Source organism: Cryptomeria japonica, chromosome 7 (assembly GCF_030272615.1).
Source record: "Cryptomeria japonica chromosome 7, Sugi_1.0, whole genome shotgun sequence".
Taxonomy (NCBI): Eukaryota; Viridiplantae; Streptophyta; class Pinopsida; order Cupressales; family Cupressaceae; genus Cryptomeria; species Cryptomeria japonica.
In genome coordinates this window covers 278,311,908-278,383,996 of record NC_081411.1, presented here as the reverse complement: position 1 = coordinate 278,383,996, position 72,089 = coordinate 278,311,908, and the positions used below count along the sequence as shown (strand labels likewise).

The following is a 72,089-nucleotide window of genomic DNA, read 5'->3' as shown; positions in this document are numbered from 1 at the left end:
ATGCAATGATAAAGAAGACAATCTTTCATTGAATAGAAATAAAAATAATCAATCTTTTGTTACAGACAATCCTATATGACAGGAAGAAATCTTTCATGGATAAACAAATATACATCTGAAAAGAAACAATCTTTCGCTTCTATCTTTCAAGCAATTTAAAAACAAGAATTAAATATTAAGGTGTAACACATGTATGTATCTTTACATGTAAATTGAATAAAATGAGTACACATTCTTTTATTAAATTATCAAAATATTTTAAAAGCGTAATCATTCACTTGCATTCCCTTTCTTATGGTTTAGAATTTCCAAGTTTATATCATCTAAACTCTATATCTTTCCATGTGTTTTGGTTTGTCTACCTCTTTTCTCGAATAACATATTTAGTTTAATACTAATATGTGACTTTCCATGACTTAAGAACTCAACTCACTGATTTTACTAATTTTCCATAACCACAATCTAACATGATGAAAATTCATAAAGCGCATATCTATATGGCATTTCAAATGAGACACCTAATAACCATCTTTACTTTTCATGCAAGGATCTAATTTGAAAGTGTAAGTCTTTTCTACACAAATTCAAAATAAGCTTCAATTTTTAATAATTCGTTATCCTAGCATTTCATCTTCTTTTTTATTCAAATTTACAAGTTTTGTACGCACAATCACTCTATCCTCTTACTCTATTTCTAGAGAATTTGGTGGTCTAATTTCTATGAATTTCACTTATGTTTATCAACAATCTTTTTGAATATCTTTCCTTAAGACATTTATGTATAGAATATAATTTTCTAAAGAACATATTTTGATGTCATTCGATAGAATTCTCATAATCGGAAATCTAAAACTAAGACTCTAATTCTTTCATTTTATTATCGTCTAAGTCTAATCAAAATAGAACATTTTCTCTTTAGATCTCTACAACAAACTCTGTTATAATAGAGCCTACCTCTGACTGATATTGTCGTTGTATATGATCTCTACTCGGTGTATTATTATCTTCTTTCCATTTCACCAAGCTCTCAAGAAGGTTGTTGTTCCTCTAGCGTGTCTTCCACTCTTCCTTGTTCTGGTATTTGATTCTTTCCTCTGAAATTTGACACTAAATCTGAGATTATCATCACCGATCTTTTACAACTTGGTCCTAAACACATCTAAATCTCCACTACTTTTCTCTTCTACATTTCATTCTCTAATCCTTTGTTGCATCTATCTCCCCCTTCTCTTCCAACTCGATGGTCTATATATAGTGATCCAATCTACCTTCTTTCCTATATACAGGCTATCTCTCCTAGTGGTGGACTGATACTAAATGACACCACTCATGGTTTAGTTGCAACATAACAATCCTGATCGGGTTTGAACACTTATGTGTTTACCATGCAAAGTGATTTGTTATCTACTATGTGACACCAAACTACACATGTCGTTGCAAATGGTTTTAAAGTTCCTATGATGCCATGTCGACTTCCCTCCAATCATGCATGGTTTGTCAACTATGACTTGTATTAATTACACCCAACCGTTGCATACTCACTATTATTCTTTGACTCTACTATGCAGGATTATCTCTTAATAACTAGCTACGTGGAATTGCCAACATCGACTCCCACTTCTCATACCTTATTCGGTGGTTTACGTGGGTTGGTAACCCATGGCTTTCAACATGTACAAAATTGTTGCAGGCTTCGTCTACGTGGCTGCAACGTGATTGTTTTCAAAGACTGAGAAGTCATTATGCATAACATGTACATGGCTTGGGCGACGTGGTGAATGAAAGCCAAACTTCCAATGTGGTCGGTGTGGAAACCTATGCTACAACGTGGTTGATGTTAGAAGAAAAAGGAGGAGTGGTTAGTGGTAATACCGACCCCTCCCTCTAAATAAGGGGAGTGGTATATTACTATTGACCACCCTCGTTAAGGTTTAACTTCTAATAAAACTCACCTGCCACCAATACACTTTCCATTTAATCATTTATTATTTTTAATTTTTGTTATATTTATATATAAATAAATACTAACTTTTCAATTAAGTCACTTTTCATTTATATATATAAAACATTAAACTCGTCAACATATTCTTGAATAGACCATTTCCCATGATTATATATATATATATATATATATATATATATATATATATATATATATATATATATATATATATATATATATATATATATATATATATATATATATATAAAATCTCAAATATATAAGTACATCTATAGGTAAACAAATAAATATATAGTTCACTAAATCACACATATCTGCATAAAAAGAACATATAAACATACGATCAAAAATTCATATCCAACTTATTAGCAAATCAATCTTTCTTTTAAAATATGACATAATATTTCTCATTCACTCATGCAACTTGGATTTAATTCAATCACCACTCAAATCATGCAACAAATGCTCATGTATAAATATTTAAATCAATCTTCTACTCATTCCAAATTCATCATTCTAATTTAAACAAACACTCAAACAAGGTCATTTAAATCATCCATCATTACAAGATGCAAATTATAAATCCTAATATGGTGTGTGAGAGATTCCATCTATTCTAATGAAATCCAAGAGCTAAGACAACTCTACCTGAACCATCTTCTCGCCTTCATCTGCGTTCACCTTTTCCTACATTCACTTGCACTTAGTTGCTCATTAGCAACGACGATCCCAATTTTACAATAAAAATTATTACTGATCATTCAATTGTATATAAATCATTTCAGTGCATTCGATCTCCTATCTTCTTTCATTAGCAATTCCAATTTCATTTTACTTCAATTTCATTTGTGAAAAATAAACATTATTTTCCTAATTAAATAATTATGGAAAATTAGGGTCTGTGACACTATGTCTTGTAGAGATTGCATTCAACTCGGAAGTCAAATACAATTGGCTAACTGGTTCTTCATGGAAGAATACATTGTGTTAAGGTTTTACGGATCAGTGTTAAAACCATACAGACTTCCAATACATGTGATAGAGAGGGTATTTGCATTGGAATATGTACGACAGTTGGAGAGCACAGATAGGTAGTTCCATGGTCAGCAAAAGAAGAGCATATTTCCTTCATCGCCTTTCTCATGTGGAGGATTCACATTTGAGAGAAAAGCATTCAATGTGGCACATGAGTTTTTGACAGTTTTTAGCTTTGGTGATGAGGGTTCCTGGCAGTATGGTCCAATCGGTGTAGTTCAAGCAAGGCTTAAGAAAAATGGCAACTCTTCAACATTATGTCAACATGATTCAAGTAAACCATTGCTAGAAAATCTTAGAAACATGGATTCCTGGGATGAGGTTAAAAAAGAGATGGAGAAAATTGTCGTTGACAATAACATTTCAACAGAAGAAATGTCATCACAAATTATGGCATTGCACACACAGAGGACAATAGAGGAGGGTCAGGGCATCCAAAATAGGAGGTCCTATGATTTCTACCAAAAATCTACTAATCCATCTAACAAATCTATTCCCAAAACAATTTTGCAAGAATGTAAAGAAATTTATTGGACTCAAACCAAAATAAATAATTTTTGGACTATGAGGAAGAATCTCAGTGAATCAAAGAACAGTGCAGAATTTGAGTCCATCGACGAGGATGAAGAGTTTAGCAAATTGTGGAATATGGAGCATCCTACAACAACATATGACAAGAGTGAAGATGATAATGAGTATGAGGTTGAGCCCACTCCAACAACTACTACAGTCCCTAAAATATTAGGTGGAGTCAATGAGTCCATGAAAGAAAAATATAGCAAAGGGGCAAACTATGGAAAAAATGGGTTTTGAAGGTGGTGGTCTAGGTCCCATAGGAGAAGGCATTTGGTATCCACTTTAGGTACAACTTCTATCAAATTCACAATCAAAATCTCTTGTTAAACTAGTCATTAGACTTGATTCTTCAGATTCATCACGAAAAGGTACTACTCATTACCCTCAGGGTCCACCTGCATTTGTTTTAGGTTCAAATCCACAACCACCACCACATCATGGTATTCAAATTGGTGGTGATACGTAATTTAAATCAATGACATGTTCCAGGGTATACCTTTTGATTTTCATAGATATATTGAATACTTTTTAAAGTTCATTTAAGTAGGGGAAGAGTATCAATAGCCATCATAGTTCTAATAGTCCTCATTTTATTGTCATAGTGACCCTCAAAATTATTGTGACATTTGTTCAGGAGTGATTTTGAGTGGACAATTACTAGAACATTTTTAGCTAGGTATCAAGTGACACTTTGAAATGTGTACTTTTTGACTTTTGTGGGCATAATTGATTCCACAACGTGCATCATTACTACCTAGAAGCTAGATTAATAGCTTTAAGTAGCTAGGTCACATACGGAGACAACAAAAAAAAAAAAATTCAAAATCGGATGTACTGTGTAGGATCACTACAAAGTTTTGCAAGACAAATTGAGTAAGCAGGTAGTATTGAATTCAATTGTAAGAATTTGATTATTCAAACTAATGCATCTGCAAATCCACAGCCTAGCCTATAACTTAAATTTGGGAACTAATCATGGGTACATCTAGAACAGTCAAAATGCATGCGCAACCACCATGTATTTTTAGGAGAAGTCTTTCAAATTGAGACTTTAAAAGATTCTAGGGTGAGTTGTGCAAAGTATTCATCTTGATGATAGATTCATTTGCCAATATTACTATATTCTTCATTCTTTGAAATGCAATCTCTGAAACTTTTATTATAATTATGTTGATGATAATTATGTATGTTATAATTATTTTATATAAAAATTAAAAGTTTTGTTTTAATTTGAAAGATTATTATGGTATTGAGATTACTTTGGATAGTATCGGAGTTATAGTTGAAAAATATAAAATTTAGGTTAATTATTAATCATATTTAAAGATTGTTAATGTGAAAAGATTTAATGTTAAAGTTGTAAAAAAAAAATACATGCAACATTAAAGATGTTAATATAGTTGCTGGAAATCAATAAGATTAAAATCTCACTAATGTAAATTAGTTATTTTTTATTTTTTTTTAATTTAGAAATAGTCTACAATATTTTTAAGTTTTTAAGAAAAGTGAAATTACATTTTCTTTATTTTACAATTTTTACTTTAAAAAAATATGAAACATATTAGTATTTTAAGTTTAAAAAAGAACATAGTTTATTATGTAGAGTATTATACAGCAAGCAATCAATCCCTGAAAATGTTATACAGCAAGCAATCAGTTCCTGCACTGAGGAAGCACAGATAAATATTTTTAGAGAAGCCGGTAGAAACTGGAGATGCGGAATTGAGAGAGATATTCTTAGAGAAGCCGGTAGAAACTGTCAAATTATGGTCGTTGGCTCTCCAAGATTTCCATTATACGATATGGACTTTGGATGGGGGAGGCCCACGGAAGTGAAGACAGCAGACGATAATGAAAGCATGGTTTTATAATGCCAAAGGGACATTATTGGTCTCAACCTGTCTTCCTCAACACCAGATGGACTTGTTACATCACCTTTTATTTTCAGGACGAGCTTATCCATCAGCTAAGTTGTAAAATCAAGTTGAATAGTGGCTTACATTACCTTCTCTTTTCAGGTACATTGTAAATTTAACTGTCTTTTCATTTTGCTAAGAATTGATTTTCTTAAAATCTTGGCATTCCTTTCAATTGAACGAGTACATTTAAGGAAGTCAGTCGCATTGGTTTTTCTTTAAGGGCACTGGCTATGCAGCCAGCAGATGGCTGTGTCTATTCTAGTTTCAAAATGGACTTTTCATACAGCGTGTTAGCGACACGTTAGTCAATCACAACCATTAATTACAAAATCAACAGTGTAAAACGCGCGACCAACACACATTTTATCAATCCGTACCATTGTTTTGAAGCCAGAATAGACGCTTCCCCAACAGCACGACTAACACGCGTGTTAGTCAATCTGTACCGTTGTTTTAATACCAGAATAGACATGTCCCCAGCAGATCGCCCCTACCATCCTTCCCTCTAAAGTCTCCAGTAGATACGGATCCGTAGCACTGCGATGCCCACTGCACACGCTTCAACGCTCTTTAACCCCGCACTCCACGGGAATTTTGTGGGAAGCCCTCACCCTGTGGGAATTACGGGCCGACCATTTTCTTTCTAAGAAATTTATAACGGACAATAGCCTCATAACCCCCCCCCCAAAAAAAAAAGTAGATTAAAATGATTTTCATGTGCTATTGCATTTTTTTATGATTTTTATTTTAAATTCAAAATTTCATACAATTTTCTGACCTTAGATTTTTTTATGCAACATTTTTTTTCATTATATAAATCTTTTTTTATTTTATTTAATTTATTTATCTTTTTGTTAAAAGTAATAAATAATGATTATTTTTAGATAAAAGAACGTGTAAAGATCATATTTTGTAGTCAAAAGATGTAATTAATGTTTGTATTTAAAATGTTTATTAAATAGTATTTTATTATAAATAGGTGGTAGAGAACGGACATAAATAAATCTCATGGCGAATAATTGTAAACCCGGATAAATTGTACATATTCTTTGTTAGAAGATATAAGAGTTCATATATTGATATAAAGTCTCTATACAAAAAAGATGTACATATTAATTCTTCCAAATACATAGTTAAATATGAAAGAGTTGTATATTTATTGCCTCAAACACTTAAATAGTTGTTATTTTAAAAGAGTCAAACAAAATTCAATGTCCCATATCACCTCGTGAGCATAACATGTTTTGGTCATGTTTTGTATCATCTTGGTCACTCACATGTACCATACTGTTGTTATTAACTTCACTGTCATTTATGCAACCTGAAAACTCATTTGATTCACTTGAACACGTGTTTGGCTCAATATGGGAGATTGAATCTCCAACAAACTTCTCGGAATCACAGTCACCATCCAAAAAAGAATGCTGACCTTCTAGATGTTCATTTTCAACTTCATTTAGGTTGTCATGGCATTTATTTTTAGGTTCATGCTCTTCAACCATCTGTTGTTCACACACATTGTCTTCTTCATGCTGATCATGTGACTGATTTTCAAGAATGCAGGGAGCATTACTATTAACTTGTGCATTGTCATCACACTCTTGCTCAACCTTGTCATTATCAGCATGCAAGATTGTACCATGAAGTTGCATCTTAGATTTAAAATCTTCAAACATGTCAACCCATGCAATAATCAGATCCATATTAGTCAATTTCAAATTCCTTGGCCTATGAACAACATTAGGTTCGTAGACTTACAAAAATAAGTCTACCCATTTGGATTCTTGAAGCTCATTAGGACACTTCGAAGTGCTTCCAAGAATCTGGACAACGACGCATAAGGTTGCTCACTCACTTGTTTCTTCATGTCCAGCTGAGCACTAACATACACCATTGGGTTCTCAACATAGAAGCTTTGTTCTTGTGCTATTTGAGGCTGATAAGATTGTTCATACTACTGAAAAATGCAAGCTGGGACAACAAGGACATACATATTTTGAAATCTACATTCGGCACTTGACACATGTTGCTCTTGTGCATACACTGCATCCTCACATGCTTGAATATTCTGAGAACTAGGAGGCTACTCATGACTGACTGTATCATCACTAAATCTTTTCAAAAACAACCTCTTGAAGAAATCCCACGAGGACATGCTTTGTGTTTCTAGACTTTCATACCAACCCTTTGCACCATCTTTCAATGATCTCACAAAGAACCTCATGACTATGTCTTCATTACAAAACTGAAAGTCTTCAACTAGTTGTCTTGGTGTTGGACAAGGGCAACAACAAAATATCTCTTGCAAGAGGCCACTAGTGGTAGATACTCATACTATTTAGAATCTTATATCAAGTGCCACTGACACTAGAAATCTATCATTTGCAGCTTCAGATTAGACCCCTCAAAAGATTATAAAAACTACACATGAAAGTGACAGTGGGACAAGATCAGGAATGGTTGTTGGTAATCCAAGTAATGCATTAGTTAAAACCACAGGCATAGGTGGAAATGGAGCCTCTGTTATTCCTATTTCACCTTTCAAATATTCAATTACTTCAGCAAGCCCAGATTTTCAATTTCATGGTTACTATGATAAATTTGAACACACAACAAATACAAATAAAGAAAAAAAAGAGCATTTCATAGGGTTGCCCTGACTGAAGTTTTAGATGAACAGCCTATAAGGAACAAGGTATTTCCAACATATTGCCTACACAAAGATATGATGGAGTTCATGGTTGTTATGCCACCAACTAAAGATAAAAATCCACCTCGTAGTAAGATAGATCCCTCTGAATTTCAAGTTAGCACCCTCTAAATGGATTTTTCCAAAGTACATAATGTGGACAAAAATAGTGTGTCAAAAAGGACTAACGAAGTGGTCTACACTTCATTGCTAAAGGTGGAGAGAGAAAAAAAAAAACTAGAGAAACAAATAGAAAAGTTACAGGTAGACCTGACAAACGGAAAATCAAAGAGGAAAGCAGTAGATAACAAGTGCAATGATTTACAGAAAAGGATAAAAAATTCAAGCTCTGTAGTAGAAATTGTAGAGCAGGAAAAGATGGATGCAAAATTGAAGGACCTGAGAGAAAAACTGGCTAAAAGCAGTAAAAAAAATTGATGAGGAAAGAGGCAGTTTTCAAAAATTATACAAAAGTTATGAGTCTGTTGCTGCCAAAATAAGAAAAATACAGGACATATTTGATCATGAAAAGGAAAAAGCAAAACATTTGGAAGAGGAAGTAGAGGAAGAAAGGAAAAAATGTGCACAAATGAAAGAAGACCTGCACAATGCAAATGATAAAATTAAAACTTCGGAGGATAGATTGAAAGCTAATATGAAAAATACAACAAAGTATATACAAGAAAACATTTGGGGGCAAATAATGCAAAGTGACAAGTTGTGTGAATGGTTTGAATTGAATGAAAGTCTGGGAATAATTTATATGAAAATCAAAGGGCACATTCAAAAGAGCATACATGTTTATTCAAAAGAGGATATGGCAAAATAGATTTCGCAAGTAGTCTACAGTACCAGTGACAACTATTTGGCATCTAAGGGAATTAAGAGCCACATTAATGCCACAGTTCAGACATCATCTATCCTTCAAAAATGTCAGAAACCAAGGGAAACATCAAAAGTTATCGATAAATGTGGCAAAAAGATATTGAAGCTACAAGAAAAGACAACGGCTTTGATTAAACTTGGTTTGCCTAAGACCGTTGACCCATCAAATAAATTCATTGGAAAAGAAGCTTACAAAAAAAACATGGAGATAAAAATGAAGTTTGATTTAGACTTGCTTCCTAAGAACACAACTCCCCAAAACTTTCTAGAATTCATTAAACCATTTACAACTCTGAATACGGTATTGGGTGAAACAGTGATGTCAAGTCACTCTTCTAAATATGGATTGTTGACAAAGTTGTAGTTGACTTTCCATAGTTTAAATAATATTGACCTTCCATGAGACGAAGAGTGGAGCACCCTAAAAAAACTGGCATAGAAATCTTAAGAATCATAATATGTATTGCACAGTTTTCTACTTCTACTCTTAATTTCAAGGTTTTATGTTTTTTTTGTTTGGAATTTGGCATCGCTTGAAATAAATTTGTTTTATGAATAGGAAAAAACCAGCGCTCGCTATTGCTAATCCAGCCTATGAATCTATGATGCATAGTGCAAACCTTCAGCCTGTAAATTTGTATTCTCAAATTCTCCCAAGTTTTAACATTTTTGCTCTCTATTTCTAATATAGGGTTTTGAGCACTGCTATTATCTATATTTAATTTGTCATGGCTTGAATTAATATTTAATTTTGAACTTTGTTTTTTTAACAGGAGACATCACACATGTAGCAGTTGTTAAATTGCTAATCCAGCTTGTGATAGTCATGTAAAACTAAATTTGTGTTGAAGCCCGAGTTTGTGATTTTGATGTTGAGTCTTTACATGTTGCAAATCGACCTAAAGTTGTTGTTGCTCCCTTGTTTCTAGAAAAGGGAATCCAGAGTCATTTGCAAAGGGTTATGAAACTTTGTATTGGCTTTTGCATGGAGAATCACACAGAGTGGTGTATTGAATGAATTGTATCATATGGCTATATTTTGAAATAATTAATGAAAATCTAAGTTCTCAAACATGTCTAAATAAACATCTTTGTATCAATAAACACATTATGGTCTTTTATTATGCTAATTTAAGTCTGAAAATAGAAATTTGAAAAATACAATTACAAATCAATATTAAATTCTAATTGCAAAAAGTTGAGACTCATAAAATATCATCAAGTTATCAACCATAATAATATGCTTTTGTAATATGAATGATGAGATATAGTAATAAGATTAATAAATACCAATCTCTTACAGTTGCCATTCATCCTCGTCAAATTTAGAGCTTTCTTGATTCTTGTCTATGTTTTCTTCACTCTGAGTCTGCATACCTTCATTGAACTGCATCTCAATGCTACCAGTAGGTCCAGTACATGAGTCAATAGTCCCACTAGCACTTTGGTTTGAAGTGTTGCCCAAACCTCTTCTTTCACATTTGGACCTCCAGATTTGTAGTGTCCTATCGTAAGAAAAAGTGTCGACATCACACCTAGATGTACAGAGCCTCAAGAAATTTTCCAAATTTTTGTCTAGTTTGTTTCTTAGCTTTGATTTTAGGAACCCCAAAGCACTAAAAGCTCTCTCATCTTCCACTAAGCCCAATATCATGGTAAGACATAAATCAGCTAGCTTCAAATATTTTGGCATTGAATCACGCAATGTTGCATTCTCAGCTATATATTTCTAAAGCCTTGTTATTGATCCCTCTTCGCGGGGGTTCTCCATTGTGTCATATTGTTCCCTCATAGTGTATGTAAAATGATATGATTGCTCTCTAAGATGAGTTTCATCTAATATTTCATTTATAGTTACTCCATTCAATTCTCTGGATATGCAAAAATGTTTTATCAAAGTCAGTAGCTTACTTCGAAAATCAACTACACTGTTGACGCTCCAATATTAAGGAAACACAATAGACATGGCTTCGAGTAGGTTGTCGAGAGGGAATCTGCTTCTAATTTGTGAGGAAATATCATAGGCAATTTTCTTCACATAAGTAGTTACAGAATCAACAATCTTGTCGAAATGTTCCCTTGTAACTCTTGTTAGTTGCTTCCTGGGGCATTTTCCTGGTTCCTCGGGGTCGACCTTGGCATAGAAGTGCATTGGTATCTCAACTCCCCATACATTGGCACATACCTCCCCCTCTGCACCGATTTGTAAAAAGTTATCAGGATTGTTCAAATCTAGGAGTGTCTGCCACTTAGCAAATTTTTCATCAAATAGTGTTGGTTGGTTTCGATAGAGATTGTTGAGGGTCATGCATGTCATCTTATGCAGTGTAGCATATTCTTCAATATACATAGCATTTTTTTGGGCAGCCTTCATAATATTCCTTATTTCCTCTAGCATTGGTAGAAGAGATGCTAAAGTTAAGAGTGTCTCTAGATTACTTAACCTCCGAAGAAGGTCAGGAAATTTTGATTGATCTAATTCATCGCGAGTTGTGTGAAATAGTCCAATCAAGGATGGATATTCTGAACAAACTCGATGCATTGGACCATCCAAAGAGATCCATCTGGTATCATTATCCTTGAGAAGCTTGTTCCCATCAGTTATTCCATCAGCAAAGTGTTGAAATTCCATAAATCACTTAGCAATTCAACAGAATTGTGAGTAGAGCTCTCTAATTAAAATTTCATTTTTTTTTACCGAAGCATACATGCTCACAATTCCAAAAGCTAGATTCATTATGTGAGCCATGTAGTGAATTGTTGTAATGTACGATGCAAATGAAGTTTCAATCTTTGTACAAAGACCATTCCTGTGACCTTGCATTACTGAAGCTCCATCTGCTCCAACACAAACCAATTTTTTGGCAACCGTCATGTCATCCATACCTCCATATTCAATTAAACTTCTCTTTACTAGTTGAAATAAATTTTCCGCTATCGTACTCTCCTTTATTTTAGTAACAGATAGTAGATGAGGTTGGCGAGCATGATTTTGTACAGTATAAACATGCATGCATACCCATGAAGTATTGTCTACTGCCATAACTCCGTCTAAAGAAAATGCAATAAAGTTTGACTCTCTTATTTTTTCCTTTACATCTTTTTTTCAACCTCGGCAAGACAACTTGCCCATTCCCATCTACTATTTATTGACCAATGTCTATTAGGATAGTTAGAAACTTTCAAAAAGTGTAATAAACCACCAATTGATGGGAAATTTTTCATAGCACGCCCTTTGCTAAAAAATATAAAAAACAACTCTTAACTAAACAACTTTTCCCAGTTGTTCTATTTGCATTGCTTTTCCAAAACTAACTTCAATAGAACCTTTAACTTCAGCAGGCTTCGCCTATATTTTCTCATGAAAATAATACTCTTCTGCATTTCTCACATGCTTACATCCCTCCTTTGTTTTCCATCTTATCACTAATTTTTCAACTCCATCTATCGTTTGTTTTTCATAAACTTTACCCATATGCTTTTCTATGGTGTCAAATTTTTGCTGCAACCTAATTTCCTTGTTATGTTTCCAAGTGCAAATCTTACACCTGCATTCTATTGGAGGCTCGCCTTCAATTGGATTCTCCACTGGTTCAATGAATGGATACTTTGATGCCCAATTAATTTGAAAATTCCTCACTGACATATCCCACTACCAATCCTTTTTTTATTGTGGTTGATCCTTTTTTGATCTGGCTTTTTTTTTCCCCTTCCGTGCATTATCATCAATAGTATTATCACCCAAGTTGATTATATCATTCTGGCTAACTTGGGCATCTACCAAATAATCTTCTTCAAGATCATCTTGATCTGAGATATCAGGTTCGTCATCGTCTTCAACATGCGATGTAGGTTGCAAATTTTGTACTTGTACTTGTGATGATGTACCTTCCTAATTTTCACCACAATCTTTTCCAAAGCCAAAGTACAAAGACAATGTTCTACTTTTTGTTGGCCTCTCATGCCCTTCCCCATATTCAGGTTTCCTACCCTTCTTCCTGTTCGACATCTCTAATGAAATAAAGGCTACCAAAAAAATGTCAATTTGTTGAAGAAGCAAATAATAGACTATAAAGTATAAGATATGTTTAATTGGCCCTGCGACCTACAATCTAGATGTTTGAGGTCTGCATCTCCCTACTGACCACTTGGCACTGACAGGTCCCCACTGAATAAAAATGAACTCAACAGTGCAAATAAATATAGATAAATTCAGAATAATATTATAACATATCAAAAATATGATCGCTCACCTTTAGGTCACTAGCGGTCACCAATGCAATCAACATCAATGATTTTCCTTGGTCTGAAACTTTGCCATTGATCAGAATTCAGAGCCTATAACCCACCCGATTGTGTAGAGATAGATCTGATCTTATTTATACCAATCCTTATATGGCGAATTCCGCGTGAATTTTATATGGTATACAAATATTTGGCGAATCCCGCGTAACTATAACACGACTTATGTAATTTTCGAGGCGATTATGAATCATTCAAATAATTGGCAAATACAATATAGTTGGCAAAAGTTGGGGTGAATGGAGACACGCATTGGCCAAATGTCAACGAATTGGGTCCTCTTGGCTAACAAATCTTCATATTCCTATAGGTGAATTATGATCGTCTATTAAGGCAACCTCAGAGAGTGTAGGTGAAAAAATTAAATTTACCGCGTGTCCATTGTATATTGTATTGGTGAAATCCTCGCATAGAAACATTTAATTACATACAACATATGGCGATCGGGCCATGAAGTTGATAGAAATTGGTAATGTTCTGGCAACCTGGCCACCCCCAGTGGGTACAAAATATTCGCCATTTCCCAGGTCGCCGATGTGAAAAATTTGCCATTGGTGAATGCTCGCCACTAAAGTAATCTCTTACTACAACTAGGAGGTTTTATCATAGTTTATTTTGTAATATACTTTGTTTTGATTTTCTAATGCCCTAATCATGATAAGTGAAAATTTTCTTAAGGCAACTTCAAGCAACACGATCAAAAAATAAGAATTCTAAATACTTGAAAATTAAATGGAAACAAAATTTGATTCCTATTTAATTACCATAATGAAAATGTGAAATTTAAAATTTGATTTTTCTATTAGAATATGAATGCATATCATTAGTATAAAACTTTGATTTTCCTGATAAGTTTCCTATCAAACTAATTTGAATTTGTGTAAAATATACTTTTTAGATACATTAGGAATTGGGTATATTCAATAATATCTTTTATTATCAACCATGTATGGTCACATTGTTGCTACTTAAGATGAAGTAATGGTGATTCTCTTCTAGGAGGCTTATTCCGCCGTGAAATATTGAAAGAGTCTAATGTAATGCCATGTTCTTACGATGATCTATAGATTAGACTAACTAACAACTATATAGTCATATCCATGCATGCTTTGCATACATATAGTACCCATTTGGGGAGAATATATCATTAAAGATCTTAGAGGTGTTCACAATGCTCATATTCCTATATAGGAATGCTCCTCCTCGACCCCTTTATTTTTATTGCTTCCATTTCCACTTAGAAACCAATGACTCCTTCAAAACCTTTTATCAATTTTACTTCTTCCTCTAATAACTCTGTATAATTTATAATTTTGATTCTTTTTGTTTAGCCTCTTCACTTTAATGATTATAAATAAATTATTTCCTTGCTTGAATTTCTCATCACAATAATTATATATAATTAAATATTTTTTATAACTAATATATTTTGGTTTAGCTAAACACTCACCTTTTATCCCAAAAAATAATTGCTAATGATTTGAAACTTGTTTTTTTGTTACCATTCATAGTTTACATATAAAAAAAGATTAAAAATATTCCTTGTGACATTGAATTTTATGTTTTGTATTTATTTATTTTTATTAAAGAAAATAAAATATATATGTTTCAAGAATGCAATGGAATGGTTTTAACTTGATTGTCTGCATACCATTTTTACCTTCAAAAATGCTCTTTTTTATATAAGGAGAGTTGTGTTTTCTCTATAGACATAAAGAGATCATGATAAATCAAATACAAATGCTTGGTGGCAAGGGTTTCCAAAACAATGCACAAAGGTTTAACTTTAAATTTGAAGTAAAGGAGTGGATGAGCTTGGGTATTGAGTTTTATAATCTTCGTATAGAGGTTAGATATTTTAATGTATGGAAATACTCTTTTTACAAAGAACTTCATAATATTCACATTGCAAAGTGTATTTGGAAGGTGATAATAAAGCTAATGATGCATATAGATAGATTTAGTTTGATTAGGTGAGATACCATTTGACTCATCTAATATCCTAGAAAAAATTCATATAAAAATTCACATGATTGTGATTATTTGATGTCTATGGAGTTATGACTACTATGTAGTTCATTGTAGCTATACAATAGGTTTAAGATATTGAATGTCAAACAATGTTAATTAACAAATGTGTCAACTAAAAGTCAAATTATTCAATATAATATTTATTATGAAGACATATCACCTCCATCATCACAATAGAATAATGAGATAGTATATGATGGCATTTGACAAGATGCTTGGTTTTAAAAAAAATTGAGTATGCAAACCCTTATTATTACATACTAAAAATTATTGAGTTTGGTTTAATTATATTTGATTTTTTTTTGTCTTCTTAATTGTATTATTAGAAAATTATCTATTGTTTGAAAATAGCTGCATACTACCAAGAATGATAATTCTTAATTAAATAAAAGTACATAATCTTATGAAATTTTTTCATTGATTAATGAGAAGATAATTAAGTGTATCCCCACAGTAAATCACCGTTTCAAATTTTAGTGACTCGTTTATTTTCGTAAGTGAATTTTCAATTTCAAAATGTTATTGAATTATTATAGCACAAAAGAAAATAGTATGCAAACAGGAATCAATTTAATCTACATTGAATACAGACAACTTACTAGATTCACATTACAAAAGGATAATCCTAAACAATAAATGATAAACATAGGTAACTCACTAGTTTAACACATCACACATGTTCCACCCTAAATTAAATAATACAAATTATCCAAATCAAACATATCCATTATTTTTAACTGTTCTTACACACTTAATTCAAATATCAACAAAGTTGTATTGCTACAAAGTTTTTGTCCAATGCAATAGGACAATTTTTGTTTCTTGATATGTAGATAATTGAAATAAAATATGGAATCATTGTGTTTTTTAATTAAGTGATATTAGTATTCTTCCACATGTAAAAATATATATATTATAAAAAAGAGAACTAATTAATTTTGTAGTTGTTTCTAGTTGATTTCATCCTTCTGTGATTTATTTACAATTAGGACTTTAATTTTAATGATATTGACTTGCATCCTTAATTATTTACTAACACACCAAATGACATTTTTCTCATCTGTTTTGGGTTTTATTGGGATGTGAATGTTTTCTATGTGATATTTGGTATTTGACAAGCTATGTGTTTGAGGTGTGGTATATTGGCTCAGATTAGGTGCATTGTCAAGATCTAATTATATATTTCTTTGTGCGTCTCCCTCTCCACCTTTGATTTATTTGCATATTTGTATATTTTCAATTATATATAAGTATATAGATATATACATATGTATATTTATATATGCATATGTCTATTGGTATATGTAAATTTTCATATATACATATATGATTTTGTGTGTATTTGTCTTTTGATATATATATATATATATATATATATATATATATATATCTTCTCTTTTTTTCTTTTTAGTGGTTTTGTTTGTGTTGCTTGGCTTTCCTTTTTCTTTTCTTTGGGTGGTTATTCCTAGGAGTTTTTTGGGTCTCCCATCCTTGTTTCTCGGACCCTCCCCCACCCCACTCCTCTTTATATTTTGTCTCAAATCTGCAACTCAACACCTTTCCTGTCTTTGGAATTCTTTTCATCTTGATGATGAATCATGGAGTGTGATTTGAAACATTGATGGGGAAAAGTACACACAATCAAATCTAGAAAAATACATTAGAATACAAAATAGATTGTGAAAATCTCATAGCTTTGATAAGATCTAATTTATTCTGAAACTTAGTCCTAACCTAAAAATGATAAGAATATAATTTTAACCAAGAACAAGCTTATTGGTTTCTATTGATAAAGGGCAGTTTCCCTTTTAACTAAACTCATTATAATGTTTTTCTAAAACTAAATGCCTTACTCTACAATTTCCTGTTCTTGGGCTTGTTTCTGTAGGGTTTTTTTTTTAAATTTGAAATATTTAATAGAACCTATTTGATCAAATTTTGTATCGCTAAGCAATGGTTTACATATATCAACTTTTCTTGGATCTTGGATCTTGGATCTTTATCTGATTTTAAACATTCATCAAATTGAGCACTCGGCTTTAGGAAAGATTTGAACAATTTAATAAATATTTATCAACCAATTGATTGCCATCCCATATGCAAGACTTTGATAATTTCATACAATAAGCTTCAATCCCTCGGATCCTATCCTCAATGATGAAATTTTTACATAATCCAGCAAAAGAAGAAGATCTTCCTTGAATGCAGAGAGTAGATAATTTCTTTTCTGGTGGACGTTATCCAGCCTCCTCTATTCCTCGTCAGTCATCGTCGTCTGTGTCTAAACCACATGCTACGGTGTCTTCGCCTACCCCCTTCCCTTTTCCTCCGCCCCCTCCTTCCCTCTCTGGTGACCAAACTCCCTCTGCTCGTGGTTCATGCTCATACCCATCATTTTTTGACTCTTCCGCCACGATTCTGTCACTAGAAGGGAGTGCAGAAGCCTCTGCCCGCCTCTTTCGTGACCGTCTGGCATCCGTTGGCCAGGCTCGTGGCGACCTCGGAAGATCATTGACTCCTCCTGCGGATCAAGCTAACATCATCATTGAGATTGAAGATGAAACGGTGGTCCACCATGTTCATTCTTCCCAGTGGTCAATCAACTCGGCAAAAACGGTTGTCGTGTGGTGTTCTATTCTTCCCCTCCATTCCTGTCCGCTACATCATTTTGTCCAGTTCCCTGAGGACGTTGCAGATATCATCGTGGAGATTGGAGACTCGGCCACACCTCTGGGTACGTCCACTGCCATGGCTCAACCTACAAAACTCCAACGGCTCCTCGGCAATGGCTCTCCTCGGTCAACACCTGGTACGTTGTCCTCTTCCTCTGTTGTCCAATCTTACGTCTTCTGCTTTAATTGCTTTGTTATTTCTTGTGTTTGTGGTTGCGTGGCTTGCAAACTTTTCCAACCTCGTGCCCTTCCTTCTCTGTCCCATCGTCCGGTTGAGGCATGTGAGGTTAATCCTTCATGCCCATGTGTCCAGCCGTACCCTGCTCTTCCTATGGAGAAGGTGGACACATCCCCCGTAGCCCATCAACCTCCACCTAACTCTTTTCTCACCATTCCCTCTGCTGAGAACTCCACCCGTTCCTTGGAGTCGTGTCCAAATGTCTATTCGGCACCCTTGTCCTCCTCCTTAGATCACGGCAATCTTCCTAGGTCCGCTCCTATCCTCAACCCTATTAGTAATTGGGATTCCAAACTTTTCGTCAACCTCTCTCTCGCCCCCATTGATCCTCTTGCATTTAACTTCCTCGAGCGAGGTCTCAACTTTTGCTCGACTCCCCACAACATTCTGCACATCGACTTCCTCATCGAGATCGAAAATGCGGTGCGTACCCTTTCCCTTGATGTTGCTGAAGAGGTTAGACATGATTGTGCAGTGGCACTCCGTAATGCTAAACCTGCTAAATTCAACATCCCTAAAGCTGAGTTGTTGGCCTTTAATACTCTCATGTGTAATAATGACCTTGTCATCTCAAGAGAAGACAAGATTAATGTCATGGTCATTATGAGCAAACTAGATTACTTGGCCAAAATGGAAGTCCTCTCGGATTTCAGTAGTTACAAAATTTTGTCACGTAATGCGTACCCGAAGATTTTGAAGGTAGTTAGATCTGCTATTTCCAACTCCTCGTTGGATGATTCTACCAAACTTCATCTTTTTCCTTCTAAGGAAGTGACCCCTCGTATATATGGGGTCCCAAAAATTCACAAAGCCAACATTCCTTTGAGACCCATTGTTGATGCCATTGGGTCTCCGACTTACAAGTTAGCCACTTTTCTTGTCAAATTAATCTCTCAACTTCTTGGTAACTCCAGCTCCTTCATCAAAGATTCCAACCAATTTGTCCAATTTATCAAGGATACCAAGTTGGACACTCAAGACACTCTTGTGAGCTTCGATGTGGTGTCCCTCTTCACCAAGGTCCCTATTCTAGACTCCATCAAGATTGTCAAGCTTAAGGTCAATGGGGAGATTGCCTCTTTAGTGGAACTCTGCTTAAGGTCAACCTTCTTCTCCTTCCAAGGCGTTATCTATGAACAGGCTGATGGAGTAGCCATGGGCTCCCCTCTCTCGTCGGTTATTGTCAACTTATTTAAGGAACATTTTGAGGAGGTGGCCTTACATTCTTTTCCCCTCAAGCCAAAGTGGTGGAAACGATATATGGATGACACCAATGTCTGTTGGCCCCACGGCTTGGACATGTTAGAGGAGTTTTATACTCACCTCAACAACATTTCTCCTTCTATTGCCTTCACCAAAGAACTTGAATCCAACAACCTTTTATCTTTTCTCGATGTCTTAATCTGTAAAAACCTTGATGGATCCCTTGGTCGTCGTGTGTTTCGCGAAACTACCCACGCTGACTTATATCTTCATTCGACATCTCATCACCACCCTAGCCAAAAAGTTGGGATCCTCAAAACCCTGGCTTTAAGAGCCCATTGGATTTGTGATGAGGATAACTTAGACCAAGAGCTCTCCCATCTTCGTCAAGTCTTCAAATGGAATGGCTACTCGGACAAGCAGATCACTAGGGCCTTCCTCCAAGCCAAATCTCATTTCCTTTCCATCTCTAATCCCTTGCCCTCTTCGCCATCTCAGGCCCCATTTGTCTCTCTCCCTTATGTTGAAGGCATATCTCATAAGATCTCAAAAATCCTTGTGAAAAGAGGTCTCTGTTGTGCCCTCAAACCTGTTTGCACCATTAACAGGCATGCCCCACCGCTTAAGGATACTAGGGATGCCTTTTTAGAGTCAGGTGTCTACAAGATTGTATGCTCCTGTGGAACTCCATACATTGGAGAAACATGTCATTCGTTCATGACTAGAATAAAAGAGCACAGTGCCGACATTAAGCATGAACGTGCCCTCAAATCAGCCTTAGCTGAGCATTCGTCAACTACCAAGCATCATATTTGTTTGGAGGACACCCAGATATTGTGTAGGGAGATCAACTTTTTCAAGAGTAAAGTTAAAGAGGCCATTGCTATTATTCATCACCCCTCCAATCTTAACCAAGACAATGGGTTGAACCTCAGTATCTTGTGGCACCCTCTGCTTTTTGTCCTCAAGTATCATCCCCACCCCCCACCTTGACTTCTCCCCCTCTTTCTTTTTCCTTTGTGCGTCTCCCTCTCCCCCTTTGATTTATTTGCATATTTGTATATTTTCAATTATATATACGTATATAGATATATACATATGTATATTTATATATGCATATGTCTAATGGTATATGTAAATGTTCATATACATATATGTTTTTGTGTGTATTTGTCTTTTTTCTTCTCTTTTTGCTTTTTTCTTCTCTTTATATGTTTTTGTGTGTATTTATCTTTTTTCTTCTCTTTATATGGTGTATTTGTATTTTTCTTCTCTTTTTTGCTTTTTAGTGGTTTTGTTTTGTGTTGCTTGGCTATCCTTTTTCTTTTCTTTGGGTGGTTATTCCTAGGAGTTTTTTGGGTCTCCCATCCTTCAGGGGGTCTTTTTTCTTTTTCTTTTCCTTTCTCCTTGTTCCTTGTGCCCTCCCCCACCCCACTCCTCTTTATATTTCGTCTCAAATCTGCAACTCAACACCTTTCATGTCTTTGGAATTCTTTTCATCCTGATGATGAATCACGGAGTGTGATTCAAAACGTTGATGGGAAAAAATACACACAATCGAATCTAGAAAAATACATTAGAATACAAAATGGATTGTGGAAATCTCATAGCCTCTAATAAGATCTAATTTATTCTGAAACTTAGTCCTAAGCTAAAAATGATAGGAATATAATTTTAGCCAAGAACAAGCTTGTTGGTTTCTATTGATAAAGGACAGTTTCCGCTTTAACTAAACTCATTATAATGTTTTTCTAAAACTACATTCCTTACTCTACAATTTCCAGTTCTTGGGCTTGTTTTTGTAGGGTTTTTTTTTAATTTGAAATATTTAATAGAACCTATTTAATCAAATTTTGTATCACTAAGCAATGGTTTACATATGTCAACTTTTCTTGGATCTTGGATCTTTATCTGATTTTAAACATTCATCAAATTGAGCACTCGGCTTTAGGAAGGATTTGAACAATTTAAAAAATATTTATCAACCAATTGATTGCTATCCCATATGCAAGACTTTGATAATTTCATATAATAAGCTTAAATCCCTCAGATCCTATCCTCAATGATGAAATTTTTACATAATCCAACAAAAAAAAAGATCTTCCTTGAATGCAGAGAGTAGATAATTTCTTTGTCTCACATTGTTTGATCCAGGAAAATTTTATTCTACAATTTAATCTATTGGAAAAGCCTAGATCTACTAATATAGAAACAAGGACAATTAAGGTAGAATAGATAATTGAGGAAACCATTGTTGGGAGTACATGAAGCTGCATGCCCTCTACTCTATTAAGTGTTATATGGCATATAGTTGAATCAAATTATCTTGCGGATTAAAAGAGCTGCATAAATTACGGAGATAAATATGCATTAGACTTTCTATCTTAAAAAATCTTATCATTCAATTTAGAGAATAACAATCAAGCCAAATTTTTTGGACCTATTGTTTACTGTTTCTTTCATTTGTTTAAATGTTTCCTCTTTATTAGATTGATGGTAATTTTTAAATGTTGGATATTCTCATCAGCATTACTAGTTTGAATATTCCTTACATAGAAAGACAATTGCTAATTAAAAGAGAAATAGAAAATATTACAAATAGAGAAATCAAACGAAGTTGTAGATTTACAAAAATAAAGATTAGAAGAGAACAAGAAGGTGAGTGTGGATAAGTTGAAGATCTGACTAGAGAGTGCAAGGAAAATTAAAGAAAAAGAGAATAAATGTTTTTGTTTGTAGATTTAAAAATTCCTAGGCCAAGTGCATTGGGAGGAAGGTGAAAACCACATATGACTGTGTAAAAGCTAAGTTTAGACTCCAGAGAAATGAAGGGCACGTGATAAGGAGAAAGCCTAGAAAATAGTAGAAAGGTATGCAGGAAGGAAGAGAAATGTGCAGTGCTGGAGTAAAAGGGAAGTGCGTAGTAGAACATGGACAATGCATGAGAAAGTAGAGACCAAATTAAAAAGAGAATCACCAAAACCAAATAAGTCAAGTGAGAATTTGAGGAGAAGAATTAATTGCATTGTCGGGAAAGTAGATTTTAATGTGGGATTAGAAAGGAAAGTAGATTTTAATGTGGGATTAGAAAACAGGAGAGTTTTTTTGTGCATGAATAGGTAAAGTCTACATAAACATAAACATAAACTAAACATATGACTTAAAAAGAGTCATCTTGAATTGTATTTATGCATAAGAATTGCATACTTTTCATGTAGCACAGATTATACTAATGTTTCAAATGTTTCCTCTTATATACAAGTAAACCATTTTCAGAATGAATATCCTCAAAAGAAAATATTGGTAATTGATTCTCTTTGCATAAGAAGCGGGTTCAAACATAAATTTTATGGAATGAAACATGCCTATGGTTCGCATTTGGTTGGCAAAATGTGAATGAACTGTTTTTCTTTTAATTGCACACTCAACTCTCAATCTCAAGATACAGTCTTGCTTATAGTTGATCCACTCACTAACTATTTGTGTATGTTCTTTTACCAATGCTTTCTGCCTTGTTGCGATTAATCTCAAGAACCATTTTTTCTTTCAATATAAAGTCGGACTTCAAAATCATATCCAATTCACATATTCAAGAAACAATTGTGTCAAATGCTTCATTTAGCACATTAATCGTCCATATCGGGTTGCTGATAAAATTTAAAAAATAAAAAAAATCAAACGTGTTTATTTAAAAAATTTGCATCTAAATTTAGAAAAAAATTAATATTTATTTGTATTTGGAAAATTTTTGTAACGTGATTGGTTAAAACAATAGACATTAATAACACGTTAAGAACAACATGATTTCTATAATTCTAATCAGGAGCTAAACATATCTACACTACAACAGTAGTCAATGTATGACATTAAAGAAATCCACATAGATATATTCACAAATTTACATGATATAACCACACCCAAATATTGATCAATAAGTTCTAGCATGAGAAAAGAGATTATAAAGATGTGTAAATAAACCACATATAAAAACCAATCAACTAGCCTTATGCAATTATTGAGAATAGTTTAGATAAATAAGCTATACTAGTTTGGTCATAAAATAATATCACAAACAATATAAATATATAATCATGCCAGTATCATGACAATCATGGCAAGTTAACAACATTTTAGGATATGATAATGAATTATATCGTCAAATATATATAATCACAAATTGACTTTGCTCAAAACATCAATCATAACTATTTTGTCTAGCACTCCCTAGTGAAACTATTTATCACTCCAACCATATAAATATATTGTATCATAAGCATTAATAAGAGATTAGAACATAGCAACACAAGTGAATCTTATCATTGATCTATTGGAAACTTAACAAAGTGATATGATGAGATGTGATTCTTCCACCATTTGTGAATAATTGAATGTTCTCCACTATGATACCCGATGTTTCTCCACACCTATATCAAAATCAATTATTATCATTTATTTTTTTAACAAGTCTATTAAGAAAAGGCAAATGCTATTATCTAAAAAATAGACAAAAGTTATATCCAAAAAATATAAACACTATGTATACAAGTGAATATGAATGTATGTATAATGAATGAAGAAACAAAATGCAAAAATTAAAATCAAAAAAAAAAGAAAAGAAACGAAAAAAAAATGATGAGCAAAGAAAGAAACGGAGTCAAGAGCTGAGAGAGGCACGCATGGAGTCAAGAGTCCAAGGACAACAGAGGCACACTAGTAAGAAAAAGGAACCCTAATAAAATAGTGATTAAAAAGACAAAAGAAAAAAAAAAAAAGAAAAAAAGGAAAACACAAAAATAAAAGATAGATATATATAGAATGCTAATTCATTTATATTTGAAATAGTTGGAGAAGATGGAAGATTTAGATTTATTACAATACCACAGTCCTAAATTAAGTTACAACTGCTCTCTTGAAGCTTTAGTATTTCAGCTGAATTTATGCATCCGATTATGCTACTGGAAAATCTCTCCCCTATATTAATTTATAGTGAAGTCAAAACGAGCGTACCTGATGGAAATAAAACTTTTTCTGAAAAGAGAAAGTGATGTAAGATGTCCATCTGGTGTTGAGGAAGGCAGGTTGATACCATAATGCTTTTCGTTCCATCCTTTGGAGCTGACAAAACCATGCTTCCAATATCATAAAGGTCTGCTAACTGCACTTCCGCAGGCTTCCCCCATCCATAGTCAATGTCGTATAAAGGAAATCTCGGGGACGCTACGACCCTAGTTCCGTATTTCCAACCAGCTTCTTTAAGTAAATCTTTGTTACAGGATTCAACCCAGTCAATCATATGATTGATGTGTGCTTCCTCGGTGCAGGAACTGATGAGTTGCTGGATAACACCCGCAGCGAAGGAGATGTCGGCATTGATGAGTGTGTCGGCTCTAGTCTGCGCCACACCCAAAGATACGCAGTTTCCAAAGTAAGTTGGCAGAAGAGGTGGCTTAACACGTCCCCTGCAATCAGCCAACACTGCGAAGAAAACACCCTCTTCCTGCGGTACCTCTCGAGCTCTCATTACGCATCTCCAGAACTGAGCAGCCACTGCAACAAAAGAGGTTTTTGCTCTGCTTCGTATTTTCAGTTCTTGTATTATCTCTTCCGTGAAACAAAACGTCGATTGTATCAGATCGGTCCTTTTCTGAAGAACCTCTTCGCTTTTTCCCTCCTTTTCGATACTGGATGTTATTTTGTGCTCTGATTTCGAATCGTCAGGTACAAACTTGAAAATATTTGCCCCTCTTATCCCATCGCTTACAATCTGGTGGGCTTTGTAGGAAAGTGACGGGGAATTCTTGTTTTCTCGTTTGAAAACTGTTCTGTCGTGCTGAGGAGGTTTTGCAATGGGAAGGCCTCTGCTAAACTCTGCCCAAGATTTCATGAAATGGAAAAAGGAATTTCCATCCCCTATAACGTGATGAAGGCTCGTTCCAATGCACAACCCGCTTCCCGCAAATTCTGTGACCTAAGAAAACCAATTTTCTTTTATTAAGAATAATGCAGTGATATCGATTCTCCTGTCAATAGAAAATGTAAGAGTTACTGAAATACCTGTATTGACAGAAGCGGTCTTCTATCGTTTTCATCCGCAGAGTCATCGACATTGCGGGCAAGAGTTTGGAAAAAGGGCCTACTCCGAAACCCATCTTTTTCCAAGTCTTCGAACTGTACACTGGCCGACGCCACCTTAAATTCCACCCCTCCATCGGTGAAATCAACCTCTGTTCTGCCTGATTCTCCTTTTTTTAACCCACCAGTCAGAGGATAGAAATACACAAGAATTGAGGAAAGGCTTTTCTTTAGGTCTTGTATCAATGAGGTGTATTCCATTGTAGGAGAGAGTTTGTAGAAGAAAAGGGTTTGAACATTCTCGACGCGTATCCAGAAAAGATCAAGGCCGGAGAGGAACGTGGCCTGCGTTGGGGGTGGGATGGCCGGTTTTACCATAAACGTACTCCTTACATTCACAAGAACAGTTTCTGCTGCTTGTTCTGCCATGACTGTATGTGTGTGAATTGCTAGATCTTTACAACGGCGCAAGTGTTCACGGTGCAGGCTTTATCTATCAACAAGACTCAACATTTCTTTCCCACCTAACAAAGACGGGTAGCTTTTCCCACATAACAAAGACGGGTAGCTTTTGTTTCGTAGGAGAATTGGAAGAATTGTTAGCCACTACTGCATAGTGGATTTTTTTGTTTTTGTTTTTTTGACAATATTTGAGACAACTTTTGAGTAAATTGTTTTAACTTGAGACAAAATAAAACTTGTGTATTGTCTTAAATATTGTCTTTAAGCGAGTGTCTTGAATAAAGACAATAAAAAACACCAGCATTATTGTCTCTATAGAGACAAATATGTCTTTATTCCCACTTATTGTCTTTCTTAAGACAATAAATATATTCTCATTAGAGAAAATATCACTTTTGTCGCTCTAGAGATGACATAAAATAATGAATTTTAAAAAATAGCTCACCATTTAGATAAATCAATATTGTTAAATATAAACTACAATATCATTGATTAACTCATGTTAGGGCACGATGGAATCAAACCACCATCCTCTTGCTTGTAAAACAAGCAAGTGCTCTTCCATTAAGCTAGCACCCTTTAAAGAATAATTATGCCCTTCAATAATAATCTTGGGTATTTAGATCTTGATTTATGTAAAAATTTGATGCTTTTGCTAAGTGATCTTTTATCTTTGAAAATGTATTCCTTAAAATCATCCTATAGATAAAAAGATTGTGGAAAAAAATATTTTTCTTTTTATTATAGAATCTCAACATTACATACATCAAAACACAACGTTGTTCAGTGAATAGTAATAAAATTGTCACTAAACAATATAAGACTATCATTGAACAACAATAAAACTGTAGAAACAAATCTCGAGTTTAGTAGCAAGAAGAAAGAGTTCTGTGTTCTCAACAAATTTATAGTATAGGTAAAATAATTTGGAAAATATTTTAGCAACAATACCTAAGACATTCATATGTTGCCCTTTTATTCACAACTAATACATCTTGCTTATTGTGAGACACTCTTCTATAGCTCAACAAAAAAAAATTCAGGGATGTTGATTACATATTGCATTCCTTTTTTTAGTATGGCTCTATAGGTTTGCAGAAATTTGTATCTCAATAGACAGTCGCTGGCCCCAATTCCTCCTCTATTTGTAAAGCTACAAAAGAAACAGAACTAAAGTTCGCTAGATACAGATGCCAAAGTGACAACAAAAATTGTTGACATATTTATTATTCTCACTTAAAAATATTAAATGTTTTCTTCTCCTTAATAATAATATAAATAAATAAAAAATTTCATCACGATTAAATTATTTATATTTAATATATTATTGATAAAAAATATAATCTAATATTAAAATATGAAATCATTTAAATAAATTATTTTAAAAATTAAATACTACAAAATTTTAAATAATCAACAATTAAAAAAAACCTTCTGTCTAGTCTCATTTTAAAAAAAAAACTGTTTTACATGCACTAAAAAACCTAATCGTCTCCCATATAAACGTAATATTTGTGAAGAATCTAATCATATCACCCTATACCAGCGCTACCACAAAGTCAATAAAATAGAAAGCATGTATGATGCCTAATGTAATATGTGTGAATATTAATGTCTTTCCATATGCTTTCTTTGGATCAAAATTTTATTATTTTTAATAGTGATTAGTCATACTTAATGATGATTAATGTTATAGGGTTTGTCTTAACCATGTAATACCAATGGTTTTTAGTGAAACATTGATTGTATATCGGGGAATATTCAGAAATTTAGTTGCCCACCGGAAGCCTGCGTGATACATTACATTCAGGTGGGTGCTTTCTCCAAAATGATAGCCCATCGGCTAAAAATAAATCATATGGTTGTTCTGGAGCAGTGGATGTCCTGTAAATGAAATACCTTTTTTTTTAACGGGCAAGTAAAAAGCACGATGAAAGAGAAAAAAGCAATGCAGAAAGTGCAGAAAGTGACGGACGCGAGCAGCGGACATTTTTATTAGGGAAAGACGGTGAAAGCGAAAAGAAGGCAAAATGCGTGAACGGCGAAATTGGACGAAAGAAAATCTTCTGATCGTCTTGCATACTTCTCCATGGTTATCGACCGTTGATTTGTAAACTCTAGCTTGTACATTTCAAATAAAGACGAGCCTGACAATTTTTCAGAAATCGCAGAAGATGTCAGAAAGAATAGATGAAAAGGTTTGGAAGAGCCAGTGCCAATTGCGTGGAATTGACAGGGAAAGTGGTGCATGTAATAAATGAAAAAAATGAAAGGCCAATAGTACCTTCAAACAATTCTCCAGCGTGGATTTGAAGATGCAGGTTGTTTATCTCATATAAGAGACGCCTTCAGGGTAATAATAGACCAGATCTGATGCACATCAGATCTGTCTGCCACTACAGTTACTAAGTGGAATAATGATTAGTGACTTATTAAATGGTTAGTGATAGTAATTTCTATTATAAGGAATATAATCTGAGTTATTTATTTTATATGTATATATACAAAGGTTGATTAGTTAACTAATATCTTATAAAGAACTATTCGTAGTAAAACATATAGTGTAATACTATCTGAACTTAAATATATATATTCATATACAGAAACAACAGTAATTTGAATGAATAAATAAATGTAAGATTATAAATCTGATTGAATTATCAATTCCATATGAGGAAGAAGATTATGTTATCACTGATTGAATTTAGGTTAAGATGGTTATGTCTCCTATTCAATATAATTTAAGTCATAAGTATGATAAGATGGATTAATTCTGATTTAAACTTGCCTAAACCTAGTAGGGGACATTACACAAAGCTGAATCTGAAGCAGTTCGATGGTTTCAGGTTGTTTGACAATAGTATCATTCATTATTCAGCCATGCACAGATCCAGTCTATATCCATGGCAGCCCATGGCAAAGGAAAGTGCGGCTTGTAGGAGGGTCTAGATGCCAAAAAGATAAAAGTCGCAAGTCTAAAATATGTCTGAGACAATCAGCAATGTGAAAGATTAGATTTTAATTAAGGGTATGTTCGATTTTCCTATTGGCTGTATGCAACCCTACCAGAACAGAATTTTTTTTAAATGAGACGAACCAAAACTAATCTCTGAAAAGTGGATCTGAAAATATTGGGTTTTTAGGGCTACCACAAATTTTGCCCTACCATCAACAAGACCGATGAAAAAAAATGGGCAGAGTTTGCAGGAAATATTTAGAAACCCTAAATACCACAGCAAGAGATGAACCAAAACCAATTCCCATACAACGGTTGCTTCAATCGATTTACAGTAAATGAAAAGTGGATCTAAACTTAAACAAATCAAATATTTTTAACAGAAGTTTACTCATTAAAAAAATGCACTGGATGCCCAGAATCTATCGGCACCAGAGAATTTTTAACTTTATAAAGAGGAGTTTAAAAACCTCGACTGCCAGAAATTTTAAAAAACAGACTCGGCATAGTCACTTCCTGATATGCATTTCCTAAAAAATTTCTATCGGCTAATCACATAACTGGTGTTATAAATTTGCAGATTAAAGGAATGCAGGAACGATAGACTTGGTTCGAATCAATGGCATCTGTGGTGACTAACAGGGCAACCTCTCCTCTCCAGAATGAACAATCAGCAATCTCTCCCCCTATTCCCTCTCATCTCAGGTTCCTCTCAGGTTACTACTTATGCTCTTTCGATATGGTAGGCATTAAACCTCCCGTAGGAACATGTTGTGCCCTTGCCCTTCACAGACGTGTGCCAATGGTTATGGCGTTGATTCCTTCACAAACCGGCCTCTCCCATTGATTCTCCATCAACTCTTGCAGATCTCTGAAGGAGCCTTCCTGCCAGGACTGGAATTTGACAGCCGCCCTTGTTTGTCATATGAATTTGACAGCCGCCCTTGTTTGTCATATGAATTTGACAGCCGCCCTTGTTTGTCAATTTTTTTTAAAATTTGTGAATAGTTTAATATAAATTCTTTTATATAAAATATATTAATTATGTATAAATTATTATTTTACAATAAGATATTAAATTAAAACAAAAAGGGAGACATATAAGAATAGAAGTTGTGCATAAAGAGGAAAAATAGACTACACAAAGAGAAAGACAAGACTTACAAAAATTGCAAATACAATATACAAAAGGGCTAAAGTAAAATAATTCAAGGAAATCTGCTCACCTCCATCAAAAAAATACTTACAAAACCTTAAGCTTCACAGATACTTAAAAAATAAATAGTGACTACCGTAAAATAAATAGTTTAAGATTCACAGATTGAAGTCACAATAAACTAAATATTTTTAAGCTTCAAGATTGAAATTGAAGCTACATTATAATAAATACTTTAGGTTTCACAAATTTGTTTTCTTGAAAGAAATAAAACTTCAAATAAATACTTTAAAGCTTAGCTTTGTGAATTACAGTAAAAAAATTATTTTAAGGTTCTGGAATTGAAGTTAAGTAAAAAGATACTTTGGAAACTTACAAAATAAATACCTTAAGATTCACAGATAAAATAAATACTTTAGAAATTGAAGCTAAGTAAAAAGATACTTTGGGCTTCACAAAATTGAAGCTAAATAAAAAGATAGATAAAATAATGCACTTAAAAATCTTAAATTTACTTGTAAGTTTCTAAATTCACAGCAAAAAAAATCTTGTTCAAAATAAAAATAGAAACTATTTTAAATTATATGATGTCACGCCTCTTAATTTGAGACAATAAAATACTTTAAAAATAAAATAAACATAAAACATATGTTTCGTCATATAAAATAAACATAAAACATGTATTTAAGACGAAAGTAATGTTTTGTCTTAAACTAATGCGATAATGAAGATCATATACACTTCCATAGGGATAAGGGTTGTGATTATGTACACACATTTTATTTCGAAGATAAAAAACATCCTCGAAATTTAATCGGGCGAAAATTTGACAGTCTTTCATTGGCCTCTAAAAAATGACAAGGTCTCTGTCCATTGCAGATTGTCAGAATAACGATGGCTTCAGACATGTCATATGCTAGATTCATAGTTAATAATTCTCCTTGATGGATGAGACTATTATAAACAGTGAGGATAAACTTAGAAAATTCTTTACTTGACAGAAAACCCAATAAAAGAGCAAAGTTCAACTAACATTTAATATACTATGAAATAAAATATTGACTAACACTATAAAATTTACATAATAAAATATTTAATTTACAATATAATATATAAATAATTAAAATAAGTTACTCATATATAATATTAATTAGAGTAATATGATGTGCTCTTAAATAAATTTACAATCTATTTGAGCTTTAATTTCTTTTTCACAACACAAAAATAATGTAAATTGATGCAGCTGGAGTACCTGCCTTTTGTCAAAAAAATTGAGATTTGTTATATATTTGAAATCTTTTGCCAAAATAGGAGATTTGTTTCATGTTTAAAACATTTGATCAATATGAGGAAATAATTGATTACAATGTATGAAATAGTTGTTTTGTGCTAGATAACTCTTTAATGACTAGATACTCCCCCTCAACTCTGATACTGGTAATATTTTTTGATCATGCAATGCTGGCAACATACTACTAAACACACTTCTCTTCCCTATCCTACTTTATTAGCTTTTTACATTGTTAATATATGATAAAAGATGCTACATAGCAGTAATCTATATTAGTATCTTCTATATGCTATCTGCACTTGGTGCCATCATAAGCCAAGTAAGGAAAATAAACTGAAAACAAGCAATTTCCTCTAAGCTAAACTGTTATGTAATTTAATAAAACTATCAAACATCAAGACAAAGCATCACTAAGATAAGTAGAAAAATTGATAGAAATTTCCCTAACACTAAAGAATAAAAGAAAAAATGTGTACAAATGAGGTAACAAAAAAAAGATTACATATAATGTAGCATTAACTCCTTTATTGTAGTTAGTTAGGTTGCAACTTAGTGGCTACCTTTAAAGACTTGAATACACTTCTTCATTCATTCAAAGATTATTTTATTTAGCAATATCAATCAAGTGTTGCAAAATGTGAAAGGGTTGAAGGCAAGCATGAGGAACTTAAAACAATCAAATGATTTCCTAACTTTCTACCAAACCAAATAGTTATTTGAGATGGGTCATATGCAATTGTTTCATGCTTATGATCCCAAAGATTGTTGAAACCCTCATTTAATTTCATAGTACTCTACTATGAAGGATATATTGTTGCCAATACCTCATTATATTTTAGAGGAAATACAAATGCAAGTGCAAATATAAGATCGTACTAATGACCATCATGATGGAATGGATTAGATTATATTCATGCATCAAGATACATTGTTTTGTTCTTAATTATGTGTTTGAAATGATTTCATACTATTTGAAAAATTTAAAACCTTATGTTAAAATATAAAAAATATTAATCAACATTTCAGATCATTTTTGTTTTTAGTTCACTTTGTCATGATAATGGATCACATAGTATGATTTGAAATATGGATGAAAAACTATTTATGTAGTTAAATCTTGAGACTTTCAAGAACTTCATTTATGTTCTATTTTAGTTAATGTCAAAAGGCATTGCAAAATGACAACAAGGAATAGAGATAATGATGGGAGTGTGTTAACCAAAACTCGTATAGCTATTTGTACATTAAATATTAGTATTTAATAACGAGCTTAATATTTTTTAACTAAACAACACACACAATTCATGTATCTATACATATAATAAATAAAATAATTACAAATTAGAAATAATAAAAATTTTAAGTAAATAAAATAACTTTAAATTGAATATCTTTGAGGAATTGATGAGTTTCTAGATAACATAATAAGCAAAGAGATGTTGACATTGATAAATGTTCTAATAACATATTAAAATTTACAGAGCAAACACACATATATTATTATATCTTTACCTTACCATTGTTGCAAAAAATGATATATGATATTTCTTCTTTAGCCTATAAAAATACAAAACATCTCCACATCCTTAATATTTATTTGATCATTAAATAGATAATTATTTATTATGTTTAATTGTCAAACCTATACTTACTATAATAGTATGCAATATCTCAACAACTATAACATAATTTTATTTTTATTCCAAATTTTATTTAAAAGAACATTTACATATTTATATTTTTCACTTTTTAAATGACTTCATATCAATTTATTTTTAGTAGCTTTCCAAGATTCAAAATTTTATATTTTTAAAGTCTTATTTTATTCTTTTATTGGACTACCCACATTGATATGCTTGTTACACTTTATATAAAGTTTGATTCGAATTTTTAAAAATATCAATAATCTTAGATTAATTCACAAATAATATTATTATAAATCAAATTAATATTGTTAATTGAAGAAAATGATTAAATGGTCACGTGCAAAGAATTATTTTGCAGTCTAAGATTAAATGGTAACCTCCAAAGAATTATTTTTAAACTTTACCATTGTGTAGTTGAAAATATTTGTTTTTATAAGATTGCTAGGAAGAATTTAAACGTAATGTGCTTTTTACTTAACTTGTACGCATCAGAGGACATTTCAACTTTACCAGGGCAGGCATGGCATGGAGCATTGGGGCACGACAATAGATGGGGATAATAAAACTGTGAAAAATAGTACACCAGTAAAACATAACTAAGACAATTGACTGAAAATACTAAACTTTAGCAATCATAAACCAAAAATAATAAAAATGGAACAGTACTTTGAGTGTCAACTAAAGTTGAAGTCGAGCAGGTTTTAATAGTGGAGATAGTAACTGGGTATAATTAGTTTTTTACTGTAACACCAAAAATAAAATATTTAGCTTACGAATAGTAAATTTTTGCTAGTGTTTCCTACTGTTCTGTCAAACACTCATTTCACGGATGCCTTCTTGCCCGCTGTGTACATCGGTGTTATTGGGATTAACACCAGTTTCTAGCTATCGGAGTAATTCTCGAAAACTTCATTCTAATACTTAGAAGTTTGCGCCATATCTTCTTCAACACGTAAATCCCATATCTTTAGATTTTGATTTTGAGTGTCGCAGATGAATATGTCATAAGTACTGGTATCTCACCACGTGATACGTAATTTAAATCGATGACATGTTCCAGGGTATACCTTTTGATTTTCATAGATATATTGAATACATTTTAAAGTTCATTTAAGTAGGGGAAGAGTATCAATAGCCATCAGAGTTCTAATAGTGGTCACTTTATTGTCATAGTGACCCTCAAAATTATTGTGACATTTGTTCAGGAGCGATTTTGAGTGGACAATTACTGGAACATTTTTAGTTAGGTATCAAGTGACACTTTGAAATGTGTACTTTTTGAATTTTGTGGGCATAATTGATTCCACAACGTGCATCATTACTACCCAGAAGTCGGATTAATAGCTTTAAGTAGCTGGGTCACATAAGGAGACAACAAAAAAAAAAAATTCAAAATCGGAAGTACTGTATAGGATCACTACAAAGTTTTGCAGGATAAATTGAGTAAGCAGGTAGTATTGAATTCAATTGTAAGAATTTGATTATTCGAACTAATGCATCTACAAACCCACAGCCTAGCCTGTAACTTAAATTTGGGAACTAATCATGGGTACATCTACAACAGTCAAAATGCATGCGCAACCACCATGTATTTTTAGGAGATGTCTTTCAAATTGAGACTTAACAAGATTCTAGGGTGAGTTGTGCAAAGTATTCATCTTGATGATAGATTCATTTGCCAATATTACTATATTCTTCATTCTTTGAAATGCAATCTTTGAAACTTTTATTATAATTATGTTGATGATAATTATGTATGTTATAATTATTTTATATAAAAATTAAAAGTTTTGTTTTAATTTGAAAGATTATTATGGTATTGAGATTACTTTGGATAGTATCGGAGTTATAGTTGAAAAATATAAAATTTAGGTTAATTATTAATCATATTTAAAGATTGTTAATGTGAAAAGATTTAATGTTAAAGTTGTACAAAATAAAAATACATGCAACATTAAAGATGTTAATATAGTTGCTGGAAATCAATAAGGTTAAAATCTCACTAATGTAAATTAGTTTTTTTTTTTTTTTTTAAATTTAGAAATAGTCTACAATATTTTTAAGTTTTTAAGAAAAGTGAAATTACATTTTCTTTATTTTACAATTTTTACTTTAAAAAAATATGAAACATATTAGTACTTTAAGTTTAAAAAAGAACATAGTTTATTATGTAGAGTATTATACAGCAAGCAATCAATCCCTGAAAATGTTATACAGCAAGCAATCAGTTCCTGCACTGAGGAAGCACAGATAAATATTTTTAGAGAAGCCGGTAGAAACTGGAGATGTAGAATTGAGAGAGATATTTTTAGAGAAGCCGGTAGAAACTGGAGATGTAGAATTGAGAGAGATATTTTTAGAGAAGCCGGTAGAAACTGTCGAATTATGGTCGTTGGCTCTCCAAGATTTCCATTATACGATATGGACTTTGGATGGGGGAGGCCCACGGAAGTGAAGACAGCAGACGATAATGAAAGCATGGTTTTATAATGCCAAAAGGACATTATTGGTCTCAACCTGTCTTCCTCAACACCAGATGGACTTGTTACATCACCTTTTATTTTCAGGACGAGCTTATCCATCAGCTAAGTTGTAAAATCAAGTTGAATAGTGGCTTACATTACCTTCTCTTTTCAGGTACATTGTAAATTTAACTGTCTTTTCATTTTGCTAAGAATTGATTTTCTTAAAATCTTGGCATTCCTTTCAATCGAACGACTACATTTAAGGAAGTCAGTCGCATTGGGTTTTCTTTGAGGGCACTGGCTATGCAGCCAGCAGATGGCTGTGTCTATTCTAGTTCCAAAATGGACTTTTTGTACAGCGTGTTAGCGATAGGTTAGTCAATCACAATCGTTAATTACAAAATCGACAGTGTAAAACGCACGACCAACACACCTGTTAGTCAATCCGTACCGTTGTTTTGAAATCAGAATAAACGCGTCCCAGCAGCACATACCATTGTTTTAAAACCAGAATAGACATGTCCCCAGCAGATCACCCCTACCATCCTTCCCTCTAAAGTCTCCAGTAGATACGGGTCCGTAGCACTGCCATGCCCACTGCACACTCTTCAACGCTCTTTAACCCCGCACTCCACGGGAATTTTGTGGGAAGCCCTTACCCTGTGGGAATTACGGGCCGGCCATTTTCTTTCTAAAAAATTTATAACGGACAATAGTCTCAATACCACCCCCCCCCCCCCAAAAAAAATAAGTAGATTAAAATGATTTTCATATGCTATTGCATTTTTTTATGATTTTTATTTTAAATTCAAAATTTCATACAATTTTCTGACCTTAGATTTTTTTATGCAACATTTTTTTTCATTATATAAATTTTATTTTATTTTATTTTATTTATTTATCTTTTTGTTAAAAATAATAAAAAATGATTATTTTGAGATAAAAGAACGTGTAAAGATCATATTTGGTAGTCAAAAGACGTAATTAATGTTTGTATTTAAAATGTTTATTAAATAGTATTTTATTATAAATAGGTGATAGAGAACTGGCATAAATAAATCTCATGGCGAATAATTGTAAACTTGGATAAATTGTACATATTCTTTGTTAGAAGATATAAGAGTTCATATATTGATATAAAGTCTCTATACAAAAAAGATGTACATATTAATTCTTCCAAATACATAGTTAAATATGAAAGAGTTGTATATTTATTGCCTCAAACACTTAAATAGTTGTTATTTTAAAAGAGTCAAACAAAATTCAATGTCCCATATCACCTCGTGAGTATAACATGTTTTGGTCATGTTTTGTATCATCTTGGTCACTCACATGTACCATACTGTTGTTATTAACTTCACTGTCATTTATGCAACCTGAAAACTCATTTGATTCACTTGAACACGTGTTTGGCTCAATATGGGAGATTGAATCTCCAACAACCTTCTCGAAATCACAGTCACCATCCAGAAAAGAATACTGACCTTCTAGATGTTCATTTTCAACTTCATTTAGGTTGTCATGGCATTTATTTTTAGGTTCATTCTCTTCAACCATCTGTTGTTCACTCACATTGTCTTCTTCATGCTGATCATGTGATTGATTTTCAACAATGCAAGGAGCATTACTATTAACTTGTGCATTGTCATCACACTCTTGCTCAACCTTGTCATTATCAGCATGCAAGATTTTACCATGAAGCTGCATCTTAGATTTAAAATCTTCAAACATGTCAACCCATGCGATAATCAAATCCATATTAGTCGGTTTCAAATTCCTTGGCCTATGAACAACATTAGGTTCGTAGACTTACAAAAATAAGTCTACCCATTTGGATTCTTGAAGCTCATTGGGACACTTCGAAGTGCTTCCAAGAATCTGGACAACGACGCATAAGGTTGCTCACTCACTTGTTTCTTCATGTCCAGCTGAGCGCTGACATACACCATTGGGTTCTCAACATAGAAGCTTTGTTCTTGCGCTGTTTGGGGCTGATAAGATTGTTCATACTGCTGAAAAATGCAAGCTGGGACAACAGGGACATACATATTTTGAAATGTACATTCGACACTTGACACATGTTTCTCTTGTGCATACACTGCATCCTCACATGCTTGAATATTCTGAGAAATAGGAGGCTGCTCATGACTGACTGTATCATCAGTGAATCTTTTCAAAAACAACCTCTTGAAGAAATCCCATGAGGACATGCTTTGTGTTGCTAGACTTTCATACCAGCCCTTTGCACCATATTTCAATGATCTCACAAAGAACTTCATGACTATGTCTTCATTACAAAACTGAAAGTCTTCAACAAACTCACTGAATGATTGAACATGTCAGACTATTGATTCAGATTCACGTGCATGGAACACAGGCATTTGATCCTTAAACTCAATAGGGAAGGGATGCGGGTACCCTTCAATGTTACTGAAACTTAAAGGTTTATACCTCCCAGGGACGAACACCCTTCTAGGTTGACCTTCTTCAAGTTGTTGGTTATTCATTATGCCCGAGACAACATAATGACCATACATCGTGCTTGTCTTTACAAGCTTCTCATGCAAACATCACAGTTACACATATTGACTCTCTATTACAACAAGGTCTTAAGTAAAAATAATACATAAAGACTAAAAATCAGACTTAGGACCTTCTTAATGAACCTATTACAAATATTTGCATACTTCTTCTAATACAAGCATATGACTGAAAATACAACAGAGAAGTATGCAAATCTGAAAATGAACTCTTCCCCTTTTTACTTAGTGTTGCAACACTGAATAAGGGAACATTTTCAAAACTTAAAACTTTATGGTTTTCATAAAACTTCTCAAGAGAAGAATACTTGGAAAAAGTTGCAGCAGTTGCTCTCCTGCTTTGGGTTCTAAATTCCTTCACAACTAGAGCTCTTCTTGCTTCATAATCAGGTTCTTTGAGACAGAGTCGCCACCTCCTTGCAGAGGAAGAAATTTTAGAGCAATAGAAAGTTATTCAAACAATTTAATCATTTTGGGTCTTCTCCAACAATAGATTCATTTGTTTTTTCTTCACACAAGCCGCTATAAGACACCTTCCAAGATGAAAACCACACTTAACATCTGAAACTAAGTTCAAATTCCTCACTTTCCTGACTCTTTCCAAATTTGTCCCCAGTAGAGTCCCCAATTTGTTGGTTCCCAAACCAACAATCCCCAAGTCCTAGAGGAATTTCCACTAACTCATCGACAAACTCAGCAAAGGCTTTGGCAAACGAACGAGATTAAGTCACAAGACTAAGATCTCCTTCACTTCTGGCTCTGCTAGACCAAGCGGGTGAACCTATGCAATGCCAAAACAACTAATAGCTTCAAGATACTCATGATATTATATTTACAACAGATAATCCCGATGAAAATGTACTAAGGAAGATGGTTTAACTCCTGGTTATAGCTTTAACCTTAGTTTCTAAGCATCTATGCACTTTGTTGAGGAGGGGGTTTCTACACTAATCCTCCTCCTAATGCAAAAAGAAATGCAGAAAGTAAAAGAGATTTTGAATAAAGGAATGATTGTGAAAATTGGATACAATCCCATGACCAGCACCTTGTATTGGCAACAATGTTAACCTCACAACATGCAGATTTAACATTTAAATAGGGTAACATGCAATCTTTGAGCTTTGAATGTTAAGGCATTACATCAACATTCTCCCTTTTGGTTTCACCAACAACCATACTGAAGAATCTCAGATATACACAATACTATTCCTATACCTTGAAGAAGCAAATTAATCTCTTCCTTGAAGAGAAGAAAATAATAAGTTATACACCTGACTTGCAAGGACAAAACAAAAGATCCTTGATCATTTCATTTCGTAAAATAGAGCATACATAAGAGAGACAGCTGCAAATAAAACCTATGAAACTATTTGTATTCATATTACAAACAATTTGAAACATTAAAAACTACAAACTGAAAGAAAACTCCAACTATCATGAAAAATTTGCACTGTACATGGAAGCCTTGCATCCAGAAGAAATTACATTCAGAATCAACCCCTTCACACTGGCCCTAGATTCCCTTTTATAAGCACAAGGGAGCAAAACAAGCTACAGGCCAGGTGAAACACATGCATCAAAATTTGATTGCTTGGGACGTAGATAGGCCATGATGTGTCCATTCTCCTTCTTTGCACATAATCCACCTGGATGCAATGAATGCAAGCAACCATGAAGATAACCTTTGGGAACTTGGATCACGAGCTCGAAGATAATCAGAAGTAGGTGTCTCGAGCCTCACAAAAAATCTACCGCATTTAGTTCATCCTTTACTACATCTAACTAACCTCTGAACTTAGATCACTATATTTAGTAATCTATACCTACTATGTGTCCTTTCATCTTATCGGTTAGTGACCCTCTGATGTGTTCGAGGTAGTGAAATCTCACTAACTTATCTTTTGATTTCAACTGATCATCTATCCAATCATCATTAAATGCGAGCTCCCTCTTGGGCTTTGTCGTTGTGATTTGATTTGATTTGGTCGCAACAAACTACCCGTAGCATGTCGGCACAACAATCTTTGTTGGCATCGTCTCTCCCTTTGACAGGTGGAATCTGGCCAATCTACATGTGCCACATCCTCAAAATCTTCTCATCTATCCTCTGGTCAACCTTTGTCAACCCTTTGTGTGGACACTTTGACCATCGGCTTGTGCTCTGCAAATTTGATCACACGCTTGTTATGCGCCCCTATGATTCCATCATTTAGTCTTCAACATCATTGGATAATAAGTTACACCATTCTCCTTGTTCTTACTTATCTCGCACTACCTCTGAGACATTGCTTCACCCCCGCAACATAAGCCCCTTTATATTTTGCCTCTATCATCTTCTTATCCTGCGACCCCTTCCTTATCCTAGCAGGGATGCGCGGGATAAGGAAAACCCTCTTTGTTCATTTGCTCCCTTACCCCACGGCCTTTGGAGACATCCACTTTATCTCCGCAGGATAAGCCTTTCCTTTATCACCTTTGTCCTTCCTTATCTTGCGACCTACTCTTCAACCAAACTTGACTTCGCGGGATAAGCCTTCTTCATGCTTTGCTTTGTTGTTTTCTTATCCTGTGTTGCACTTTGTCTTTACTTTTTCCTCTTCATGCGCTCGATCTTGAGTCACTTTTGTTATGTGGGATAAGCCCTTTCTTCTTCCAAGGCTACTCTTTCTTATCCCGTGACCTCCTTTCTAAGCTTCAAAACATGTGCGGGATAAACTTTTCCTCCTGACTTTCGTTACCCCACGTGACTTTTCTAGTCACCTTTTGGACCAACGGGATAATACTTTCGTCTTTTGCCTTTATGTTTCCTTATCTCGCAGTCATTTCCTTATCCTCACATGGATGCATAGGATAAGGAAATCCATCCTTGTTCCTTCATTCCTTTATTGTCCCGCACTGCAAATTTTTTCGTCTCCTCACCATGCGAGATAAGCCCACCCATGCATTTCTTCTAACTTGCTTATCCCACACTGTAGAAACACTTAGCTAATTGTTGCTGCCTCGGTGGCAACTGCAGGATAAGGATTCCTTTGTTATTCTGGACTCCCCCTTACCCCGCAGTATTCTATCACTGATTCAAATATGTCGCGGGATAAGTCCTTTCCTTGAGTAATGCTACTTTCTTATCCTGCGGAGTCAAGACTCACTGCAAGTTTACTCGCAGGGTAAGCAATGTCCCCACATTTCCTTTGATAAGCTTATCCTGCATAAGTGATACTAAAATAGACACTTAAGTGGATCTTTTGAGCATGTGGAAATTAACTATGGGTAACATGACCATGTGAAGGGGGCTCTCTAGGGGATTTTAAGACTAAGCTTTAGTCATTGGCCAGATTGTATAAACTTTGAGTGACATAAATTATAAGTAACCGACCTGATAGACAAACTTAACACAAGAGGCCGATAAGCCTACGATAGAGAAGCCTACTGATCATGGCTTAAGGTGAGGAAACCGGTAGATGAAGGTCAATTGTGAAACATAACAGGGCCCCGGGAGAACAAAGAAATAACTTAGCAAAATAAAAACCCCCCTTAAACCCTAAAATTTAAGATTTCTAAAGGAGACGCATCAAATTTGATCTGAGGAAGCTGTAAACGGACACATGGCATGTCAATAAGGTGTATGACCATCCCCCAAAGGGATTCTGCATTATAATTCACTTGTGTAAAGATATGAGCTCACAAAATGAGTTGCTCAGGCCTACTCTAAAAGACGATTCTGAATGCAGTATACAATTTTTTGAGCTTGGGTCTTCAAAATTGGACAAAATTTTTGAAGTCCCAACACAATACAATAACCATGTTTTATTTTATTCTTTTTTTACTTTCAAGTACATAGGATAGTTAGTTCTCATGACATGTTTAAAAGATGACATGTTTTGTGCATCGAGAAACATTAAATTTATAGACCAATTTTGAAAAAAGATCTAGCATAGCAGACTGTAACTAACTTGCAGTATAAATTTCAAGCAAAAGTGGTGAGACTAGGATACTGATCTCGACCTACGTCTAGGACTAAGGTACCTTTCTCAGCCCACTCCCGATAGTTTCATCTCCAATAAATTGTAGACTGGAGGTCTCCACCTGCTTGCTCTGTACTTGTTTTCATGGGTCCACCACATGTTCCTGCACACAAAAAAGAGGGAAAATATTGGGTAGAAAGGGGTTTGCCTAAGTCAAAGCTCGGTTTAGGAATCAACCTTGAAATTCAATTGAAATGTACTTAAAAGGAAAACATGCGAATGTGTAGCAGAGGCTAGATCTGTAAAGGAAAATGTCTTATACCTTGATGATTCAAACACTTTTTGAAGATGATTACAAATGTTGATGCAATAGCATGACTCCACAAAATACCTAAAAGGAAATCATAAAAGATATTCTTGCATGAATGTTGTTGAAAGTTGCCACAAGGAAGGATATGGTGGGATGAAATGTGTTGAATTATTGAATGACTTGAGTGCTTGAATTGGATTGAATTGCCTCTAGTTCTCTTCTTTGTTCCTCCTCCTTGATTTTTCGATTCCCCTAAAATGAGGGAGGTTACCTTGCTTATATAGCTCTCCCAAGAATTTTAGGGTGCAAAACTTTGAGTAGGCCTACACATGCAAATATTTCTTGCTTAATCAAGTTGATCATTAAGTTATTTGAATTTGGGCCCAAACATTAGGGGGCAAGGCACCCTGATTGGCCTAGTCTCAGGAGCAGGGTGCTCAAGGTGTCAGAAGTAGAATGCGATGAATAGGACCGGATGTAGGAAGGAGAAGACATCTATAGAGATGCGGAACTGAGCTAGGATCCCATCAGATATAACATCCCAGAATAGGACTTTGATCTTGCCCAATTAAGACAAGCATCAGAAAGACAAAGTCGCCATGAGGAGGAAAGAGGTAGAGATCCCATCAGATATAACATCCCTCGAGGTAACCCACCACCTCCTCCTCCTAATGAAATGGAGATGTTGCGGCAACAAGTTGAGAATCTCGCCCAACAACTTCATAGTGGTGTTAAAACCAATCAATTCTCACTTAACGACATCTGTCCCTATCCGTTTGATAGGAATCTTTATATGCCACCCTTTCCACGCGGGTTCGAAACACCAAAATTCGAAAAATATAGAGGAAAGGGAGATCCCCGCGATCATGTCCGAGAATTTCATTCCGCTTGTCTCGAAGTCACATATGAAGTCACATACTTAATGCGCCTTTTTCCCCAAAGCTTGGGAGGAACAACCACATCATGGTTTTCCCGACTACCAGGTGGCATAAGAACATTTGAGGAACTCATCCAGAAGTTCCTATCTCATTACTCTTATAATATTGAACGCGACATCACCATGGCTGATCTATGCAACACCAAACAAAAACCAGGTGAATTATTCTCAGTATTCCTGCAACGATGGCGCCAAATGTCTAGCAGACGTTCTCTTCAGTTACCTGAACGAGAACTAGTGGAAATTTTCATTTCCAACTTAAACGAAGAAATGGAATTTCACCTGGATGTCAAGGATACAGATTCTTTTAACGATATGATCACCAAAGGTATAAAGTGTGAACGGGCACTCATCAAAAAAGGACTCATCAAAATCTTTAATGAACCCAAAGATGGTCCTCGCCCGCGTTTCAATAGCGATAAACCGAACTTCTGGAACAAGAATAAGAATATCGTTAACGATGGAGTTGTGGATGCTCGGACTGTCCAAAATGCACAACCTGTGGTTCGGTTTGCAGGACAAAATCCTCCACCTCAAAATAACACAAATGTTCCTCTTAATCAAGGTCGCATCACATCTCATGATGAACCAAGACCTCGTCCACAAAAACAAAAACGCACATACACTCCCTTAGGGGAACCCATTGAAACAGTGATGCGACAACTCATTTCTCAGAATTTGATCACTCTACCTAAGTTATCGAATTATGAGCCTCAAGTCAAACCTGCATGGTGGAGAGATACTGAACACTGTGAGTTCCATCAAGGAAGAGGACACAAGACAAGTAATTGTCACCGATTGAAAGATCTCATTCAAGATCTTATTGATCGAGGAGAAATTGAGATTGAAGGACATGATCCAAAAACAACCAATAATGATCATCAGATGTTCAAGAATCCACTTCCATCGCAAGATCAAAGGGGTCCTTCCACTTCTAGACGAGGTCCTGATACCACTGATTATACGCAGGCTGCGTATAATTACACTGTCAATCATCTGTATGATGCCAGTGAACAAATTGCAACTATCACCTTCAAAAATCCCACCTCAAATTGCAATGTTGTTACGCGTCGCGGCAAAGTTACCATCAAGGCAGCTCCACAAGGCACCACCTCCATCCCAAAGCAATACAGTCTTGTGGAACAATTAGACAAAACCCCTGCACTTATATCCATTTTAGAGCTATTACGCTTGTCACCATCTCATAAAACTATCTTGGATCAAGCACTCCAAGAGGCGTCAGTCCCTGCAAACTTGAATACGGACCAGTTTCAAGCCATGGTTGGAAATCTAAAGTCATCACCTTGTCTCACTTTTTCCGAAAGTGACAACTCTTCATTCCAACAACCTCATAACGCCTCACTCCACATTGAAGGCTTTGTCAACCAACACAGGATCAAGCGAGTCTTGATCGATAATGGAGCAGGCCTAAACATTTGCACACTACAGTTGGTCACGGCATTGGGATATGCAATAGAATCAGTGGATCCTCGTAAGAAGATCACCATCAAGGCCTATGATGATGCAGAGCGTTCATCCAAAGGAGCTGTGGTACTACCAATCCGAGTAGGCCCTGTAGTAAAGCACATCATTTGTCAGGTTCTGGACCTTCCTCTGCCATATAATCTATTATTAGGGAGACCTTGGATACATGCCATGCAAGCCGTTCCATCTACCTACCATCAATGTATCAAGTTCCCACATAACGGTGTCGAGATCACAATCCTGGGCGACGCAAATCCCTTTGCATTTTGCCATAATATCAGCCATCAACTAGAGATTACTGTTCCTAATAATAGGGAAGCCATTTCCTCCACATCATATGTAAATCCCGCCTCTCTTGCCAGTTCAAACACTCCTATACCCAAGAAAGAAAAGCTTAAAATGAAAGTCGCAGAGGAAGGTCCTGGAGAATACAACTTGAGTCAGCTCTTTTGTGTGGGACAAATGCCCACTTCTCCTAGAACACATGGTAAACCACAGCAGTTGCTCCAGCAACCACTAATCACGCCAGCATGTGCCTTAACGCCTTTCATCCTTGGAAAGAGTCAAGAGGAAGAAACACAAGATGAGGACCTAGCGGAATGGATCTATAAGGATCCCATCACCACTAATAAACCGCAAGTTACACTTCCTACAGAACAGTATGGCAAAGGCCTCCTCATTATGCAAAGAATGGGGTATGATGGTCAAAGTGCTTTGGGATCCTGCAAACAAGGACGACATGAACCTCTGCTACCAGAATTCAAGCCCAAAGGTAATACAGGCCTAGGCTTTGAAAAAGAGATCCTTCCTAAACTTAGATTTAAAGGAAAACCTAGCAAACCATTTTGCCCACCTACTGCAAAGAGGACACCTTTCATAATCAAAGCACCATCAAACACTATCCCCACTGCCCCATCGAGGCTCACAAACCCACCGCAACCATCATCAGTGCCAAACATACCACCAATCGCACCAGTAATCCCATCAATAACACCAATAGCAGCGGCAACTGTATCCGAATCCGCAGCAGCATCTATGGCCCCAGCAGTTCCTGCAGAAGCCACTGAGGCAACACAGCCGATACTTCCTGTAACAAATCCTTTAAACCCCATCACGGTTCCTGCAGCACCGATCACCTCAAAGGTACATAAACCAATCACGCCTGTCGTGTTCAACTCCAAAGACATCCCAGTATGGTATAGCAATCGGATGCTGGAAAGTGATTCAGAGACCGACTCACATGAGTGGGAATTCGATTCAGTGCAACTTAACACTTCAGATGAGGAAGACACATCCCCACCTCTGCCACGCAAAGACATCCCTGTTTACGGAGAAGCACAGATAAAGACCACTTGGGTACCTGAGCTGGAAACATCTTCCACAGACCCTACGTCTCATCCTACGCCTGATTCTGACAGGGAGAGTACCATCAACAACCTTCACCACACTGTCTTAACCCTCACTGATACATCTTCCACACTCAACTTAATCGATGAAGTAATGCCCATTATCCACCCTGAACTCATTGAATGGAACCAACCAAATCCCCCATGTCTTGATCTCTTCCAAAACGATGAGGCTATCATTGACTTTTTGGAATTACGGGATAATCTACCAAGCGGGGATCACAAAGCTGGATTCGCCATTCAACTTCATAGCGCAGCATACTTCGGGGCGGATGCCAAACCCTTCAGCTGCAAAAATATAACAATAAAACATGGATCTTCTAGTGAAAACCACACAGTGGCACTATTTGATCCGGCAACAGTAAAAAGAAAGAGCGTATCCAATGGTGAAAACCTCTCTGAGGCGCCTGAGGATGAAGGGTTTGACATTCTCCCTGCAAGTACACAACAGGAACGATCAACAATTCTTATTGAGGAAACCAAAGAATACAATGTGGGGACTCCTGAATATCCTCATATTATACATCTGGCATCTCTTCTCACTCCAGAAGAACAACCTCAATTTATAGAGTTCTTCCAGAAACGTCAGATCAACTTTGCATGGTCATATGCAGACATGCCTGGGCTTGATCCTGATTTAGTCATGCATCATCTCACAGTAGCAAAAGGAGCCAAACCTGTCAAGCAGAAGCTTCGTAAGATGCATCCTCAGATTGCCGTGCTAGTCAAAACAGAACTCAAGAAACTCCTGGATGTTGGTTTCATTAGACCAATTGATTATGCAGAATGGATCTCCAACATTGTGCCAGTCGGCAAACCAAAAGGGGGCATCCGCATTTGTACAGACTTCAGAGATCTGAATAAGGCATGTCCTAAGGATGACTTCCCTCTACCAAATATCGACATCATAGTAGATTTGACAGCAGGACATGCCATGCTTTCACTCATGGATGGCTTTTCGGGATACAATCAAATAAAGATCGCACCAGAGGACCAAAATAAGACAACCTTCACATGTCCATGGGGGACATACTGCTGGAATGTAATGCCTTTTGGTCTAAAGAATGCAGGAGCGACCTATCAAAGAGCAATGACCACCATCTTCCATGACATGATGCATACTATGATGGAAGATTATGTGGATGATTTACTAGCAAAATCACTCACAAGAGAAGGACATCTCCATATCTTAGATCAAATCTTTGATAGACTGGAACAATACCATGTTCGACTCAACCCAAAGAAATGTGTCTTCGGAGTGACCTCTGGGAAGCTTCTAGGATACATTGTCTCAAGCAAAGGCATTGAGGTTGATCCAGCAAAGGTTAAGGCAATCATGGACATGCCACCTCCAAAGAATATCAGTCAGCTAAGAACACTACAAGGACGACTTCAATCTATTCGCAGATTCATTGCACAATTGGCTGATAAGTGTCACCCCTTCACACACCTGCTACACAAGAACATCCGCTTTCAATGGGATGACAAATGCCAGCAAGCATTTCAGGAACTTAAAGACTATCTCATGAATCCACCATTGCTGATGCCACCAGATCCAAGAAGACCATTATTACTCTATATCTCGGCAACAAGTACAGCATTGGGTGTACTACTGGCACAACATAATACAGAAGGCAAAGAGTGTGCTGTATACGACATCTCTCGTACACTGGTTGGCTATGAACTCAATTATACACCTATTGAGCGAGCTTGCCTAGCAGTAATCTTGGCAGCCACTAAACTGAGGCACTATCTGTTGACACACAAGGTGCAACTCATTGCAAAAATTGATCCACTCAAGTACTTACTCAGCAAAGCAGCATTAACAGGTCGCTTGGCCAAATGGGTAATGATTCTAAGTGAATTTGACATTGAGTATGTGGACCGTAAAGCTATCAAAGGTCAGGTCATTGCAGATCAGTTGGCTGATGCACCTCTCATAGGCGATCATCCTCTCATTTCCAATTTTCCAGATGAAGAGCTCTTCATGATCACCGAAGCACAGTCATGGAAATTATACTTTGATGGTTCATACACTAGGCACGGCTCGGGGGCAGGCATTTTGTTTATCACACCTCAAGGTGATAGCATCCCGAAGTCTTACAGGCTCACATTTCCATGCAAAAACAACATAGCAGAGTATGAGGCTTTGATCACAGGACTCAGATTAGCCATACAATGGAAATTAAAAGAACTGCAAGTATATGGTGACTCCCAACTGGTCATTCGACAAGCAACTGATGAATATCAGACCAAAGATGATAAACTCATGCCATACAAGAAAATGGTGGACGCTCTAAAGACATCCTTTACTACTATCACTTTTGAGCAGATACCAAGAGATCAGAATCGAGCTGCTGACGCCATGGCTACCATCGCATCTCTACTAGATCTTCCACAGAATTCAACACGCTACGAGTTCTTGGTAGAACAGCTTTGGATTCCCGCTTATGATATCCCCGAATCCGAAATGATATGTCGCCTTGTAGGTTCCGAATCCCCATGGTACGGTGAGTTCTACACCTATCTTCGCGATCATACCCTTCCTCCCAACCAATCAAATAACCAACGTAAAACCTTCATTCGCCAAACTGCTCGATATACCATTATTGTCGAAACCCTATACCGACGTAGTCTTGATGGTACTCTCCTTCGATGTCTGGAACAAGATGAGATAACAAAGGCTTTGGAAGAGGTACATGAAGGAATTTGCGGGACTCACTCAAGTGGTCCATCACTAGCCAAGAAGATCATGCGAGCTGGATACTATTGGCCATCTATGGAAAAGGATTCCTATTACTTTGTCAGAAAATGCAAGAAATGTCAAGTTCACGGTGACCTGATACATGCACCAGCACAGGAACTGCAACCAATCACAACACCATGGCCTTTTTGTCAATGGGGCCTTGACCTTGTGGGTAAGATTCATCCATCTTCATCCAATGGCCATAAATTCATTATTACCGCTACCGAATATTTCACAAAGTGGATCGAAGCTGTTCCACTTACCCAAGTCACCAGCAAGCAAATCGCCTCATTCATCCTCAACTACATCATCTGCCGATATGGTGTACCCATGTCCATCATCACAGATAACGGTCTTCCTTTCAAAAATCAGGATGTCCGTGAGCTTTGTGAGAAATTTCATATCCAACATCGCTTTTCCACCCCCTATTACCCACAAGGCAATGGTCAGGCTGAAGCATCCAATAAAAACATATTGAGAATCCTAAAGAAGACAGTCAATGATGCCGGTCGTGATTGGCATGTTCAATTGAATCCAGCATTATGGGCATATCGAACTAGCATTCGAACCCCTATAGGTGCAACTCCTTATTCATTGGTCTATGGTGCAGAAGCTATCTTGCCTATTGAGGTCGAGATACCGTCACTACGGGTTTCCTTGCACAATCTCATTGATGATGAAGCTTACAGAGTCTCACGTCTTCAGGACTTAGAGTTACTTGATGAGAGGCGACAAGCTGCATACAACCATCTCAAAGCCTATCAGCAGCGCATGAGCAGAAGCTACAATCACCGAGTTAGACCTCATACATTTGAGGTAGGTGATCTTGTTCTACGAGAGAATCCTCGCAACCAACCAAACCGAGAACATCAGGGCAAGTTTGAATCAAACTGGCTGGGCCCATATGTTGTCACTGCTGTGTTCGGGTCCAGGGCATATCAGTTGGCTACATCAGAAGGAGAACCGCTCGCAGATCCAATTAACAGCATGAACCTCAAACGGTTTTATACCTAAGCTGTACAGAGCATCAGGCTCCCCTACATACCAGAAAATACCAAAAACATTCAGAAAAATGTCCTGAAGAAAATACAAAAACATTCAAAAAAAGTAAAGAAAAATCATGCATCCAAACGGTGAACAACCACTCCAGTGGCACCTTGGGTAAGTACGGTGGTGAAAACCTGGAAAACAGGTGCCACTCGTAAAGGCTATGGCTCCATTGTCTTTCAGACTTGTTGCGATCACATCTACTTCATACATACATCCATCCATCCAAAAAACATGGCTTGTTATTCCTCTGCAATTATGATAAATACATCATGCGTCTAAGCATCCCGCTTTTTCATAGTCATGTCTAAAACTGGGGGCAATGCTCTTAACCTATTGATGGAAGTGGATTCTACATTGTATTATGATTCATTAAAGTTCTTCATTTAAAACTATCTCACAAAATCCAAAAAACATTCAAAACACTTCAAAAAACCAAAAAATTCAAAAACAATACAAAATCCAAAAAACATCAACAAACATAAAAAATAAAACAAAAACATGGCAACACATTGTACATACTCCTCCGTGCAGATGCAAAACAAACATTGACACAGTACTCACATAATGACCACTTATCAATTGACCACACAATCAACATCAACAATCAAACTGTCTTCAACAAGGATGCATCCTTCCTTACCAAAACAAAGACAAAAGTGACATTTTCTTTGACAAGAAAATTATGTTAAGCTATCAATTACTTGGTTGATTTGTGAGTACAATCGTTCGTTTATCTGTATTAGGATCTTGCAGCATTGTTTTGTATCATTTGTGCATTATTTCCGATGAAGTTCTGGGGCATGTACTAATGGTGTCTACGTGGGAAATTCACTAAGCTATGTGATCATAGGCAAAAATACAGTCATAGATCACTACAGCTTGCTGACTATAGCGTATACCTCGACCATATGAGCATGAACCATTACCAAGGATCCTTATTCTTTATTCTTTATGTATATACTGTTTGTTTGCGGGTACAATGTTTTTTCTTTGGTTCCTCCTACCTCATCCAAACTGGATAAAGGTTTTATTTTCTTAGTACGGTATGAGCTTGTCTCAGGATCTGATCAAGCCTAAGATCAAGGAGGACGATCCAAGTCATGCATGAAAGGAGATAATCCTTATCTGTTCCGCAAGCAATACTCAGGTCAACTTGATCCATTATATCAAGTTGCTTGTATTAACTTGCTATATAAAATCCATGAAAGGAATACTCAGGTCATCTTGAATCATTATGTCAAGATGCTTGTATTCTCTTCCAACATTTTAAAGCTCAATGATGAAAAAAAGAGCACTATGGATCGTCATCTCATCTCATCTGTATATATTGCATTTTGTTGCATTCCACCCATCCATACATTCATAATAGCTGCATATCATGCATACATAGTCATAATAATGCATACTCTATTTTCCTCTTCTTCCATAGGAATGAGTCATAGGTTTTCCATTTCTTCTATCTAACATTGAACCCCCCCCCTCACCCTCCCCATCTTGATAATCAGCATCCCATACCCTACGTCATTTCTCAATCAACCCAATCAAGCCACGTTCATCACCATCCATCTCTAAATAGGAGGGATTGTGTTTCCTATCCTAAGTCATCCAATAAGCTAAGCAAGTTACTCTGTCTGCACAGGTACATTGACTCACACACACCTAGACTATCAACAGATACTCTGATCAAGTATCTTCGGGTCTCAACAGGTAATCGATTATGGTAATCCTAGACTACATCAGGCATTTATCATAATGACCTAGTCTCAACGGGGTTGCCATGATTCCCCACAACCATCCATCACATGCACACACCATCAATTGATCAACCAATCAAACACAATCACATCGGACAATTACATCAATTGTCTACGTCTCAACGAGTATTTTTGCTTCATATACCTTGACTTCATCGGGCAATTGCATCAATTGCCTAAGTCTCATCAGGTCACTTTGATTCACTTACTCAGACTTTATCTTGTCCAAGCAAACAACTGGCATCAACTGTCATGCTTTGACTTGACCGGGGCAATTAAACCGATTGCACCAGATTGTTCAACCAATTTTGATCACTTGTATAGCATCACTCGAAAGAACAACCACCACATTTTCACTGTATCTCCTGCATGACCTAAGGGTACTCACTGGCTTGATGTTTCTCCATTTTATCCCCGTTTTCTTCTATTTTTCACCCACGTTGCTAACTTATTCTTTTCTATCACCTCGCCAATTTTCATTCTTTTTTCGAGAGATCGCCCGATTTTTCAAAAAAATTCAACCCATCTCTCGAGGGGGCATACCACCCATTAAATTTACATTTTATGGGGCATTTCTTCACACTAGTTTTTCTTTCTTTGAAACGATGCGATAAACTGCACCGTCTCAAAGAGGGGCAAATGTAGTCACATAAATCTGTCCATTTTAATTAAATGAATATTTCGTATTTATTTGATTAAAAATCCACTAGCCATCAATTAATTAAATTAATATTTAATTAATTCATCCCCAAACATTCTTCTATTAATTAAATAAATTATTTAATTTATTTTAATTAATTCATTAAAATCAAATTCCCATTAATTAAATAAATAAATCAATTTATTTAATTAAATCCCCTTTTCCTCTTTTAAATAAATTAAATAAAACATTTATTTAAATCATTATCCCCCCCCACTTGCATTTTCCTACAAATGCAACTTGCACACATTTTGAAATAAATGAATTTTTATTTTAATAAAATCCTATTTTCCCTCACCCACCAAATCCACTTGCAAAATCTAATCCCCTTCTAGATTCTTCTAACCCCTTCCTAATTAGCCTAATCCATCCCCTAATTATTGTCACATTCCTAAGCAAAATGGAGTCACTTCTCAAATGGCCCAAAGTCTTGGATAACCATTGAAGGTTTTCAACCTTCAACCACCAAAAACCCCAAAGTCTTTGAAAACCATTAAAGGCTTCCAACTTTCAACCACTTAATCCACAAAGTCTCCAATAACCATTAATGGTTAATTCAACTCTCCCACATGGTTAAAACATTTGTTTTGACTCAACCTCTACCCAACCCAAGGGTCTCATCAAGCCTTTAATGCTTTGACCATGATTATCTCTTAATCATTTGCACAAAGGTTTATCCTTGCATTAACTCCTAATCCAGTGGGTAAGCTTAATTTAGACTTGACCCTTAGCCTTTAGATAACCATGACGTCTTCTCAGGCCTTTAATGCCTCCAACCTCTTCTCTCAACCCAATCCTGTGTTGACACTTGTCACTATTTTATTGGTGCCAATTGTGCACATGGATCCCCAACTTTCAAGCTTGACCCTTGATTAAACCTTTCAATCCTGGCCATCCATTGCTCCATTTTTCCTATAAATAGAGCCCATTCCTTCATAATCCAGATCCTGAAAACTTGTAAGCATTTAGACTATAGCCATTTTAGAGAGCATTTAGCATAGCATAACTAAATCTTGTCTTTTTGGTTAAAATACCTCATTTTAGCATTACTATTAGCTTTTCATTTCATGTTTAGGAGCTATACTACAATCTCAATCCTCCATAAGCATCCATAGTGCAAAAAGCTGCTGAGAGCTACACTATTTTGGAACTTGGAGAGGAGAGGAACAAGGGAGAAGAAGCTAAGGCCATGCTAAGAGGCAGTTGGAGATGTCTCATGATCATTTGTTCTATTTATTAGATATATTTAGCATGTCTCTTTTATTGACTCTTTTGGAATGCCTTCATTTGTGTTTAGTTTTTGATTGATTAACTCTAACGTCTTGTGTGTTTTGTGTGGATTGATCTTAAACTAACATTGTGCCATTTAGGAGGGCATCAAAGTGTACCTAACCAAACTAGTTAAAACACCAGGTTTCACTGATGAATACCATGATATTTATGACCCTGCTATTAATGGTGAAAAGTGTATCATAGATATTAGATATGCATTGTCTATTAAGGCGGCAGATCCAACCAGGGCAAAATTTAATGTTTTCAACACAATGTTAAAACAAAGAACAAATAAAATCGCATCGTGGGATGTTGGATTGGGAAGCATGGTGTTACCTGAAGTATTCCCTTGCCCTGATTTTGTCATGGTCTACGCCAAAACTTATGATGAAGATAAAAAAAAGCAATTGTCAATAAAAATGCAAAAGAGGAAATTCTATCCATAAACGTGGGATAATTTGCTCGCTTGTTGAACCTAGGGTTTGAAGCACGAAACTCAAACGTCCACATTGACCTAGGAAAGTTGGCAAAGAATTATGAGATTCTTGATCCAAGTCGCAAAGATCCATTTATCAAAGCTCTAATACTATGTGGTACTGGTACTGGTACTCCATTGGATCATAATCATAAGCCTCCTTATGATTCTAACTGTAGTCACATAAATCTGTCCACTTAATTAAATGAATACTTAGTATTTATTTGATTATTTAACCATCAATTAATAATTAATTAAATTAATAATTAATTAAATTAATATTTAATTAATTCATCTTAACCCTCTTCTCCTATTAATTAAATAAATTATTCAATTTATTTGATTTAATTCACTTAACCAAATTCAGACCATTAATTAAATAAATAAATCATATTTATTTAATTAAATCTTCTCTCACATTTAAATAAATTAATATTTATTTAAAACCCCCAAAATCCCACCTCTCACATTTAAATAAATAAATAATTTATTTAAATCACCTTTATCCTCCACCCACTTGCATTTTCCTACAAATGCAAATTGCACAATTATTTTAAATAAATAATTTATTTAAATCACCTTTATCCTCCACCCACTTGTATTTTCCTACAAAAGCAAGTTGCACAACTATTTTAAATAAATTATTTATTTAAAATCCTATTTATCCTCACCCACTTGAAACCTTTAATGGTTTCCCTTAAAGTAGTCAAACTTGATGGCTTTAAAGTCTTCAAACTTGATGACTTCCTTCTATAGTCTTCTTAAGACTTTAATGGTTTTTCCTTAAAGTCTTCAAGCCTTTAATGGTTTCCCTCAAAGTCTTCAAGCATTTTAATGCTTTATCTTCTTTTTCTCATTTAAATAAATTAATATTTATTTAAATATTTATCCAAATGCAAATTACACCATTTAATTGAAATAAATGATTTTATTTTAATTGAAAATACCAAAATTTCTCCCACTTGCATTTTCCTACAAAATCCACTTGTATGTCTAAACCCCTTCTAGATTCTTCTAAACCCTTCCTAATTAGCCTAATCCATCCCCTAAATATTGTCACATTCCTAAGCAAATTGGAGTCACTTCTCAAAGACTCCAAAGTCTTTGAAAAGCAATTAATGCTTTGTGTGTTCAACAAATTAACCCTCAAAGTCTTGGATAACCTTTGAAAGCTTCCAACCTTCAACCACTAAATGGCTCAAAGTCTTGGATAACCTTTGAAAGCTTTCAACCTTCAACCACTTAATCCCCAAAGTCTCCAATAACCATTAATGGTTAATTCAACCCTCCCACATGGTTAAAACATTTGTTTTGACTCAACCTCTACCCAACCCAAAGGTCTCATCAGGCCATTAATGCTTTGACCATGATTATCTCTTAAACATTTGCACAAAGGTTTATCCTTGGATTAACTCTTAATCCAGTGGGTAATCTTAATTTAGACTTGACCCTTGCCTTCTAGATAACCATGAGGTCTTCTCAGGCCTTTAATGCCTCCAACCTCTTCTCTCAACCCAATCCTATGTTGAAACTTGTCACCATTTTATTGGTGCCAATTGTGCACATGGATCCCCAACTTTCAATCCTAACCCTTGTTAAGATTGCTCAATCTTAACCCTTCATTTCCCTATTTCTTCTATAAATAGAACCCTTCTCCTCAAGCAAAGGAGAAGCATTTTAGAGTATTGTTGTTATACTGGCATTAGCATAGAGCTTTTTCATAGCATCACTATCTACTCTAGCATAGTATTTAGCTTTTCATTTCATGTTTGAAGCTTAGTATTAAATCTCAATCCTCCATAAGCATCCATAGTGCAAAAAGCTGCTGAGAGCTACACTCATTTGGGACTTGGAGAGGAGAGGAACAAAGGAGGAGCAACTATGAGCATCTTGATTAGCTATTTCATTTTATGTTTATATGCTTTCTATTTCATGCTTAATATCTCTCTTGATATGCCTGTTTAGGATAATCTTTTGTTGCTAACACTAATGTTTGTTTCTTGTGCTCTTGTGTGTGTTGTCATCAAACAGATTTTCTAATCCTTTCTGCAGAGCATCATTTGGTGAACCTGACGTGAATCCAAACACCAAAAAGATCAACTTTTTTTTTTTTTAACCAATAACATGTTTGAATGTTGAAAATGTCACACAGGTTGCACTTTTGACACTGTTTTGGTGCGTTTGACATTATTTTGGCGCTATTCACTCTGTTTCAGTGCTTTTCCCTTCTCTGTCTTTCCCTTTCTTTTAGTGCGTTTGTGTTAAATAGTGCCTCTGTTCAAACGCAGACTAGCGCTATTGTAACAAAACGTTGTACAAATCACCTTGTAAAAATTTAAAAAAAAAAAAAATTAGGCTTGTAGAAGCCCACCAAATAGGCGGATTTTACTAACTATTTTTCTCTTTTGTGCAGATTTAAATTAGATTAAAAAGTAGATTTATATTTTTTACTAACTTGTTTTTTTGAAGTTGGTTTTAAAAATGAATTCACTTTTTATTTTGGTTTAAAATTAACTTCACATTTCAAATTTGGGCTTTTAAAAAAGAATCACACATTTGTTTGGGGCTCTTAAAAAGAATTTCATTGTTCAAAGGTAAAAAGAACCACAAACTTATACAAAAACAACTTTATTTTTTTTTTTTTGCAAGTTAGGAAACAAACTTCGTTTTGGTGCTTAAAATCAACAAGGCAAATTTTATTTCTTGCATCAAGATAAAACTCACAATCCACACTTCCATTTTTTGTGCAAATAAAATTCACAATCAACTTGTCTCATTTTTAAAGCAATCTTACTTCATGCAAACGTGTTTTTCATTAAGTTGACCAGGATTTTCAAATTCTAGTTTACTCAAACAATTGCCTTTGAAAATTAAAAAGAACACCATGATTGTTGGAGCAACATCTCCAAATAGTTAGATCACATTGCAATGGTAGATTAAAAAGAACAAGTGTTTTTCGTGCTTGGCACACTTGTGCAAAGAGTTGGTCGAGTGGTCCTACTTCTAACACACACTATCCTCTCCCTTGGCTTTCGTGGTCCTAGGTGCAAGAGAAAAGTGTTAGTAACACTCAAAATTTTATCTTTTTAAGAGAAGCCTGCCAAGAGACACATCACTCTTGGGAACGACCTTGAGCGGTAAATCCTTCGAGCCGCTATAGAAATCAGGTGTGAGCAAAAGCTGTAGCCTTGGATATAGCTGTTCCTACAGTGTAACTGGCCGAAAGGACAAATGGGCCCCACCACCAGTTACAAGGCTCTTAAGTGAGTCACTGCAGAATGAACTTATGTCCAAAAACATCGAACATGACTAAACACCTTTAAGTAGTAGCCCACCCGTTCTATTGATTGAGGATATTTGAGGTATAATTTAGTGCAAGAGCATAGATGGTTTTGCTCCCAAGATACTCACCATACATATTTCCTTGAGTAGAAACATAGCTTTTTGAAAGGTCACTTGTGGCTTGATAAAAGTGGTGACTCCCCCATCATAGGGATCATCTATTTGTTATGCTCATGCAAGACTTAGTATATCACATCCTTACCTGCCATGGCGAGATTCATAAGGTATGTAGTACCAAAGTCGAAGAAATATCAAGATGTGGGCTAAATTTATCACAACTGGCCATTTGACCATAGGGATAAAGAGTGTTTGAAGTGTGTTCGTTTTACAGATCTAGTGCGAATTAAGTCGACTTCAGGCTTTGGAAATACACCTTAAAATAAATCTAAAAGAAGGGTCAAAAACAAGTCCAAGAATTGGGTTGATCTAGACCCATACTCATTTGTGCCTTTGAGGCTACAATCTTGTGTTTGTGTGTTTGCTTTGTTTTCTTGTCAAAGAAAAATCAGAAAATCAATCCCAAAAACAAAGTATTCATCCAACATCTGTCAACACAACCAAAAATACCAAAAACAAAGTGCAAAACAACAAAGAGACAAATTTTATGACCATTCTTCACATCTTGCGAAAGAAGAAGTGTCATCAGAATACCAACTTGAAAAGGAGACCATTAAGCTCAAAGGCTTTGATCAAAAGGAGGAAATTCTTCTATCTCAATAGACAAATCTTTGTCTCCCATAGAGTCTTTCTACATCGCATGCGTCTATACCTTCAAGGTAAAACAAACGAGTTTGATTCAGAATCATTGAACAGCAGAGCTTTTATGCAGTATAGAGCTCTGAGTTATCACAAAAATCAAGGAGGAAAGATTGATTCCAACTTCTTCCCAAACATCTGTATCACCTGCAACACAGCTCAAGAAGTGCCACCAACGCCTGAAAGGGAAGAGGTAGAGTTTGTCCCATTTGTGACACAAAGTTTTTATTAAAGTTGAAAACAAAACATCCATCATCTCATTCATACATCATTTTTCCATCATCAATTCATCCCAAAACTCTCAAAACATTAAGAGGTTCTTGTCCCACGATTCCTTTTTAGATATTGCTTGAAATCAAACACATCACATCACTTTTAGATTGTTTCTACATCTAGGATAAGCTCATCCTAAGAGACACATCTACGCAGGTTAAAACTAGTTCATGAGTGAATCCTCTCATTGCTAGGTAGTCAAAATCTGTAACACATCTCAGATTTCTCTACACCTTATCACATCCAAACTCATCAAAACAAACAAGCAATTCAAAGAAAGAATTCTGGTTACATTTACCTTTAGAGTGCTAGAGATCTACAATCCACTAATCATCCATCTTTCATCGAACAACTCATCATCATCTTCAATCAACTTCAACACAAACTTGCAAACAAAATGGCTCAAACCCGATCGCGATCAAGGCAACGAGAAATAGAAATTGAGGAAGAAGAGGACAACCTCAATGAATTTCAAGAAGCACTTGGAGTAAATGTAAATGATGAAAACCCAAGTAGTCCCACTCCTTCAACAATCGAAAGGGTTCAGCATAACCCTCACTTTAACAGATTATTTGATGAAATTCTCAGGAGCAATGCGGATGCTCACTTCTTAAGACTTGCTCAAGAAGGAGCCAAACTCCCCTCAGACTTTGATCTTGCCCAATTAAGACAAGCATCAGAAAGACAAAGTCGCCATGAGGAGGAAAGACGTAGAGATCCCATCAGATATAACATCCCTCGAGGTAACCCACCACCTCCTCCTCCAAATGAAATGGAGATGTTGCGGCAACAAGTCGCGAATCTCGCCCAACAACTTCATAGTGGTGTTAAGACCAATCAATTTTCACTTAACGACATCTGTCCCTATCCGTTTGATAGGAATATTTATATGCCACCCTTTCCACGCGGGTTTGAAACACCCAAATTTGAAAAATATAGAGGAAAGGGGGATCCCCGTGATCATGTCCGAGAATTTCATTCTGCTTGTCTTGAAGTAGCTTATGAGGACACATACCTAATGCGCCTTTTTCCCCAAAGCTTGGGAGGAACAACCACATCATGGTTTTCCCGACTTCCAGGAGGCATTAGAACATTTGAGGAACTCATCCAGAAGTTCCTATCTCATTACTCTTATAACATTGAACGTGACATCACCATGGCTGATCTATGCAATACCAAACAAAAACCAGGTGAACTATTCTCAGTATTCCTGCAACGATGGCGCCAAATGTCTAGCAGACGTTCTCTTCAGTTACCTGAACGAGAACTAGTGGAAATTTTCATTTCCAACTTAAACGAAGAAATGGAATTTCACCTGGATGTCAAAGACACAGACTCCTTTAACGATATGATCACCAAAGGTATAAAATGTGAAAGGGCACTAATCAAGAAAGGACTCATCAAAATCTTTAATGAACCAAAAGATGGTCCTCGCCCGCGATTCAATAGTGATAAACCAAACTTCTGGAACAAGAATAAGAATATCGTCAATGATGGAGTTGTGGATGCTCGGACTGTCCAAAATGCACAACCTGTGGTTCGGTTTGCAGGACAAAATCCTCCACCTCAAAATAACACAAATGTTCCTCTTAATCAAGGTCGCATCACATCTCATGATGAACCAAGACCTCGTCCACAAAAACAAAAATGCACATACACTCCCTTAGGGGAACCCATTGAAACAGTGATGCGACAACTCATTTCTCAGAATTTGATCACTCTACCTAAGTTATCAAATTATGAGCCTCAGGTCAAACCGGCATGGTGGAGAGATACTGAACATTGTGAATTCCATCAAGGAAGAGGACACAAGACAAGTAATTGTCATCGATTGAAAGATCTCATTCAGGATCTTATTGACCGAGGAGAAATTGAAATTGAAGGGCATGACCCAAAAACAACCAATAATGATCCTCAGATGTTCAAGAATCCACTTCCATCACAAGATCAAAGGGGTCCTTCCACTTCCAGGCGAGGCACCGATACCACTGACTATACGCAGGCTACGTATAACTACACTGTAAATCACCTATATGATGCCAGTGAACAAATTGCAACTATAACCTTCAAAAATCCCACCTCAAATTGCAATGTTGTTACACGTCACGGCAAAGTTACCATCAAGGCAGCTCCACAAGGCACCACCTCCGTCCCAAAGCAGTACAATCTTGTGGAACAATTAGACAAAACCCCTGCGCTTATATCCATCTTGGAGCTTTTGCGTCTGTCACCCTCTCATAAAACAATCTTGGATCAAGCACTCCAAGAGGCGTCAGTCCCTGCAAACCTGAACACGGACCAATTTCAAGCCATGGTTGGAAATCTAAAGTCATCACCTTGTCTCACTTTTTCCGAAAGTGATAATTCTTCCTTCCAGCAACCTCATAACGCCTCACTCCACATTGAAGGCTTTGTCAACCAACACAGGATCAAGCGAGTCTTGATTGATAATGGAGCAGGCCTAAACATTTGCACACTACAGTTGGTCACAGCATTGGGATATGCAATAGAATCAGTGGATCCTCGCAAGAAGATCACCATCAAGGCCTATGATGATGCAGAGCGTTCATCCAAAGGAGCTGTGGTACTACCAATCCGAGTGGGCCCTGTGGTAAAGCACATCATTTGTCAGGTTCTGGACCTTCCTCTGCCATATAATCTATTATTAGGGAGACCTTGGATACATGCCATGCAAGCTGTTCCATCTACCTACCATCAATGTATCAAGTTCCCCCATAACGGTGTAGAGATCACAATCCTGGGCGATGCAAATCCCTTTGCATTTTGCCATAATATCAGCCATCAACCAGAGATTACTGTTCCTAATAATAGGGAAGCCATTTCCTCCACATCATATGTAAATCCCGCCTCTCTTGCCAGTTCGAACACCCCTATACCCAAGCAAGAAAAGCTTAAGATGAAAGTCGCAGAGGAAGGTCCTGGAGAATACAACTTGAGTCAGCTCTTTTGTGTGGGACAAATGCCCACTTCTCCTAGAACACATGGTAAACCACAGCAGTTACTCCAGCAACCACTAATCACGCCAGCATGTGCCTTAACGCCTTTCATCCTTGGAAAGAGTCAAGAGGAAGAAACACAAGATGAGGACCTAGCGGAATGGATCTATAAGGATCCCATCACCACTGACATACTGCGAGTTACACTTCCTACGGAACAATATGGCAAAGGCCTCCTCATTATGCAAAGAATGGGATATGATGGTCAGAGTGCTTTGGGATACTGCAAACAAGGACGACATGAACCTCTGCTACCAGAATTCAAGCCCAAAAGTAATACAGGCCTAGGCTTTGAAAAAGAGATCCTTCCTAAACTCAGATTTAAAGGAAAACCCAGCACACCATTTTGCCCACCTACTGCAAAGAGGACACCTTTCATAATCAAAGCACCATCAAACACTATCCCCACTGCCCCATCAAGGCTCACAAACCCACCACAACCATCTACAATACCAATCATCCCACCAAACGAACCAGTAATCCCATCAATAACACCAATAGCAGCAGCAACTGTATCAGAACCCGCAGCAACATCTATGGCACCAGTAGTTCCAGCAGAAACCACTGAGTCACCATTACCAATACTTCCAGTAACAAATCCTTTAAACCCCATCATGATTCCTGCAGCACCGATCACCACAAAGATACATAAACCAATCACACCTGCCGTATTTAACTCAAAAGATATCCCAGTATGGTATAGCAATCGAATGCTGGAAAGTGATTCAGAGACCGACTCACATGAGTGGGAATTTGATTCTGTGCAACTTAACACTTCAGATGAGGAAGACACATCACCACCTCCACCCCGCAAAGACATCCCTGTTTACGGAGAAGCACAGATAAAGACCACTTGGGTACCTGAGCTGGAAACATCTTCCACAGACCCTACGTCTCATCCTACGCCTGATTCTGACAGGGAGAGTACCATCAACGACCTTCACCACACTGTCTTAACCCTCAATGATACATCTCCCGCACTTAACTTAATCGATGAAGTAATGCCCATTATCCACCCTGAACTCATCGAATGGAACCAACCAAATCCCCCATGTCTTGACCTCTTCCAAAATGATGAGGCTATCATTGACTTTTTGGAATTAAGGGATAATCTACCAAGCGGGGATCACAAAGCTGGATTCGCCATTGAACTTAATAGCGCAGCATACTTCGGGGCGGATGCCAAACCCTTCAGCTGCAAAAATATAACATTAAAACATGGATCTTCTAGTGAAAACCACACTGTGGCACTGTTTGATCCGACAAAAGTAAAAAGAAAGAGCGTATCCAATGGTGAAAACCTCTCTGAGGCGCCTGAGGATGAAGGGTTTGACATTCTCCCTGCTAGTACACAACAGGAATGATCAACGATCCTCATTGAGGAGACCAAAGAATACAATGTGGGGACTCCTGAAAACCCTCATATCATACATCTGGCATCTCTTCTCACTCCAGAGGAACAACCTCAATTTATAGAGTTCTTCCAACAGCGTCAGATCAACTTTGCATGGTCATATGCAGACATGCCTGGGCTTGATCCTGATTTAGTCATGCATCATCTCACAGTAGCAAAAGGAGCCAAACCTGTCAAGCAGAAGCTTCGTAAGATGCATCCTCAGATTGCCGTGCTAGTCAAAACAGAACTCAAGAAACTCCTGGATGTTGGTTTCATTAGACCAATTGATTATGCAGAATGGATCTCCAATATTGTGCCAGTTGGCAAACCAAAAGGGGGCATCCGCATTTGTACAGACTTCAGAGATCTGAATAAGGCATGTCCTAAGGATGACTTCCCTCTACCAAATATCGACATCATAGTAGATTTGACAGCAGGACATGCCATGCTTTCACTCATGGATGGCTTTTCAGGATACAATCAAATAAAGATCGCACCAGAGGACCAACATAAGACAGCCTTCACATGTCCATGGGGCACATACTGCTGGAATGTAATGCCTTTTGGTCTAAAGAATGCAGGAGCGACCTATCAAAGAGCAATGACCACCATCTTCCATGACATGATGCATACTATGATGGAAGATTATGTGGATGATTTACTAGCAAAATCACTTACTAGAGAAGGAAATCTTCACATCTTAGATAAAATCTTTGATAGACTGGAACAATACCATGTTCGACTCAACCCAAAGAAATGTGTCTTCGGAGTGACCTCCGGGAAGCTTCTAGGATACATTGTCTCAAGCAAAGGCATTGAGGTCGATCCAGCAAAGGTAAAAGCAATCATGGACATGCCACCTCCAAAGAATATCAGTCAGCTAAGGACACTACAAGGACGGCTTCAATCCATCCGCAGATTCATTGCACAATTGGCTGATAAGTGTCACCCATTCACACACCTGCTACACAAGAACATCCGCTTTCAGTGGGATGCCAGATGCCAGCAAGCATTTCAGGCACTTAAAGACTATCTCATGAATCCACCATTGCTGATGCCACCAGATCCAAGTAGACCGTTGTTACTTTATATCTCAGCAACAAGTACAGCATTGGGTGTACTACTGGCACAACATAATGCAGAAGGAAAAGAGTGTGCTATTTACTACATCTCTCGCACACTTGTGGGCTATGAACTCAATTACACACCTATTGAGCGAGCTTGCCTAGCAGTAATCCTGGCAGCCACTAAATTGCGGCACTATCTGTTAACACACAAGGTGCAACTCATTGCAAAGATTGATCCACTCAAGTATTTACTTAACAAAGCAGCATTGACAGGTCGCTTAGCTAAATGGGTAATGATTCTAAGTGAATTCGACATCGAGTATGTGGACCGTAAAGCTATCAAAGGTCAAGTTATTGCAGATCAGTTGGCCGATGCACCTCTCATAGGTGATTATCCTCTCATTTCCAATTTTCCAGATGAAGAGATATTCATGATTACAGAAGCACAACCATGGAAACTATATTTTGATGGTTCATACACTAGGCATGGCTCGGGGGCAGGCATTCTGTTTATCACACCTCAAGGTGATAGCATCCCGAAGTCTTACAGGCTCACATTTCCATGCACCAACAACATAGCAGAGTATGAGGCCTTGATCACAGGACTCAGGCTAGCCATACAATGGAAATTAAAAGAACTACAAGTATATGGCGACTCACAACTGGTCATTCGACAAGCAACTAATGAATATCAGACCAAGGATGATAAACTCATGCCATATAAGCAAATGGTGGACACTCTAAAGACATCATTTACTACTATCACTTTTGAGCAGATACCAAGAGATCAGAATCGAGCTGCTGATGCCATGGCTACCATCGCATCTCTACTAGATCTTCCACAGAATTCAACACGCTACGAGTTCTTGGTAGAACAGCTTTGGATCCCCGCTTATGATATCCCTGAATCTGGGATGATATGTCACCTTGTCGGTTCAGAATCCCCATGGTACGGTGAGTTCTACACCTATCTCCGCGATCACACCCTTCCTCCCAACCAATCAAATAACCAACGTAAAACCTTCATTCGCCAAACTGCTCGATATACCATTATTGCCGAAACCCTATACCGACGCAGTCTTGATGGTACTCTCCTTCGATGTCTAGAACAAGGTGAGATAACAAAGGCTTTGGAAGAGGTACATGAAGGAATTTGCGGGACTCACTCAAGTGGTCCATCACTAGCCAAGAAGATCATGCGAGCTGGATACTATTGGCCATCTATGGAAAAGGATTCCTACTACTTTGTTAGGAAGTGCAAAAAATGTCAAGTTCATGGCGACCTGATACATGCACCGGCCCAGGAACTGCAACCAATCACAACACCATGGCCTTTTTGTCAATGGGGTCTTGATCTTGTGGGTAAAATCCATCCATCTTCATCCAATGGCCATAAATTCATTATTACCGCCACCGAATATTTCACCAAGTGGATCGAAGCTGTTCCACTTACCCAAGTCACCGGCAAGCAGATCGCCTCATTCATCCTCAATTACATCATCTGCCGGTATGGTGTGCCCATGTCCATTGTCACAGATAACGGTCTTCCTTTCAAAAATCAGGATGTCCGTGAGCTTTGTGAGAAATTTCATATCCAACACCGCTTTTCCACTCCCTATTACCCACAAGGCAATGGTCAGGCCGAAGCATCCAATAAAAACATATTGAGGATCCTAAAGAAGACAGTCAATGATGCCGGTCGTGATTGGCATGTTTAATTGAATCCAGCGCTATGGGCATATCGAACTAGCATTCGAACCCCTACAGGTGCAACTCCTTATTCATTGGTCTATGGTGCAGAAGCTATCTTGCCTATTGAGGTCGAGATACCATCATTAAGGGTTTCCTTGCACAATCTCATTGATGATGACGCATACAGAGTCTCACGCCTTCAGGACTTGGAGCTACTTGATGAGAAGCGACAAGCTGCATACAACCATCTCAAAGCCTATCAGCAGCGCATGAGTAGAAGCTACAATCACCGAGTTAGACCTCGTACATTTGAGGTAGGTGATCTTGTTCTTCGAGAGAATCCTCGCAACCAACCAAATAGAGAACATCAAGGCAAGTTTGAATCAAATTGGCTAGGCCCATATGTTGTCACTGCTGTATTTGGGTCCGGGGCATATCAGTTGGCTACATCAGACGGAGAACCGCTCGCAGATCCAATCAACAGCATGCACCTCAAACGGTTTTACACATAAGCTGTACAGAGCATCAGGCTCCCCTGCCTATCAGAAAATACCAAAAAACATTCAGAAAAATGTCCTGAAGAAAATATAAAAACATTCAAAAAAGTAAAGAAAAATCATGCATCCAAATGGTGAACAACCACTCCGGTGGCACCTTGGGTAAGAACGATGGTGAAAACCTGGCAAACAGGCGCCACTCGTAAAGGCTATGGCTCCATTATCTTTCAGACTTGTGGCGATCACATCTACTTCATACATACATCCATCCATCCATCAACCATGGCTTGTTATTCCTCTGCAATTATGATAGTACTCCATACATCTTGCATCCCGCTTTTTCATAGTCATGTCTAAAACTGGGGGCAATGCCTTTAACCTATTGATGGAAGTGGATTCTACATTGTCTTATGATTCATTAAGTTCTTCATTCAAACAATCATCAAAAATCCAAAAACATTCAAAAATATCTCGCAAAAATACCAAAAACATTCAAAACAATTCAAAATCCAAAAACATCGACAAAACCATTGAAAAATCACACAAAAACATGGCAACACCTTGTACATACTCATCCATGCAGATACCAAAACAAACATTGCGACAAACTGCTCACACAATGACCATTTACCAAACAACCACACAATCCACATCAACAATCCAAAACTGTCTTTAAAACAAGGATGCATCCTTCCTTATCAAAACAAAGACAAGATGACATTTTCTTTGACAAGAAAATTATGTTAAGCTATCAAATACTTGGTTGATTTATGAGTACAATCATTTGTTTATCTGTATCGGGATCTTTCAACATTGTTTTGTATCATTTGCGCATTATTTCCAATGAAGTACTGGGGCATGTACTAATGGTGTCTACGTGGGAAGTTCACCAAGCTACATGATCTTATGCAAAATGCAGTCATAGATCATTACGGCTTGCTGACTACAGCGTATACCTCGACCATATGAGCATGAACCATTACCAAGGATCCATATTCTTTTATTCTTTATGTATATATTGTTTGTTTACAGGTACACTGCTCATTCTTTGGTTCCTCCTCATCCAATTTGGATAAAGGTTTTTATTTCTTAGTACGGTATGCACTTGTCTCAGGATATGATCAGCCTAAGATCAAGGAGGACGATCCAAGTCATGCATGAACGGAGATAATCCTTGTCTGTTCCGCAAGCAATACTCAGGTCAACTTGATCCATTATATCAAGTTGCTTGTATTAACTTGCTATATCAAAATCCATGTAAGAAATACTCTGGTCATCTTGAATCTTTATGTCAAGTTGCTTGTATTTTCTTACAACATTTTAAAGCTCAATGATGAAAAAATAAAGCACCATGGATCGTCATTCCATCTCATCTGTATATATTGCATTTCATTGCATTCCACCCATCCATACATTCATAATAGTTGCATATCATTCATACATAGTAATGACAATGGATACTCTATTTTCCTCTTCTTCCATAGGAATGTAATAGGTCCTCCATTTCTTCTATCTAACATCAAATCCCCCCTCACCCTCCCTATCTTGATCGTCAACATCATCCTAATCCCTTCATCACTTCCCATCCTCACTCATCCACAAAATTAAGCCAGTTACTCTGTCTACATAGATACATCGACTCCCACACACCTAGACTATCAACAGATACTCTGATCAAGTATCTTCGGGTCTCAATAGGTAATCGATCATGGTAATCCTAGACTACATCAGGCATTTATCATAATGACCTAGTCTCAACGGGGCTGCTATGATTCACCACAATCATCCATCCCATGCACACACTATCAATTGATCAACCAATCAAACACAATCCAACGGACAATTACATCAATTGTCTACGTCTCAACGAGTATTTTTCTTCATATACCTTGACTTCATCGGGCAATTACATCAATTGTCTAAGTCACATCAGGTCACTTTGATTCACTTACTCAGACTTTATCATGTCCAAGTGACCAACTGACATCAACTGTCACGCTTTGACTTGACCGGGGCAATTAAACCGATTGCACCAGATTGTCCAAACAATTTTGATCAATTGTATAGCATCAATCCAAACCCCACACTACATCTACTATGTATCTCTTGCATGACCTCAGGGTACCCACTGGCTTGTTGTTTCTTCATATTCACTCCATTTTCTCCCATTCTTTCATCATTAGTTCTAATTTCTTCTATTCTACCTCCCCTCCACTTTTCATTCTTTTTCGAGAGATCGCCCGATTTTTCAAAACAAAATTTGGCCCATCTCTCGAGGGGGCATACCACCCATTAAATTTACATTTTATGGGGCATTTCTTCACACCTATTTTTCTTTCTTTGAAACGACGCGATAAACCGCACCGTCTCAAAGAGGGGCAAATGTAGTCACATAAATCTGTCCACTTAATTAAATGAATACTTAGTATTTATTTGATTATTTAACCATCAATTAATAATTAATTAAATTAATATTTAATTAATTCATCTTAACCCTCTTCTCCTATTAATTAAATAAATTATTCAATTTATTTGATTTAATTCACTTAACCAAATTCAGACCATTAATTAAATAAATAAATCATATTTATTTAATTAAATCTTCTCTCACATTTAAATAAATTAATATTTATTTAAAACCCCCAAAATCCCACCTCTCACATTTAAATAAATAAATAATTTATTTAAATCACCTTTATCCTCCACCCACTTGCATTTTCCTACAAATGCAAATTGCACAATTATTTTAAATAAATAATTTATTTAAATCACCTTTATCCTCCACCCACTTGTATTTTCCTACAAAAGCAAGTTGCACAACTATTTTAAATAAATTATTTATTTAAAATCCTATTTATCCTCACCCACTTGAAACCTTTAATGGTTTCCCTTAAAGTAGTCAAACTTGATGGCTTTAAAGTCTTCAAACTTGATGGCTTCCTTCTATAGTCTTCTTAAGACTTTAATGGTTTTTCCTTAAAGTCTTCAAGCCTTTAATGGTTTCCCTCAAAGTCTTCAAGCATTTTAATGCTTTATCTTCTTTTTCTCATTTAAATAAATTAATATTTATTTAAATATTTATCCAAATGCAAATTACACCATTTAATTGAAATAAATGATTTTATTTTAATTGAAAATACCAAAATTTCTCCCACTTGCATTTTCCTACAAAATCCACTTGTATGTCTAAACCCCTTCTAGATTCTTCTAAACCCTTCCTAATTAGCCTAATCCATCCCCTAAATATTGTCACATTCCTAAGCAAATTGGAGTCACTTCTCAAAGACTCCAAAGTCTTTGAAAAGCAATTAATGCTTTGTGTGTTCAACAAATTAACCCTCAAAGTCTTGGATAACCTTTGAAAGCTTCCAACCTTCAACCACTAAATGGCTCAAAGTCTTGGATAACCTTTGAAAGCTTTCAACCTTCAACCACTTAATCCCCAAAGTCTCCAATAACCATTAATGGTTAATTCAACCCTCTCACATGGTTAAAACATTTGTTTTGACTCAACCTCTACCCAACCCAAAGGTCTCATCAGGCCATTAATGCTTTGACCATGATTATCTCTTAAACATTTGCACAAAGGTTTATCCTTGGATTAACTCTTAATCCAGTGGGTAATCTTAATTTAGACTTGACCCTTGCCTTCTAGATAACCATGAGGTCTTCTCAGGCCTTTAATGCCTCCAACCTCTTCTCTCAACCCAATCCTATGTTGAAACTTGTCACCATTTTATTGGTGCCAATTGTGCACATGGATCCCCAACTTTCAATCCTAACCCTTGTTAAGATTGCTCAATCTTAACCCTTCATTTCCCTATTTCTTCTATAAATAGAACCCTTCTCCTCAAGCAAAGGAGAAGCATTTTAGAGTATTGTTGTTATACTGGCATTAGCATAGAGCTTTTTCATAGCATCACTATCTACTCTAGCATAGTATTTAGCTTTTCATTTCATGTTTGAAGCTTAGTATTAAATCTCAATCCTCCATAAGCATCCATAGTGCAAAAAGCTGCTGAGAGCTACACTCATTTGGGACTTGGAGAGGAGAGGAACAAGGGAGGAGCAACTATGAGCATCTTGATTAGCTATTTCATTTTATGTTTATATGCTTTCTATTTCATGCTTAATATCTCTCTTGATATGCCTGTTTAGGATAATCTTTTGTTGCTAACACTAATGTTTGTTTCTTGTGCTCTTGTGTGTGTTGTCATCAAACAGATTTTCTAATCCTTTCTGCAGAGCATCACTAACATTTTTGTTCCATGGGTTTGAGATACTCTTTCCTTGCTGACATTTTGCCTGAGATTGGAAAATGATATGGAAGTGGGTGCTAGCCTTCTTGAAATGATTTTTAATATCCATTGTTTAACTCAACTAGTAAGATATAATTTTGTTGAGCATGTTGTTCAATCCATGCAAAAACAATTGCTAATGATCAAAAAAGGTTCCTGTAAGACATTTAGGTTCTCATCCTACTTGTGTTATCTCCTTCTATCCAAGTATTGTGCAGTATTTCAGACCAACAATCTTCAAATTGTGAACTGTAAGATTGATGAGAAGACTCAGAACAGAACAGAGTGTCCAATATATGAATGGACACCAAAGATAAGGATGCATGATAACAGAAAGAACTACAACCATTTTGTAGACTTCTTTTTGGCACCAATGTATAATGAAATTACCAGCACTCCAATGCCTAGATTGCCTGTGTATAAAGACGCAAATCGTGCTAACTTCAATAATAGCCGAAATACTCTTTATTCTTAAGTAAACTTATAAAGCAGTTAATAATTCTATCTCATTCTACTTTTCCATCCATAGCTTCACTTGATCATTCCACTTATATTGTAATAAACATAAAATTTCTATAAAAGATAAAGATTCTTCATTCAATAGATCAATAAAAGTAGTATCTCAATCATACAATACTTAGGCATTTCAAGTTGTCATAAGTTCAATAACAAAATAATACAATGTAAAGGGTGAGATGCGTCCGTTGATTTGCAACACAAGCTATCTTCAATGCAATCTTTAGCATGAAGACGAGAACAAGTTTCAGGTGTTTTTTCAGCCCAACCTTGAAGCTTACACTTCCCCAGAATTCTTAGTCAGTCAAGAATACCCGACCCTGCACGAATTGCTTAGCAAAAGAATTCTAAAGACAAGATGGAATCGGGGCATGCCTAGATAATACATGCATTTTTATTTTTCTAAATCTATTAAGAAACAAGCAAGATCAATCAAGGATGTGGTAGAGTGGTTAAATAAAAGAATTCCATCTATTTCAATGGTTATTCAATTGATTACTTGACCGAGTATAATGCCATGCATAGCAAATAATATAGTTTGGAAAAAGCAAACTCTCTCTCTATAATCCACATTCGGAACCCGTCCTGGAAGGTAACTTTCCACAAACACAAGCCTATCTAGCTTTGTTCATATAATTCTAGAATAAATATACACAGAAGACAATCTTTCGCTTCTCAATTCTAGCATTCTATTTCTTGCAGGATAAAATGCAGTGATAAAGAAGACAATCTTTCATTGAATAGAAATAAAAATAATCAATCTTTTGTTACAGACAATCCTATCTGACAGGAAGCAATCTTTCATGGATAAACAAATATACATCTGAAAAGAAACAATCTTTCGCTTCTATCTTTCAAGCAATTTAAAAACAAGAATTAAATATTAAGGTGTAACACATGTATGTATCTTTACATGTAAATTGAATAAAATGAGTACACATTCTTTTATTCAGTTATCAAAATATTTTAAAAGCGTAATCATTCACTTGCATTCCCTTTCTTATGGTTTAGAATTTCCAAGTTTATATCATCTAAAC

At 36.0% G+C, this 72,089-nt stretch overlaps 1 protein-coding gene across 2 annotated transcripts; it reads right to left on the bottom strand.

Annotated features, from left to right (window-relative positions):
- Positions 1-21,632: 21,632 nt before the first annotated feature.
- On the bottom strand, positions 21,633-26,129 carry LOC131027074 (hydroxycinnamoyltransferase). Of its 2 annotated transcripts, none has more exons than XM_057957045.2 (3): positions 25,568-26,129; positions 24,521-25,481; positions 21,633-21,855 (listed from the first exon to the last, which is right to left on the bottom strand). In XM_057957045.2, exons 1-3 carry the CDS (start codon positions 26,012-26,014, stop codon positions 21,830-21,832), a joined length of 1,434 nt encoding a protein of 477 aa, XP_057813028.2. In that variant the 5' UTR covers positions 26,015-26,129; the 3' UTR covers positions 21,633-21,829. The 2 variants fall into 2 exon arrangements, with proteins under 2 accessions (XP_057813028.2, XP_057813027.2); XM_057957044.2 differs by lacking the exon at positions 21,633-21,855 and adding an exon at positions 23,565-23,937 and having other exon boundaries at positions 25,568-26,128.
- Between the last annotated feature and the right edge of the window lie 45,960 nt (positions 26,130-72,089).

Coding starts and splice junctions, on each gene's coding strand:
- LOC131027074 (XM_057957045.2), bottom strand. CDS start 26,014: ATGGCAGAACAAGCAGCAGAAACTGTTCTTGTGAATGTAAGGAGTACG. Junction 25,482..25,567: donor GACCGCTTCTGTCAATACAG/GTATTTCAGTAA, acceptor TGGTTTTCTTAG/GTCACAGAATTTGCGGGAAG. Junction 21,856..24,520: donor AAAAGTTTTATTTCCATCAG/GTACGCTCGTTT, acceptor TAATTTATGCAG/CTCTTTTAATCCGCAAGATA.